The sequence below is a fragment of the Coptis chinensis genome, chromosome 1, assembly GCF_015680905.1.
Source record: "Coptis chinensis isolate HL-2020 chromosome 1, ASM1568090v1, whole genome shotgun sequence".
Lineage (NCBI taxonomy): Eukaryota > Viridiplantae > Streptophyta > Magnoliopsida > Ranunculales > Ranunculaceae > Coptis > Coptis chinensis.
In genome coordinates this window covers 49,174,492-49,242,659 of record NC_141456.1, presented here as the reverse complement: position 1 = coordinate 49,242,659, position 68,168 = coordinate 49,174,492, and the positions used below count along the sequence as shown (strand labels likewise).

Below are 68,168 nucleotides of genomic sequence, written 5' to 3'. Positions count from 1 at the left end.
GGCTTCTACCTTTTTTGTGAGGGATTTGATTAGAGTTCTAAGCTCGGAATCAGTTTTAACCTCAAACATACTGGTAGCCTTGGCTGTGGAAGAATAATTAATGGAGCGGGGGATGTCATTACCCCCCTAGTTTTTATTATGCTTAGATTGATCTTCTAAAAACCTATAAGCCTCTGAGGCTCCTTTACTAAGGAAACTACCCCCATTCATTATATCAAGAACCTCTTTATGATGATGTGAAAGCCCTTTGGAAAAGGCACGAACAAGCATGTCTTTCGCAAGGTTATGATGTGGACACTCTATAAGAAGATCAGTATACCGGTTATAGGCCTCTGAAAAGGATTCATGAGGGCTCTGGCGGAAGAAATGAAACTATTGAATCATTTCATCTGCTTCAATGGTGGGTAAAATTGTTCCATGAACAATTGAACTAGTTTGGTCCATGAGTCCACAGAATTAGGCATTTGGGCAGTTAACCAAGATGCCGCCTTATCGGCTAGGGTGAAAGGAAACACCCTCAGTTTAATTTGTTCAGAACCTATGTTAGGATGATGGAATGTAGTGAGAACTTGTTCTATCCTACGCATATGCGGATAAAGCTTTTCATGGTCTAAACCATAAAAAATGGGTAACAAATTAAAAATATTTGGGGGAATTCAAAAAACCCCCACTGGGTCTACAAGAACGATGCAAGACTTAAGGCCATCATTTAGGGCTTTGTAAAAATCAGAGAGAGGAGTCTCTACTTCTTCAGCCATTGATGCAGGTGTAGTGTGTGACATTCTAGATAGGCCTGTGCGTTGACGTTTACGATAGATAACGTTAGATGGTTTTCTCTTACCAGACCTTAATCTCATACAAGGCTAAGTCCAATATGAAAGAAAAACTAATAGCAGTCAAACAACAACCTGATATACTAGAAATAGAACTCCTCTGATAGAAGAGATGAGGAGTGAAAGAAAGAGAACTTGAATGCCTCCTTGCTACGCTTATGAATAGCGTCTTTAATATGAACACTGAATAAACAATAAATTCCAACGAAAAAATGACCTGTAACTAACCTGTGTATATTGAGTTTTCTTCAGAGGGGTGCGGGCGCGCTGCATAAATATAAAGTAACAAAGGCGCGTGCACGCTCTATGAATTTTAATATAAACAGACTTTCACGCGATTTCTTAATGGGCTAGGCCTGAGAATTAGAAATAAAACTCAAAATTAGCTTACTGGAAGGAAGGGCACGGGCGCGCTCAGAAATAGTGTAAATAGGGTGCAGGAGCGCTCTGAGTTACAGCTTCAAAAATTTCCATTAGACTTCTAGGAGCAAAATTCTATTTTCCTAAAACAGAAAACACAGTTAGAACCACAAACAATAGGGTGGGTGGGTGAATAGGGCTAATTGTAGAATTGAAAAAACTAATAAAACTAGATTCTAACGACAACTAAGATGGCAGCGGTGCCATTTGATACTATGAAAATAAGCTTTTACTCCTACTTACGCTAATTAAACTAGGCAGAAGTAAAAACTACTTATTCTTTTTAATCAAATTTCTACTCTCAATTATCATATTATAAAACTGGAGTCAGAATTCGTTTCACTCCTAATTGCTTATAACATAACTAATTTTACTATTGATTAACAATTTAACAACTTGAGAGTAATTATTCTAAATATAACTAATATGGCAATAACTATGATTGAATATATTATAAATTGAACTATGACAATTAAATAATAAGATGTGAATATGATAAGGAATTAGAGAGATTTGAAATCCACCTTGATTAATCCATAATATGCTAATATGGAGTTTGTTGCAACCCTACTCTCATGTTCTCTCTTTTCTACTGTTCTTCTTTCTGTGTTCTGGAGGCTCTTTTCAATCTTGGTTTTGGTTGGTATATATAGGGTTTGGTTTAGGGCATGCAAGTGTTGGGATTGATTTGGGAAAGTTGCTTTCAATATTTGGTTAGAATTAGGAGTTTCTAATTCAAATCGAAGCGGTGAAAGAATCGAGATTCGATACTTTTTTTGTACGTACTAAGAAGGAGAGGTGGGCGCCCTCTAACTTTAACTGCGGAACTTTAAACTTTAACAGTAGCTTCAAGATGTTCTCTAGATGCTATTTTCTGACTTGTATCGAGTTTATTCTCTGTAACCAAGCCATGATCATTTTGTAATCCTTTTAAAATGTCCCATTCCCAGTACTCCATACTTAGGTTAGGAAATTCGATCCAAACAAGAGCAATCGATACCTTATGCTCCTTGTTGGGTACTTTGACAATACACCGTCCAACATACCCAACCAATATGTGACCTTGGTTGTCTCAAACCTTGCCGTCACATATAGAAGAAAACAATGGTAACTAAAACTAACCATAATTAATAAGAACATGAAATAGAGGTTGTAATGCAACAATCGAGTGGGGAAGAAAACATTACAAGAGGTCTGCCTTGTTTCGACCAAATATGATCAAAACACTAAGTGCTGACGAGATATATGAATAACGTAAAAAAATAGTGAGAAAAGTGATGGTGATCGAGTGAATGATGAAACTGTACCTTTCGGTTGCCTACGTACCCAAATTATCGATGGGATGAAGTCTCAAGAGCGTAGTTCTTTATGAAAAATAGTTTGGTATTTATATGTGTATAGTAGAGATTTCTTGTAGCTCAAGTAATCGTAATTGAACATAACTTTTAATTGATAATTATCTCTTTGATAACAAACGAATCTAGACGTAAACTAATGTACGTAAGTGGCAAGCCATGTGGCTAGGGTTCAGCCCTAGACACTGATAGGGTTATATACTAAAAGCATTACTTATGTATTAACTCTAATTTTTTATATTTTGCATGAGAATCATATGGGCAAATGTTATGCATATTATATATATTATTAGTTATATGCATGTGTCTAATACTTTATGTTGTAGATGATATGGTGTGAACACACAGAAGATCATATCATCAGTACCTTATAAAGTATAAGTAATCGTTCACAACCTAGATGGATTTGGACAAACCATTAGTACGGTTGTAGTATAATCTGGTATTAGTCTATCTTGACTATAGGATTACACTAGTACACTTTGTGTGTATTGAACAGGACCAAGGGAGGTTGTTTCTCTTTATACTGATTGTATAAGAGAACAAATGCCTCTGTTATTATGGATGATTGTCCTCTTAATCCGGATATAATAACAGGCACTTACGTGCATTGTACATTTCTTTAAATCATTAATGAGTGAGATTCATTTGTGAATCAACAAACTCGATGGATTGGGTAATAACATTGTATGTAAGGTGTGCTGTTGATTATAGAAGGAATCCATGACCCGCAAGAAGTCAGGTTGATGATGTCCCCTTGAGGAGCTCAAAAAGATTGTCGTGTAAACCTTATAGGTGGATTTATTCCGACATAACAATGAGGTTGAGTGGTACTACTCAAGGACATAAGAAGTTGATTAATGTAGTTGTTAGTAACTTGACTTAATCAACGGACATTCGATATCTTAAACACGGGGAGATCAACGAGCATATAATATGGAGCCCATAAATGCTGACACGTAATTTGGGATTAGGGAGGTAGTGCAACAATGGCCTTTAGTGGAATAAGCCATTTGTTGACGGACTTGGGTCGTGTGTTCTGGGCGAACATGGGAGGCCCAAGCCCGTCGGGAGGCCCAACCTTAATTTTCCTCATGGTCCCTATTGTAGCCTATAAATAGAGTACTCTCTCTGGCCGAAATTCATTATTCACCTGGTTTAGAAAAAGAGGCAAGGAAAGATAGATCCAAAATTGGATCTAGCTTTGTGAGAAATAAGGGGATTGGTAGATCATTGTCCACACAATGTCCAATCTATTCTAAAGGAATACAACAGAAGATCAATGGGTTGATTTCGGATTTAATAAAGCTTGGATTCTCAGAGTTATCAAAACTGGATCTAAAAGGTATGTTCTCTAATCCAAAATCGTGAGACCCCATTAATTCCGCTGCGCGTGGGTTCTCGCAGTTTGTAGAAATATTTGCATTCTGAATAACGGTTCCTACAGACACATGAGTTAATGGGCATGTACATCAATCCATGGTATTGCAAATTGGGCCTTAGCCTTGTCAATTAAACGAATAAAGTGGAGACCCCTACTAATGGAAGTTTGGTGGGGGTCGAAACACCGCCCCCTCTTTGGCATGTGAATGAAGTTCATATGGCAAAGAAGATAAAAGAAAATCAACGAGGAAAAGTAATGAGAAAAAGAATAATTGGAATAAATAAGGTGTGAATTTAAACGAATAGTTATATGTGAAAATCGATGGGCCAATTAGACGGGACTTAGGCGGGGCTGGACAGATTAGTTAGGCCATGGGACTTAGGCGGGGCTGGATAGATTAGTTGGGCTTGTGTATTAGGCTTTGTTATAATAGTCGATCAAAATAAAAAGGAACTTAAACGTTCATAGAACCAGCCCAACGCAAAAACATAAAACGCCCAAATAGGACAAGCTACTATAAAGATCCAATTGCTGGCCCAATAGGACAAGCTAACATCTTCTTCTTCGCTCTTACTATAAAAGACTATAATGGAGGAACGAACTTGACGAAGCCTCAAAATTATATGTGTGCACGAAACTAATTTCATTTATCCAGAGACTTAAAGTAAGCAAAACCTCAGGGGGGGAGGCCTCTTAAAGTGTGCATGTGAGGCAAGACACCAAAGGGAGAAGGTATTCTGGAAATTGGAATTATATTAGAACTTGGATTTGTGTGGGTGACAAAACAATGATGTGCAAATGGATTAGAAGATGGAAACACTAAAGGGAAAGTAAACACCAATGGGAACTCGGAGAGAAACATTAAGACTTGGACTTGAGTTCTAATTGCCTAAGGAATGGACTGAAAGCGTATGAATTTGAATACAAATTGGAAAAAGTCAAAGACCTGTGTATACACCTTATAGGGTGGACGGAATTCGATATCTAACAACGTGAATTTGCTACAAGGAAGTAGTAGTACATGCAAGCTCGCGAGAGAAAGACAAGCCGCCAAGCAACCCGACGATGAAATAAACTCAAGCGATGAACTCTGGCAATATACTAGATATGCCTAATAGAAACTAGGATGCAAAGCAACGAAAACGATGATGAACGAAAAACACTCAAGGTGTGAATTTTTTTAAGATTGGTTTAACTGAAGCGATTTGTAAAAAGTGAACCAAAGTTGTTGGTTTAATTTATTAGCACAATGTTTGAGGATGGAATTAATCCAGTTATCACTGTAGGTGAAGTTAAGATGTGCAAGACAGCAGAAGAATCAAGGATATGGAAAGAAGTTCGGAAGGAGAAGTCAATCTAGCAACGAAAAGCAATGGATAACAAAAATGTGTGATTTTCAATAGCATGAAACAAGTATGTCAATATCATCCACCTCATCAGGGTAAGAGTGACCCAGGCGTATGCATGAAGAGCTTGTGATGGTGACAAGGAAAAAAGTGGTGGAAACAGAGATAAGGAAAGAGAACGGAGAGAGGGAAGGCATCGGAGTCGAGACCGTAGTGAGAAGGACAGAGAGAGTGAGTGAGGGAATCTTGACTTGGAAGCTTGTGTCTGGTTGGACGAGATAGCAGATCGTGGTTTTACAACTAAGTCTACTGGAATTTCTCTCTATTATGAGATGTCGGTAATTTCGAATTTGATATGCAACTAAAGATTGACCGGCATAATCTAGGTCATAATTTATCGGTTTAAAATTGGATCTGCTATGATATTAAATTCAAATTGTTGGGTTTCGATCAAAATTAAATTTGGGCTGCCGAAGAAGACGGAGAAAAGTTCAGAGAATATGAAAAAAGCGGTGTCAAAGAGTTTCGACAGCATGAAACATGTATGTTAGTATTTTTTATCAGTTATCTTAAAATTTTGGTTAAATCTGAAAGACTGACGAAAAGTATATTCTTGTCGTTGCAGGTAGAAACAACTGTATGAAGGGCAAAAGAAATTCACGAAAAGGCCTCGAAGAAAAGTTTTGCTCTGCATGATCTCAATGCCTTAGAAGAAATAAAAAAGGTGAAGATAACTTTCGCTCAGAAATTTGATGTAATGCGAATTTTTGCCGCACGGAGAAACGACAGTTTTACGAGCAAACTATATTCACAAAAAGTCGACGGAGAAAAGTTTCGTGCAAAAATGTGTCAATTAATGCTGTAGAATAATTAAAGAAGCTGACAGAAGTTTTTTTGAGAAAGATCAGCTCAATGCCTTAGAAAAAATAATGAAGATGTCAAAAAAAAATCGCTAGGAAAATTTCTCATAGTAAGATCGGCATAATGCCTTGGAAAAAATAATGAAGCTGTCAAAAAAAATTTCGCTCGGAAAATTTCTTATAGAAAGATCGGCACAATACCTTAGAAAAAATAATGAAACTATTGGAAAATATTTAACCGAAAGCGCTAAGCGAAGCGAATGCATATTTCGAAGAATAAAACAAAGATTTAATCGAGCGACCGTAAGACAATTGACAGAGACAATTAATTAGGTAATTGTGTGAATGTAATACCATAGAGTTAAAAATTATTTTGATGAAAAATAAAAATAAAGTAGAGGTTTGCTATTGAATATTTTTGTTGTGTCAGATAACATACTTGCGGAAAACTGATAATGTTGTTGATTTATGTAGTTGAAATGAAAGAGAACGAGACACCCCCATGTAGAGAAAAACGACCCCAATGCTAATTTAACTTGGCAAAATTAGACTAAGTAAGCGTAAAAACGTTCAAACTTAGACTGACGAAGCTAAACGTGGTAACTTGGACAGAATTTGTCGTAGCGATAGAAATGTACTGAGCGAGCGTAAAAACGTTCAAACTTAGAGTGACAAAGCTAAACGTGGTAACTTCGTCAGAGTTCTCATAACGATAGTAAGGTACTAAGTGAGCATAAAAGCATTCAAACTTAGGCCGACGGCTAAACTGGTAACGGTAACCGATAGTAAGATTTTGTCATAGCGATAGTAACGAACTAAGCAAGCATAAAAGCGTTCAAACTTAAACTGACGAAGCTAAACATAAGTCGTGATTTTGTCATAGCGATATAACGAACTAACGAACGGCGTAAAAGCGTTCAAAAGCATAAAGTGGTTCAAATTTAATAGCGATAGAAGCGGCGTAAAAGTGTTCAAAAACATGTAACTTGGTGTTCGATTTTGTCATAGCGATAGTAACATAATAGCATATAATCAAATAACGAACTAAGTCGATTTTCTCATAGCAATAGTAAAAGCGTTCAAACTTAGACCGACGGCTAAGCGTGGTAATTTCGTCAAATTTTGTCATAGCGATAGTAACATACTAAGCGAGCGTAAAAGTGTTCAAACTTAGACTGACGAAGCTAAATATGGTAAGTTCGTCAGATTTTATCGTAGTGATAGTAACGTATTCAGTGAGCATAAAAACGTTCAAACTTAGAGTGATGAAGCTAAATGTGGTAACTTCATATGGATTTTGTCGTAAGTGATAGTAGCGTCAAACTAAGCTTGAAGTAAAGTGTTCAAATTTTTAGATAGTAAGCTAAACGTGGTAACTTCATCAGACTTTGTCGTAGCAATAATAAGATTGAGATGGAAACATAATTATACCATTGGAACTGAAGTGAAAGAAATACTTCTTTATTGATCACAAAATCTTGAAAAGTGCAAAGATAATAACAGAAAATAAACTACTGAACTAGAAACAAACGAACAAAGTTTTGTCAGTTTTTTCTTTCAGCTTGTCTATTGAATGAAAGATAGTATGGTGACGAGAAATTGTGATGAATCGTAAAGTCAAAACAAAATCTTCAAATTTCTTCGACGATGTATTATTTGTCATTGTTAGAAGTCAACGATGCTGGAATACCAAAATGGCAAATAATATCATGCCAGAAGAAATTTTTAACGTCTAAAGCATAGATCTAGGGTTCCACTTACTTAGTAAAATAATTTGTTGCGATGAGCAAGAAACGAACACTGCCAGGGGCTGTCGGAAATAAACCAACAATGTCAAGGCCCCATTTTGCAAATGACCAATTGTTATGGATTGGATGACGCTTCATCGCTGGAAGTTTGACCTATATCATCATGTTTTTGACAAGGCACACACTTCTCGGACAGACGCTTAACATCCTGTTGCATGTATCGCCCCTTTGTGATAGAGTTTTTGGTCATCAGGAATTCCGGAGCATTGCCGCTGCATGATCGTCATTGGTAGCCATTGTAGATACCGAAACATTATCAGTGCCAAACTCGTTGGGATCATCTGACAACATAAGTTGTTGATCTAGTGTTGTCTTGATGGCAATGGTTTGATATCCATGGATAAGTATGCGATAGAATCAAGACGTCTTATATTATAATGCGGATACTACACAATACTTATAGATGCAAATTTTCATGCAATTCATTGAATTAAGTTCAGATAAACGACCATTCTATCATCATGAGCCACATATTATCATTCAAAGTGGCTAGCGACTAACTTAGAATAATTAATCGTAACTTACTCGCCCCCAACTGAAGAGTTGTGTGCATATCGCAAATGACAGTTTCGTACTCGACTAATATTATTTAAAACGTCAAAACCTAAACATAGAGACCTCTCAATTATGTATTCATTCAGTTTCAAGATGACAAAACCGAGACCGGAGCCAGACTTATTATGCAAACTATCTGTGTAAATCTAGAAATCAGCTGATATATCCGATAAGTATTTCAAGTCATCGCCCCCGGGAGGTAATGACAATTAGGGATTGACGTGTTCCTCATCGAGTAATGCGTTCGACATAGGAATATCATCAATAAGAAAATCAGCCATTAGCGAAACCAAAGTTTGTCTCTTTTTAACTGTATGAGTGTCAGAGACAATGTTGTAAGCATTAAGGTAACTTTTCCATTCCGCGACTCAATTTGTAGACATTGTGCAAAAACTTATGCAGCGGAAATTCGATTAATATAAATTTCGACTAAATAAGCTTAAGACGTCTGATAGCATGAAACAAGGCCAATGTAATTATCACCACGTAAACAATCCCACACACAACTATGTTGATGGTGTGTGTTACGTTGTGGTGTGACAAATACAACACCATTTTTGAGAACTCGTGAATGACGTACATTGTGAACAATGGGAATCTCATCCTCACCACGTAAACGATCCCACACGCGACGATGTCGTTGGCGTGTGTTATGCTGTGGGGTGATAGATTTCACATCATCTTCGAGAGGAATGGTTCGTTTCAAACCACGCTTGTAGTAATTGTTATCATTCCGTACACACTTGAACTATCGAAAAAGTGTTTCATTTTCGAGACATTTGACTTATATTATTAGTATCAGATTGCGGAGAATTTTTAGTGGCAATATATTTGTGCTGAACAATTTTGCGCATTGGTGGAACAGTAGTAGTGTCGTGGGGATCCTGACATTGAAGAGGAGTAAGAGGGGTTTTTTTTTTTTTTTTTTTCGCCAGGTTGACCTTGAACGTCATGTTTGGGATGTTCTTCAGTAAGTGCATATTAAACTATTATAAAACGTGATCGAGGGTTTTGAATAAGAATCACAGACGATGCTAATTATGTTTAGACCAAATATAATCAAAACACTAAGTGGTGACGAGATACATGAATAACGTAGAAAAGTAGTGAGAAAAGTGATGGTGATTGAGTGAATGATGAGACTGTACCTTTCGCTTGCCTACGTATCCAAATTATCGATGGGATGAAGTCTCAAGAACGTAGTTCTTTATGAAAAATAGTTTGGTATTTATATGTGTAGAGTAGAGATTTCTTGTAGCTCAAGTAATCGTAATTGAACATGACTCTTAATTGATAATTATGGATAACAAACGAATCTAGACATAAACTAATGTACGTAAGTGGCAAGCCATGTGGCTAGGGTTCAGCCCTAGACACATGAGTTAATGGACATGTACATCAATCTATGGTATTGCAAATTGGGCTTTAGCCTTGTCAATTAAACGAATAAAGTGGAGACCCCTACTAATAGAAGTTTGCCATGTAGGTGGGGGTCGAAACAGGCCTCCAGAGAGTCGCACCTCCATTGATTGACCATTAAGGATCTGTCCATTATTCTCATACTACTACCTTCTATATATAATGACTTGGGGAAATAAACAGTCTTCTAGCTAAGGTTTGCTCTTTCCTTGTCAAGATAGGATCAACATCTGAATAGAAGTTATCATCACATAGAAGGAGATATAGTTAGACTAGGTTTCATAAAGCCTTTAGACCTAGAAGTCTGCTCTAAATGGAACACCTATTCTAAACACGTCCAAGAGTCCTTCTAATACTGAAAGAGAGCTGTACAAGGTCGTCATCCAGTTCCAGACTAGTTCCAAAACTGACATGTCCAGTTCCCGAACTATTTCGCTAAACTAACTAGTGAAACTAAGGGAATTGTCCTAAACTCATATATAGGAATTAATCAGAACTGACCAAATCAGTTCTAGAGCCACTATCTTATGCTTTATTCCCTTTCTAATAACGATCCTTCGGTGTAATCTCACTCTACCACAAGTCTTTAGGACACTGGCGGAATATTACCCCTACACCTGTCACGTGATTAACCCGCCTCTAGGCTAAACATGCTCTCCGACTAGTTATGAACTAATATACACAATTCGTGAACTAATGGAATCACTAGAGCGCGGCTATTGATGATAACGAAGTAATCTTATAGCATATCGTGAGAGTATGACAGGATGCTGGCTAGATACAGACTTCCATGTGGAGTGGACTCCTATTAGGAAAGGAAAATCCTAGAAGGATAGGGAACTCACACGAAATGATGGAAACCCTAACCCTAGGTCTCCTAAACCTCTCCTATGAAGGAGAGCACTGTCACCATCATGAACTACGTGTATTAGATTTGATTCCTCTATAAGAAAAGTGATACGTAGGCAGCTATTATTGATTCAAGCCTCTCTTCATTATCATCTCCTTCCACATCACAGTTCTCTAAGTCCTGCATCACACGGTCCAGTGGGGGATCATGGGAAGCTAGAAAAAAAAACCCACAGTTTGCCAAAACACAAGGAAAGAGGTTCTTATTCCTCACGCTTGATCTTATCTAAGACTAATATATTCATCACATACGTAACCCAAAATGTGTAAGATATTAGTCCTTGTAGCTTTAGGTATAAGAGACCTTCGTAAACGGTTGTGAAGAGCAAATTTATCTAGCTTTTTTCTCACAAAACTTTTTCAGAGTTGGAATATCTGTTGGTTGTTGGGAGTATTGAATGTTTTTTTTTTTTTTTTATAGTTGAGTTGAAACATCAGTGAGCATTGTTTGGTGATCAGGATCGGAGTATTGGGTGCTAACTCTATTGTTTATAGCCTGCCATATGCCGAGATCTCGAGCACTCGCATTCCCATTAAATAATATATGAAAAAAAAAATCCAACACCGAAAGAGAAACAAATCAATATCAAAGCGAAACGGGTTTACTTTTGGTAAGCTCCCACTTGCCACTGGGCCAGCTAACTATTGAAAATACAAAATGACAGAAGTATTGAAATGACACAAATGATACCCAACTCATCCGGTCAAACGTTAACCCTAGCCCTACGAAAATGACAAACAAGGTGGGGGAAGCAACCTCATGCTAAAATACTTTAAGAACCTCCTAACTACTTGGTGAAGTCAATACCCGAACCAATAACATGATGATGGAAGTCACACGTTGGGCTTCATTCTGCCTTGACTGACGAGTGACAAGCAACTTACTCATGTAAGGTGCGTTCTTGACTTCTTCCTGTCGTCACTTTTACCAAACAAAATCCCCTTTCTTGTTGTTGTTTTTTTTTTTTTTTTTTTTATTCTCCCTTTCATTTCCTGCCATATTATATACCACACATTACATTTAGAACTACAATCACTGAAATTTTCTAAGGAATTCAAAACATCGGAACTTTCAGTAATAACGTTTACCTGGAGTAAAGGTTACATCTCGGGCCTTCATGTTGATCATACATTGTTGTTAGTAACGGCCACCTTGATGCGATCAACAGTGCAAGCAATTAGGTTGTTAACGGTTGCGACTGATCCAAGAGAAAGTTTTGCAGTTGGGACTGAATCAACCAGGATTTGAAATGCAACAGTGAGTAGAGATCCACCACCTCCACCCTCCAGGACTATTCCATGACGGTGTTGCTTATCAGGGAATATAGCAAATCCAGAGGGCAGGAGCGCAACATAGTCTGGGTCTCCTCCATCTAGAACCACGTTCATCGCAACAGCATCAACCGGAGCATAAACCACCAAAGATCCAGTTGAGTCAGTACAGCTTTCTTGTATTATCAGCATGTTACTCTGATTCGTGTTCGCACTCTACAATACGAATATAATATCAGTGACTTGGCTTCAACGACGTTTAAATTTTTAGGTAAAGGAGGCCAAGTTGACTTAAGAAAAAAAAAAAAAACGACGCAACTTACATTTACACGTAATAGAGAGACACAGTTGCCAGGATCACGACCATTAGCTATGTGTGCCATTTCTTGGACGACACCACCATTTGATAGGATATCCCACTGTCAACATAGATTCACAGAGAGGGGTAAGATATATGTAAGACTTTAAACAGTTATGAATGCAGGTTAGGGCCAAACTCTACTTTATTCAAAAAAAAAAAAAAAAAAAAACATAGATTCATCACAGAGCAACGAACACATTAATGAGGAACAGATCATTTTTGGAAAATGATATTCAATAACTTTAATGTAGTTATAGAAATACTGCTACATATATAATTGCGTGGTTGATCTCCACTGACCATCAAATATATGTACTTTGGAGTTCTAATGTGCATTGGCATCTTATATCTTTGGAAACCTATACAATTCGTCTCAAATATCTATATTCGCTCAGCTCCTTTTCTAATCTATTTACTGACCAAAGGATACAATTGCCGAAATGCATACACAGGATGCTAATACCTCGATGTTACAATTATACAACACACGCTTTGTTTTTTAAATTCCAATTCTTTCTCTTAGATTGTAGCAACGAAGCTCAGGGTGCGCAATGTGTCACTTCTAAGGATTTGTGGAACCAGTAGCCAAACACCCTATGACCCTAAGGTTTCGCTATCCTCATGTACATTTATCTACATAGAAATGATATCAGTTATACTCAAACAGCACAAACTTTAATCTAATTAGGATGCTACTTCTTTGACAACATTTGAGTTGGTAGTCTTCTTACTCACTTCTTAACGTCTTCTACCGTACTTTATAACTGGAAGTTGGATGTCAGGCGTTTAGAGTCTTAAGAGAAATTAAAGAGAACATAGGTGCCATTGTGCTAATACAGATTGCTAACTCTAGCTCGACTGTGCTAGCACAGAATTGCATCCAAACATAGGTTCTGTTCGTTGAAATGTACCTGATTTCGTGAGTTCTCATTTCGAAGAAAATCAAAAAGCGTCTTTGGTGAAACTGGAAGCCAGAAGGAGGTAGCTGCACTTAACACAATACCGGGAGGCCTTCCTGGATCGTCTACACTCTTCCTGGTCATTACCCTTACGTCATCATCTCCAGTTCCCGATAATGTGGTCCATGTATGAGCTGTGGAAGCACTCACACCAGAACAAAAGCTTATTACCATCCTCTCAGCTAGCTTCAACATACTTCTTCTGCCTTCTTGACTTGTTATCACTGTTCAACAAAATGGTAAACTGTAATTATTCGACATATTGATCGATCAGGAGATGACAGAAAAATCAAGTTGATTTCCAGCAGAACCAAGAAACAATATATGGTAGACATACCACCAATATCTCCGCGAGGAATGCTAGTAGCCATTAAACTTGCAAGGCGTTCACACTGCCGATCTAAGGTTGCAACCCAACGCCTAGCACCAAATGTGAGTCCGGATTCAACCAGGGGTTTATACATATTATGGACAGATTTATCATCTACCTCAACGTGCTCTATCCATGTTACCTAGGAAAATTTGTAAGCATCACAGGGTCAAGAAAGTGGCTCTTAAGCAGTATAGTCATCATGCATTTCAAAATTGATCATTCACCTTTGAATAGCCATTTGGCATTTCTTGTATCAGACAGCCCGATGGCCTTCTTCTACATCTTGTTATTGAAGAAGGTCGTAAATGATCCAATGAAACATCCACAACTGCCCAAGTTCCTTCTGAATGTAGTTTACAATACCTTAAGAAGAAAACCTCCCGAGTTGGTACAAGAGGTGAAAGGACATGTAACTCAGCCGTCATCTGAAAAGTATAAAGGATTTTAGTTGTCTAAATTAACTAACCTATACACTATTGCAGGTCATTAAGGTTAGATATCGTTTATATCTGACTAAATTATAGAATTAGAGTCTAGTTCTTCGATCTATTGTGTAAGAGTAGAGTAAATTAAGTTTAGATTAATTACCACTTGCAAGGCACCGTTATAATTTCCTGCTACTCCTGTTGACAAGACTTCGAGAGTGATGGCTCTTGAGACAACACCAGAGAACATATTCGACCACTGATTCTGATTATCACAAGAACTAGAGAAGTTTATTATACTAGCTTGATTAACGTGTGCTTATGATTCAGTGTAATTCATTGCAAAGTTACATACCGCGTCCATCAGAATCTCAACAAGGGTAGTATGATTCATGATAACAAGACCCGTCTCTCTAGAAGCTTCAGATTTCCAGTCAATAGGTTTTTCCCCAATTCCCCTTGGGAATGATTGGAAATATTCTTCAGTATTAAGAATGTCAGTAGAATCATCCGGTCCTGGCAGCCACAATGGTTCTCGGACTTGGGCCATTCTAACTAATTCCTCCATTGCCGCAACTGCTAACTCAATGATCATTGGTTTCTCTATCTCATTTGTTCCATACATTGTCCTAAGGATATCACCGCCACCAAACACATCTCCTATGCCTGCGGACTGCATTCCTACACTTCCAACCACAAGGTCCAGGGAACGCGGAGGCTCAGGAGGGTACGAGGCTATAGGCCTCCCAACATACTTTGCAGCTATTCCAGAAATTCGATCAATCTGTCAATTATAATATAAAAAATATTACATTAGACCTCATTGAAATCTTATTAGGAAAAAAGAAATTGTAAGTCATGGTGGGACTCCGGTATCCTATATAGTTACTTACCTCTTCTCTTAATCTAGCATTTTCAACCCTTAAATTGTGCTCATCAAAGGACATCTCGCCAAGAGTTGTTGGGCCTCCACAGTTGGGACAAGAAGAACTATTAAGTGCTTCTTTATATCTCATATTTTCTGCGCGAAGCCTTTCGTTTTCATTTCTAAGCTGTGTATTCTCAACTCGTTCGTGTTGATTCTGTAGCAGACAGGTTAGGAAGTTAATTAAGTAAAAGCAAAGCAATACTTAAAAGATAACGTATCCATCGTGAATATTATTGAGATATATATATATATACCTTAACTTGGGTACGCTTGTTTTGAAACCAAAATTTCACTTGCAAAGGCTCCAAACTAAGTTCACGAGCCAGTTCCTTTCTCTGCTTGTCATCCGGATGCGGACACTCCTTGAAAAACCTGAAAATGAATAGAGGAATTTGGTCAGAAAATTCTTTTTTATAGAAAAGTTAAGATGAGGTTGATCAGAAAATGTGATTCTGTGTTCTATTTAATTCAAGTTTTTGAAAGCTCACGATTCCATCTCTTGGATTTGATGCTGAGTATGGCGATTGTAACGCTTTTTACGTTTGCGTTCGTTAGGATTATCCTGTTCATCACCAGAAGCTCCTTCATAATTTTCACTACCAGATTTGTTGCTATCAAATTCTTCATCTCTGATGAGTTTGGCTGGGGCTGCTACTTCTGTTCGAGAAGTGTTTTCATTGATGATATCTAACAAGTGACTTTGATCTTCAAACATGTTTGGCTGCAACAGACATAACGTCAGATCTATATTGAATCCCGCAAAGTTGTAATTTGTTTGAAGTTAATTTTATGTAGTGTTAATGCAAACTCCCCAAGAAAAACCACATTAAAACGTTGACGGACACTCGGTAAAGTACACCCTAGTGTTGACTTGTACGCGTTTCTCGAATATCGAGATGGATATATTTGTTGAAACTTGTTGATTACCTGACAGCTAGCACTGCAGATAATTAAGAGAGAAAAAGAGACTGCTTAAATGAATCATTTAAACCCGCCCACTAATATAATTAATAATCAAGGGATTAAACCAAGTGAGACTGGGAGAGTTGAGCTAAAAATTAAGGAAGAGGGGAGGGGTAGAGAGAGTTGGAAAATACAGACCTGGCTAAGTGAAAGAGAAGAGGATCCATATTCAGAAACTCTTCCGTTGCTTCCCATCATGGGAGGAGGCATGTTTCTTGCTGGAATCATCATTCCAGACGGCATATTATACTTCACTGACACCCAAACCCTAACAGGAACACACTCTCACTTTCTATCCTTTCTATAGCCCAACTTCCTTCTCTTTAAGCCTTTGGTTGGTTTGTGATATGATATTCACTAGATTCCGTGATTTCCAAGCTAAAATAAAGCTATATAGGTTTTTGGAATATTGACAAGAGAACACGAATCTTGCCCAATCAAGTGTGTGAAACAGTTGAGAGAGAGAGGGTAGTAGAAAGATTTCACAAATAAGCACACCAAGATCTTAGAGAATCCAACCGGTACCTCACCACCCACTCCGTTACTATGTGTTCAGTCAATCCGCACCCAACTACTAGATGTAAACAGTGCTTTGTTTGTCCTACAAATCTTATGCTCAATAGTAAGTGCTAACAATGTTTAATAAGACTACGTTCTTTTGAAAACCACTTTGGTTGGACGCTGGGATCAGATAAGAAAATAGCGCTTTTGAAGAGATGGGTCGAGATCTGATCTATAATACGTAGCCCAAAGTCCACCACTGTTTTATGCTACTGTGAATTTATTTTCCCTCATTTTTTTTCCCTGGAGTTTCGGAAAAGTTGATGATGGAGAAGCAGAAGAGAGCGGAGGAGAAGAAAATAAAGAAGAAAGGGAGCATTGGAGAAGGTGATGAGAGAAGGTAAGGAGAAAAGGCAATAAGTGGAAGAAATTAAATTTGACAGTGAGAAGTAAATGAAGAGCAAATGGAGAAGGTGTGTAGCATTTATGAGGGAAGGTCTTTTTGCAAGGAAAGAGATAAAGAGGGCATCTCATTTTTATTTATTTTTCGACCACCAGTATGGTGAAACGAATGACGGCTACCAAACTCGAAATTTTCATCTTTTCCAATAGTTTTTTTCTCTCATTTTCACTTTTAGGCGCGCGGGTGATTTTGTGGACTTTAATTAGACAATAACAATGAATTTAAATCTGAATTCATGGCGTCCCTATCAAAAAGACTTGCTGTAGCACTACTCCCTCGTGAACTGTTTAAAGTCAAAACTTTTTTGATGTACACCTTATAAATTCCTAAACTACAGTGATATACAATTTGAAGATGAGCACACTTTCAAGATAGGTAGAACATTTATTTTAGGGTTTTGTATACTCCTCCCCCTCTATTTTCAAATGAAATTAGACTTGCCCCCTAACTAACACGCCGTCTCAGTCAACGCAATATGACTTTTGTCATCTCCAGGTGAAATGTCCCAACTACCCTTTTAGATGTAAAATTACCTAAATGGCCCCTTGACTTCCCAAGACCCAATTTCATAATTCTCAAGTACAAGACACGTGTTAACATCATGTTGATTTAATGCAATAATTTTCCATAAAACAACATACGTGACCACAGAATCAAAACTTCTCCACTATTTTGACAAACTCTTCTTCACTCCACTCTCTACTCCTTACCATGCTTTTCTCTCTTTCTCTCTCCTCAAACTTCACTTTGACGTATCTCAAGGAACATCAACCAGTTTTAATCAATCTGAACACTACAATTTTTTTTTGCTGACCGAGTGTCTGGGCCAACTTATGTGCACCTCGACGAATCACAGCACCTTGGCTGGAAATTTGGCCGAGTACTGCCTCACCAGTGGCCCTGAGGAGAATGAATCGAATTAGTGACCTTTGGGAAGCAAACCCAAGGCCGGACCACCAAATTCAAATTACCCATCATTAAGTTTTGAGCTAATTAAAGCTTCATTAGAGGAGAAGAAGAAGAAGAAGGAATCAAAACAAGGTGGAAATGTTCTACTCACATCAACTTCTAGCTAGAAAAGTTTCACTAGGCCAAAGTGTTTATAACTATTTAGTACCACGAACTTTCATTTTTTTTTCTAAATGGTACCTGATTTTTTTTTCTCACCTATTAGTACCACATACTCTCAATTTGCTTCAATTTAGCACCTAAGTTCACTTGTCGTCTCAATCTGTTTTATTTCCATGACGGCAAACTCATCACATGACTAAGAATTTTTAATTATTTAGTACTACAAACTTTTCCATTTTTTCCTAAAAGGTACACTAACTTTTTTTTCTCGCCTATTATAATAATTAGTACCACGTACTCTCATTTTCCTTACGATTTGGTACCTTAGTACATTTATATGACCAAAATATCCTTATCTTTAATTTCTTTCCAAATTGACATTCCTTCACATAAGTTACTAAGTCATCTGACATGTCCCAATAGAGTGAATCCGACGATGATTACAGGGCTTTTTAGACTTTGGTCCTACGTATAGTTGGTTTATTAGACTTTGGTCCAAAAAAGCTTGAATATTAGACTCACTACCAAAAAAGTGACTTTTAGCCGCGAATGTTTTTGCCCAGGCCAGGGTTTGGTGGCTAGATATCACTTTTTGCCACGAAATGTAGAAGTTGTGGCAAGAAATCACTTTTTGCCACAAAATGTAGAAGTTGTGGCAAGAAATAACATTTTGCCTCAGTATTTTCCTTTTGTGGCAAAAGGTACATGTTTTGCATCAATTTCATTCTAGCCGCGGCTTTAAGTTACGACTCTTGCAACAAGCAAGTTCTGGGCGCGGCTTTAAGTATGTCTTTTGCAACAAATAGTGGCAAGAAGTTCTTATTTTGCCTAATTATAAATTTTCATATTTATTTTCAAAGAGGACAGAGAATTACACATCACTTCCCGCGTGTATTTTCATTCTTTCCCACAATTTTATTTGGTGAAAATTGAATGTCAAATTTTCTCAAACAACAGGAAAAAAAATTGAAAGAAAAAACTGAAACCCATTTCATTGCTTCTACAGTTTCGCCTCCTTCTCTCACTGCATCCGCCTCCTGCTCGACTACTTCCCAAGTGTTTCTTCACTGCTATTGCCGGTAATCACCTTCTTGTGAAAGGTCTTTAATTAACATCTCTATTTTTTACACTTTATAATTAAAAAGTGTAATTTTTTGAGTGTTTAATTATGGTTTGTACGTTGATTCAGTATTTATGAGTTTCTAATATAATCTATATAAAGATTTGAACTTTAAATTTAAATCCTTAACTTTCTTCTTGTTTAGAGGTACAGTTTACTATTTCTGTTTAAGCGAGTGATCCATTATATAACATTATCATGATGCAGATCCATCACTTGGCTGTAAATGTTCTTTTGAAGAGCAAGCAAGTGAATGAAATGGAAGGAGGAGCTCTTTTTGGATTTAACCAGGACATCAATGCAGGGCCACATGAACAGACCGACTTTGATGAGACTCGTTCATGTGCATTTGCTTTCCGTGTTCTGAAACAATTGATTCAAAGATGTCTTCAAGATGCAATTAAATTTGGAAATGTATTTGATGATGCATTACTGCAACATCTTTACCGATGGCTTTCTTGGTCGGTCATCAACTTCTTTTGCATGCCTATCTACTTAGCTCATATATTTACTCTATAGTTATATGTTGCAGCTCACAGTCCAAACTTCATGATCCATCTCTTCATCGGGTACTGCACAAGGTAACTACTACTTTCGAGTGAAATTTTAGAATTGTCTAGTATTGTTACAGAAATGAATAATTACTGCATTAGTTTTTTTGTTACCGGCTCAGAGAGTCACTGGTGTGGCTATCTTATATTCTAGATCTAGCTACTTGTATTAATGTATTGTTTCTAGAAATGTAGCTTCCAAAATACCACTTAAGTCTTCTCTCAAGATGACCATGGTTGGGGAAGGAAAGAAGTTGCTCGTTTTGGACATTGATTATACTTTGTTTGATCATCGATCCACAGCTAAGAACCCACTTGAGCTTATGCGACCCTGTAAGTACTATGTTGTCTACTGAGGTTAAAGTAGTCTAATTATTTTCAAGTATTTCTTTTCCTGTTCGGTTCACGACATCAATCTGCATCTGTGCAGATTTTCACGAGTTCCTCTCCGCAACTTATTCGGAGTATGATATCATTTTATGGTCTGCAACTAGGTCAGTATTGTATACACTCTTGCGGGTTTTTTCTGATGTAGTTGGCTATTCTTAGGATGGTCAGTTTCAAAATGTTTTTGGCTGTTGTCCAATACTGGTTTAGGGGGATTGTCAGGGCATCACCAAAGCTACATTTCTAGAATTTGAAATATTGTTTAACCCTATTAATGTTTTGCTTTCTAGATTTTTTTTTGTATTGTATATTGATATATTATGAAATGTGTATGCGATCAAGGTTGCTTGGGGAGCTTACGTGTTCTCATTATTTTTTTATGCAGACCTTCCCATATGAACATAATGAAGCAAACATTGATCTTTCAGAGTTGAATTTAAAGCACTCATTGATCATTGACCCAACACAATTGAGGTTTATTCATACTTTTGAGCTTAAAGTGAGGAGAAAATAATAATTTTGGATGTGGTTCTAAGACTTGCTATAAATGGGGAAACTAGTGCATATGTAACAGAATACAAGTTGTGGGTGCTTCTAAAATTTTTTGTTCACCTTTTGATTTGTTTAATATGATCCTTATTACATGGAGTTGTTTTTCATTATACGTTGAGTGGATAATTTGCTTGTGAAACTTCAGTCTTGCATCAGTGAGCTTGGGAGAAAACAAAAACTAAAATTGAAAAAGGAAGCTAGAGAGATAAGTTCTTCATATTGTGTCATTTTATTAAATTTTAAGTATTTTGTTGCATTGGCAGTCTACCTAGAAATAATGTCACTTGTCCAATGCACAATTATTTTTCCTTGTTTATTATCACTTGCGAGACCTTGATTACTCTTTTTTTTTTTTGTCTATTCGAGTTTTTGGCTTATGTATCTTACATTTTCTTTATTGTCAAATGTGCTTTGACGTAATGGTTTGGCTTATATAATTAGACCAATTGATGATTGATGAGTAGTATCCGCTACACACATGCCATTCTTTGTTTGCTTGGTGTATATGGGTATTTGTGTACAAGTTTGATATGGGTCTGTAGTATCCTGAAATGCAGCAGCCCTGCTGAACTTATCATCTGTTACTAGCTACACCTCACTTGTCTTTGTTCAAGCCACGGTATGCAAAGTTACCACCCCTTTTTCGTTTTATTTTGTACTTTCTAAACCTAGGGTTAGGGTTTTGGTATATGTGAAATGAGGTTTCTTTGTTTTACTCTATGTAGGCCATTCCATAACCTGTTTTTACTCTAAAACTTAATGTGTTATTTTTACTTGTTGCAGTATAAAGAAGACGAGAGTATTACTTATTTTGGATATGATTATTGGTTGACTGGAAAGACCAAGCCATATGATGAAGTGGTCGGGTGTATGACAAATTGACAACATGAAAAGAATTGAAGCTTGTTTTATAGTATATATAATTTTTTTTCCCTTCTGCTCTTCCTTGTACCAAGTTATTTATTGATTCAATGACGACATTTTGTAGCAAAGAAATATTTGATTTAATAGAAAATGTGAGATTTTTTATGTTAGAATTCTTCTCTGAAGTATTTTATAATTTTATATATGAATACTCTAGGGAAAAAAATAAAAAATATAAATACAAACAAACAAACAATTTGCCACGACCAAGGCAATAAATACTTTTAGCAACCACCGTGCCCGTGACAAAAAGAAATTCATTTATTTTGACAATTAAACTAATTCAAATAAAAAAACAATGTTTTGCTACGACATGACCATGGCTAAATGTTCATTCTCTTGCAGCGGTGACAAAAGTTGTGGCAACAAACTTCTTTCCACACCCTTTTTTGCCTCGAGCGAGGCAAAAAGTGTTTTGCCACGAATTTTAAACTTTTCACCACCACGTACAACTGGCCGCGGCAAAAAATCATATTTTTAGTAGTGACTTTAGTCCTAGTTCTGTTTGTTCACTGTTAGTCAACCCAAGAATTGAGATCAATTTTGTCATGCTTTCTTAGATAGATTTATATTATTACAATTTATTTTCTTGATTGTCTTGTATTTTCTTTTCTTTCAATCTTATTGCTTTCCTTTATTTTCAAGTTCTTCATTGCATTCAATACTTGTTTCCAATATTGTCATTTCAATCAAACTTGTTTCTAAACTTTCTTTATCATTTAAATTTAAAGAAAACAAATTACACTCATTTGAAGACATCAAATGAGTGTGACTTGTTAACAAAGTCATCTTTTTCTCTCTCTTTTCATTTCATGTTTTAATCCACAACCAACTCAATGTTTTCAATATTTTTCCTTTTCTAAACAACTTGTTTTTCCATACCTTTTAGATCTAGAACAATGAATAAGAAAAGTTGATCGAGAAGTTCTTGTCTTTAGTCATCAACCATTTTCCCTATCTTAAGATTTAGGATCGAAACTTCAAACTCATAAACCACGACTCCCACAATCTACATCTTCATCAAATGGCGCCGCCGTCATAGATCTTAGCTTGGGAAGAAGATAGATACAAACAAATAGTTCTAAACTCTTCTTTTTCGTTCTTCTCAAGTTTTTTTTTTATTTTAAAGCACTTACTAATTCGTGTTTTCTTGTTTTACTGTAGATTCAATCAAACAAAGACCACCATCGGAACACGGCGGAGTCCCTGAAGAGGTCGTCAGAAGCTCGAAGAAAAAGGAGCAACATTAGCCCAGACCGCGCCTCCTCTTGCCGCGCCCGCGCCTCCACTTAAACGGAACGAGATTCCGTATGTACAAGTTTGTTTTTCATTTCCAGTAGTTTAATAATATAGGGGTTGATTAATCAAATTGTTAGCCATTTGAAACTAGTTATATTTTGAATGTTTAATGTTTTAAAAAAAATACAAAAAAATATTTAAATATTTAAAAATACAAAAAAATTAGTTTATTATCAGTATTAGATAAATAATAGTTTTAGGATAATATCATGTTTTTACTTTATCATTATTATTTTTGAAAAATAAAAAAATTAGGATAATATCAATTTAGATAAGGTTTAGGATAAAGTAGGATAAGGTTTAGGATAATACCAACCTTGTTCCTAAAGTGAAAAGTGACTTGTCTTTTGGTTAAAGTTTAATAACTTATTAAGTGTTAGAAATTTGATCAACTTGGACCATTTGGATGCGTGAGGCGAGTAGTGTAACGTGTGCTTACGCATCTCAAATCAACTTGAAGATTAAATTTCTAATCATTGACATATTTCTTTTCATTAATCTTATTAATTAGTTATATAGTTTAGTAGTTAGTCTTTTATTTACCTTGTGTTAAGTTAAGCCCATGAAGGCAAAGTTGTAAATTATTGGCTATGACACCATTTCAACCCGACTTGTGGGTTTAGTTAGTCAAAATTTGTAATTGAAAAGCAGCGTGTAAGCACGACTTGAGAGGTAATCGCTTAACCTCTTCGAATCCCCTTGAGTGTTATAAGGATGCTTACGTGATTGTTTGAATTAAATTTCCGCAATGTCTTTTAAATTTCGCGTAAACTCGAGCTAGATAACAACCATTGGCGGTGATGACCATTAGTAACCAGACGTTACTTATTACTTGAGGCCTAGACAAACCAAAATTAAAATCAATCAACTAAAGCCTAAAGTAGTCACGCTCCATAAAAAATGGACAAAAAGATAGCCACGAGGATTTAGAGTAAATAATTACCATATTCCGGTGGACCAACTACCTTCCTCACTCCCCTCCCCCAAATTCACCCTGAGTGAGTTTCTTGGTAGCACACCGCTTGGTGAAGTGATTATTTTATTCTTCTGAGCCGTGTAGTAGATCCCACGCACCTAGTTTCACGCCCAATTGTTTGTTTCAAACAAGGCATAGTAAGCTACAGACTTTCAAAGTTTTTATATACAAATTAAAAAAAAATGAATTTTGCTATTTATGCATCATCCTTGTTTGAGCATCCATGGCTCATCAATATGCATCGCAACCGTCATGGAATTACAATGCAAACCCAGAACCTTGTTCTTGTTGTGGTAGTTCTTATCATTGGGCGTCTTAATGCCCATCATATACCGAGTTCGAGCCTACTATGAGAAACTTTTACAATTACGAACCTCAATTTTCAAACTTCGCTAGTACCCCATGCACTCAAGAGTTTTCTAATAATGCAAACAATTCATGGAGTTCCACCACAAATAGTCAACTACCATTCATGTATCCACATGGTCAGTCAAAGTGTGGTTTCACCCAAAGTCCATTACCATTCACATCACCACCCATGTCATATTCATATCCCAGTCCGCCATCTATCATAGACCAACTTTACCAAGAAATGACCGAGTAAACAATACTAATTCAGCAAATAGCAACAACCTTATATTTTTTCCAATCCGGTTTAAAAGGTACCACATTTGAGACTAATATTCTTCCTATTAGTCCAGAACCCAACCAACAAGAGAAACAAGGTGTTACTATAGCAAAGCTGATTGCTAAAGCCCATACTGATATTAATGACCAATTAAAACCCAATCATCATCCACCTGACTATCGTGTGAATTCTAAATCTTATGATGATGATTACATGTCTGAAGTTACAGTTTCTCTCACTTGTCCTAGTACACCATCACCTATGTATGAAAAAATTATAGCAGAAGAAACTCTAGAACATGTGTTGGACTCGACACACTTGGACAATGACATTGAGAAAATTTATAAAGATTTAGGACGAGAGGACAAAGAACATCATGTGCTAGGAAAAGAGGATATAAAATCTATGGTGGAAAGTGGATCTCAATTTAGTTTGGCCGTTAAAGACTTAACGATAGAACAAATTTGTGCCATCCTTAATATTGCCGATAAGAACCACAATTTTGTGGATGTGCCAAAACTAGATGAAGAATTCTTTGAGTCCTCGAGATCATGTGAAGAACCACCACCCGACCATCATTCTCCTAAGTTAATACATCTTGAAAGCCAACCTCCATTCATAAAAAATCCTCTAATTTATGAGGATTGCACCACTACACCATTTCAAAGAAACCTCCAATTCACACTTGAGCCAATTGCCTCAGAGGTCCTTCAAAATTTTCTCAATCTGCCTATTAAAGAGACTTTGCCCAACATGCAAACTCAAGACTTTAACATCCCAGTAGTGGAGAGCCCTAGTATGTCATATTTCACATCATCTGAGCTTTATAATGGACAACATCTATGACACTCACACTCTAATGGACAATTCAAACATGACGGATTATTGCATACATTCCATGATGGGTTGTATAAGTTTTCTCTTATCATTCTGCATCTTACACTCCAAATGACACAAATGATGTCCGGATAGAAAGACCACACGTCCATTGCTTGATCACCACACCATATCCTAGGAGAGAATTTAGGCCCCTTTTGGATCGATGTAGCCAAATAAATGTTAAAAATCCAAAAATATATTTTTCCTCTAGTTACCCCTTTTTGAGCCTTCAAAAACTTTTAAAAGCTTTTTTATACTTCACCATCAATCCCTCACCCGTTACAACACACAATGAAAAGCTGACCCAGCTGACGAGTTCAAAATTGGATGAATAGTAAAAAGATAAGAGAAGGCCTTGTACAAAAATAGATCAGTTAGTTGCTTCAAAAAGAAAGAAAAGAAAAGAAAGACATATCAAAAACCAAAACTCCAAAAAATCAGAAGAGTCAAAAATTGAATCTCCTAAAAGTTGAAAATAAAAAGGAGTTGATATCAAAAGAAACAAAAAAAAAAAAAAAAAAAAAAAAGTTAGAACTCCCAAAAATCAAAATCATATGGAGTGACATAGACAAAGGGCTAAAGAATGAATCACAATTTAGAAGCAAAGAACAAAACAAGATTCTTCTCTAGTTACAAGTATCTTGAAGACCCGATTTCTCAACTTATCAGATTTTGTTTTCTCTTCCTTTTTCTTTTTAAACTATCACCCTACCCCGTAATTCCTAATAAAAGACTTTTAGCTCAATTAAGAATAGGTTGGTGTGATAGTAAGTGACAATTGTGATCAATCGACCTCGGTTTCCTTTGGACATCATTTGGGTATGTGAGGAATATAAATGTCCGCTGCATTTGAGAGAATGAAACTTGAGTGAATTTATTAGAGAGTTTGTGTTTTAAGACATCCCTGTGAGAATCTACCTTAAGGACACTCTCCAAAAGTTTCGGAAACAACTCTGCTTTTGCATTTCATTGCTCATGTTTGCTCATTATCTTAAGATGATTTAATTATTATACATATCTTATCCAAAGTTCAAAGTAGCTTGTTCTTATTCCCCGCTAATGAGATGTATAGACTTCTGAGAATAAATAAAGAGACAAAACACTTTGTACTAGATAGAAAAAGTTTGTGAGTACCTTCTATGGAAAACTCTCATAAGGCTTAAGCTCGTCCACTAGGGAATTCCTAGTGGTTGAAAGCCTTGTTGCTTACTGTCAATCTAATCGTACTCTACAAAACGAGATTTGGATAATAAATCACACATTTGTGATCTTAGTTCCATCTTTGTTTAAGGACAAGCAAAATGTTGTTTGGCCATGAACAGTCTCCAAATGTACGTTTAATTACATTTACAATGTTTCAAATATGCCTTTCTTATGTTTAATGAACAGACAACTCATAGCTTTTGCTACCTTTTGTAGGGTACAGGTTATTTAGGATATATACTCCTAATACATGCATTTTAGCACAAAAAGGAGTACTATCGTCGCTACTTGAGAAGATTCTAGCTTAGGAGAAAAAGTACCGAAAAGTCAAAGTCAAAGTCAACGGTCAACAATTAAGGACTCAAAACCAAAAAACGGAAGATCATGTCCTTAACCCACAAGACCAAAGATTATGTCCTCAATTCAAAAGTTGGCATCCTTAGCAGGCTTGTTCAAAAAGATACCTAAAGCATAAAACAACCTTAATGAGGTGTCTTATTTCTAAAGGATGAAAGAAAAGTTGTAACCTGTAAAAGGTGTAGTATATAAGCCAAAGTCAGAGGAGAGAGAGCTTACCATAGAAATAATCTTTGGTCATTAGGAGTAGTTTAATATGTTTTAAATTAATAGTTTAATTGTTATTTACATTGTTTAAATTTTTATGTTCTTTAAGCTTTAGTTAATGAATCAAGTTCTTATTATCTTCAATACAAAGTTGTCAATCTTTTTTTCTCATTACTCTTATCCCATTACTTCTTTCTAATTTGCTTTCTCAACCCAACACAAGTTCACTCGTTTGACAAGTTAAAATGAGTGTTACTTGGTGACTAAGCAATCTAAACAACTTCTTCCATATATGTTTTCACCATTAAATTAAACAATCTTAAAATCTAGTTTTCAAGCTTCCTTTCAAACAACAATAGTTTTACTTTGATAAACACCGTAGCAACCCATAGTTGAGTAGAAAAGCTTAGAGAGTGAGACTTTCCATCATCACAACCATCATTCTTTTCTTAGATTTAAGATGATAAACAAAACCCTTTACAAATACTACTTTTCTCAACAATCAGGCCGTTGTTGATCAGACCCCAAATGTGCATATTTATCCCTTTACATTACTGCATTATAGCCTTTCTTAGGCATAATAAATAGACAACTCATACCTTTTACTGGTTTTTGAAGATTATAGGCCATTCCAGACTACTTATCATAAAAGATGCATTTTAGCGCCAAAAGGAGCTCTATTAACGCTTGTTATATGATAACTCTAGCTTATAGGAGAAAATGCTGAAAAGTCAAAGTCAAAGTCAACGGTCAAGAACTCAAACCCAAATGACTGAAGATTATGTCTTTAACTCAAAAGACTGGAGATGATAGCCTTGTCTCAAAAGTAGTCTTGCTTAAACCCTAGTTTGCTCAAGAAGAAAGAAGAAAAGAAAAAGAATAAAGGAAAAAAGAAAAGTAAAAAACAAGTGTGTGAGGTGTTTTAATTGTGGAGGGAGATGAAAAATTAGTCAGTGTAAAAATAAGAGTATAAAATCAAAAAGTAGAGAGAGAAAACATTATCCAATTCTTGGTTTGACAACCCAAAAATTGATATCAATTTTATCATGTTTTCTTAGATAGATTTATATTATTGCAATTTATTTTCTTGTCTTGTATTTTCTTTTATTTCAATCTTATTGCTTTCCTTTATTTTCAAGTTTTTCATTACATTCAGTACTTGTTTTCAATATTGTCATTTCAATCAAACTTATTTCTAAACTGTCCTTGTCATTTAAATCTAAAGAAAACAAGTAAGTAATTATCTCTGTCGAAGATTCTGTTGGCTTAGAATCTTCGTATATAAGTAATTTTTAATTTCCCCTAGTTAGTTTTAATTCAACTGTTAGTAGATAAAATGTAGATAGATTTGCAAAGTTTTGAGTTTTCGAAACCAAAAAAAAAAAAAAAAGGAAAAAATTAGTTTATTTTCACTATTTGATAAATGTTAGAATTTTAGGATAATATCATATTTTGACATTATCTTTATTATGTTTTTTATTTTTATTTTTTCTAGTATAATGACAATAATAAAATAAAAATTAGGATAATATCAACTTATGCTTAAAATAGGAAGTATTTGGTATTTGGTTTAAGTTTTTAAACTTACCAAGTATTGGATATTTGATTAACTTGGGACATTCGAATGCGCGAGGCGAGTAGTGTAACAATACGCTCGCGCATTACGAATTAACTTGGAAATTAAAAATTCAATCTTTGAAATTTCTTGTTATATTTTTATAATCATGTAGTTAATAGTTAAATCACATTTAGTTAATTTTTGTTAAACGTAGTTACTTTTCGTGTTTACTGCTTTCATAGTTTTAAGCCCAAGAAGACAACTTTGTTTTAGGCCCACGAAGGCAACCAATTATATCTTATTGGCTTTGCCACATTTTGACACGACTTGAGGGTCTTAGATAGATTAAAGTTGTAACCATAAGGAAACACTCGAATGGTGGGTTGACATGCAAGACACCAAACACTTCGTCAACCCCACCATGTCGCCTTCACCCTAAGGGTCGTGTACGCACACCATGGGCGGTTCTTTCTAAACCTCCTCACTACAAAGTGTAAGAGGATACTTGTATGTTACTAAGCATGCGTGCATGATTGTGTCATTTACATTTCAGTCTCGTCTTTACATTAATGCTAAGGCTAAACCCAAGCCCTAAAAAAACAAAAAGTGGGATTAAACCCCACATTAGAACGAACATTGCGTGAATTGTTTGTTCCATAGACCAAACTAAAAAGATAGAATCAATCAAGCAAGAGCCAATCTAGTCATGTCCATCAAGACAAACATTTAGCATGAACATGGAGAGTAGAGAGCTACAAAATTCTAGTGGACCAACCACCTTACTCACTCTCTTCCCCCAGAAATACCGAGAGTGCGATTCTTGGTGGCACACCATCTGGTGAAGTGGCAATCTTCCCTTTTGACGCGTGTAGAGCCAAAATCCTAGATTTGCACCCACTGTTCGATTTGAACAGGGCATAGTATCTAATCTACAGACATTGCATGCAAACTTTTCAAAAACTTCAAGGTCACAAATGAATTTATGCAGATTGTGCATCATTCTTGTTTTAGCATCCATGGCTTATCAATATGCATCACAACCGTCATGGAATTACAATGCAAATCCAGAACCTTGTTCTTGTTGTGGCAGTCCGTATCATTGGGTGTCTCAATGCATATCTTATACCTAGTTCAAGCCTCCTATGAAATATTCTTACGATTACGAATCTCAATTTTCAAATTTCCTTACTACCCAATACACGCAAGAGTTTTCTAATCATGCAAACAATTCATAGAGTTCAAACACAAATAGTTAACCATCATTCATACCTACACCTGGTCAGTCAGAATATGGGTTCACTAACAGTCCATTACCATTCATAGCACCATCCATTCCAAATTCATATTCCACTCCACCATCTGAGACTAATATTCTTCCCACTAGTCTAGAACCCAACCAAAAAGAGGAACAACCATCATGATATTTATGACCAATTAAAACACCATTACCATCCACCTGACTATCGTGTGAATTCCAGATCTGATGATGATGATTACGTGCATGAAGTTGCAGTTTCTCTCACTTGTCCTAGTACATCATCACCTATGCAAGAGACCACTCCGACAAAAGAAACTCTAGAACCTATGTTGGAAAGAAACTCGACACACTTGGACAATGACATTGATAAAATTTATGAAGTTCTAGGTAGAGAGGACAAAGAAAATGAAGTGCCTAGAGAAGAGGATATAAATTATATGGTGGAAAGTGGATCCCAATTTAGTTTGGCCGTTACAGACTTATCGATGGAACAAATTTGTGACATCCTTACTATTGTAGATATGAACAACAATCTTGTAGAAACACCAAAACTAGATGAAGAATTCTCTGAGTCCTCGAGATTATGTGAAGAACCACCACCCAACTATCACCATCCCAATTTAACACCTCTTGAAAGCCATCATCCATTTATCAAAAATCTTCTAATTTCTGAGGACTGCACCACTAAACCATTTCAAAGAAACCTCAAATTCGCACCTAAGCCAATTGTCTTTAAGATTCTTCATAATTTTCTCAACTTTCCTAATTAAGAGACGTTGCCCAATATACAAACTCATGTGTCTATCATTCTAGTTGGTGAGAGCCCCACTTTCATTAAAGTGCCTGAAAAAAAAGAAATAAAATCTATGGTGGAATGTAAGTTCTTGAGAGCATACGATGATCCTTTTATCCAAGTGGTTGAAAAGCCAAGTTTGTCACATTTCGCATCATCAGAGCTTCATGAGGAACAACTACTACCACACTCACACTATCTTGGATAATTTGATCAAACATGACGGGTTATTACATAATTTCCATGATGGTTTACATAAGCATCATTATGCATATTACACTCCAAATGCATCATTTCATTCTGTTTGGGGGTGTATGATTTCATATGATTTTCAATAAAGATCCGCAACTGTTTAGACTATTATTATATAGTTAACAACATATCATTCATCTTATATGCATAGTCTTGGGGAATCTGACTTAAAATGACCCCACATATAGTCTGACTATAAAAGATTCATATTATGTTTTCCGATGCATTCAATGGGAGTGCATCCATAAGGTAACCGGGTCCTCTTCTTGGAGTTTGTGGTTGTAAGTGCCGGAACCTTAGTCTACATATATCTCGCACATTCTAGTATATCAAGCACTTTTTACTCGTAGTTTTAGTAGTGTTACTCTATGAAGCTAGTATATTATTTTTCATTTCTTTTTTTTACATTTCTTTTTCAAAATATTTCTTTTTCTCTGTTCTCATAATGAAAGATTCTTGATACACCAAGAGTTATGTGATTTTCAAAAACCAAAAAACACGGGCAATGGATTCCACATAGACTAACCTTTAGAAGTACACAATCTCCATTCTTCTAAGGGCGGTTTGAGGATCAGTTATGTGTTACTAAGGGTCGCCCATATCACCATGCACTTTCTATCTCAGCTTAAACCACAAAGATACCAATTGTCCCTTACTCAACAACGTATCATCACTTCTACCATAATAACTAATCCACCCAAATTATACATAGAGTACTAATTCACAAACCCAACCACCTCAAGGGTTCGTTCACCAATCATATCAAACCACCAAATACATTTAGACAAGGACAAGGTACCTACAACTATCAGAACAGAGCATTAGTTCCATCTCATTTTAATCAGAACTACCAAAATCCACCAAAGAGACCTAGTTCCACCACCCACTAGTGTCCAATAAGCTACACCCTTCCATTACATCGTGAGCAGTAAATCCCCCAACACACACATAACTGAAGCCATAGTCTGACTGGATTGGGTTCAATAAAGAGCCGACACAAAAATTGACTAAGATCACTGGTTATGGTTGTTTTCAAAAATTTATAGTTAAAGAATCACTACTTTTAAGTACGAGTATCTTTATATCATCTCTAAATAGCTTTCAAAACCTGAGGATATAAAAATGAAAATTATACGCCACGGAGTAGCCAAAATGAGACCGGATCAACGTATAATTTTATCTTCTTGTCAAAACCTCTAGATGGTTAGAGATACATTTAGATTGAGAATAACAATTATTCTAAAACACACACACACACACACACACACACACACACATTTCATATAGATAGTTGTTTACATACTTGCATTTCCCATCTTTTTGTTTTTTGTTTTTTTTAACTTCTAAGTATAATTATGTATGCATGTTAAGTATTTCATAGTAGAATAATTATGTAGATCCCTTGTGTCCGCATAGATAGATGTAGTTTGTTTTTTGTTTTAGTACATGTCTTTAATTTATGTACTTCTAGTTGTATATATGCTGATATTAGTATTATATGCTATGTATGCATGTGTTTTGTGGAGAAATGTATAAGGTTTGTGGTATATGAGTAGAAGGAAATATAAATACATCATGCCCAAATTTTCTTATTCCGCACCATGCATGCTTTTACAAATAAATTCAAACCACGTACATCTTTTAGTTAACCCACGTACATCTTGTTCTATATCTATCAAACCATGCTCCAAACTTGTTTTGGGGTGGTATATTCTCATCACGAAAAATAGAGTACATGTTACTACCGTTTCTACTCATGTTCCTATGGTAATCTCTTTCCTTTTTCATACTTTGAGGACAAAACATATTTCTGTTTGGGGGGTGGTATAGTAACATTCTGGAAAAACTAGGCATTTATTATATAGCAAGTTTTATATTAGATATATTAAGTATATTTCTATATTTCTTTCTTTCTTAAAATATTTTCAAAAAGACCAAAAATATTTTTCTGTTTAGTACTAAAAAGTATCGTTTTCCTTTTTCTATGATGAACAAATGGTTTAGAAGTCTTATTATAGCAATAGAGTAAGGTTCGTTATTTGAACTCAGACTAATATACATACAATAGTTTCTGCATCTTTTCATGAATGGCATGCATCAGCATCATTGATTGTATATAGCAGTAAGTTTTCAAAGCCGAGGTTAGAACAATTAAGTTCCATATCCTGTGATAATCTAGCCAAAAGCATCATCGAATGATTATTGAGTGATGACACAAAGGATGTCCGGATAAACAGATAACACGTCCACTTGCTTGATTACCACGCCATATCCTAGGAGAGAATTTAAGCCCTTTTTGGATTGATATAGTCAAATAAACGTTAAAAACCCAAAAAGATAGTTTTTCCTCTAGTTACCCCCCTTGAGCTTTCACCAATTTCTAAAAGCCTTTTTATTTCTTTGCCATCAATCCCTAAACCGTTACTACACACAATAAAAAGCGTACCTAGCTGACGAGTTGAGAATTGGAGGAACATTAAAAAAAGAAGAAGAGAAGGCCTTGTACAAAAATAGAATAGTTAGAAGCTTCGAAAAGAAAAAAAAATGAAAGAAAAGAAAGAAAAGATTCAAAAATCGAAATCTCCAAAAAGTTCAAAATCAAAAGGAGTCAATTTCAAAAGAAACAAAAGAAAAGTTAGAACTCCTAAAAATCAACATCATATAGAGTCACAAAGCCAAAGGGCTAAAAAATGAATCACAAATTCGGAAGCAAAGAACAAAACGAGATTCTTCTTTAGTTACAAATATCCAGAATACCCGATAAACGTAAAATGAATAGTTTTACCTACGAAATAAAGCGATTAAACTTACAAACGCAAGTAAAACTAAAACTAGCTTATGAAGCCTATATGCTTATCAAAGATTTCTACTCTCAATCCTATGAGATATAGTGGAGTAGAGTGATTCTTTCCACTCCTAGTCCTTTCAAGATCTTTGTGTTATCACGTGTAATTACTCTACTTAAGGTCTAATGAGAGATTTACGAAAAGGCAACTAGACTACGATGCAACTACTCACAAGATGCAACTAGTCGGTTATCAAAATAACTAAGGAAATACTACGTTGATTCGATGATAAGGAGTTAGAGGGGGATTGATTCCACCTTAACTTCGACTTAATCCTATTAACCAATTTAATCGTCAGAATCCGAATTGAATCGCCTTCGAAACAATTGGTTCTTCCTAATGCCTAATTACACATGGCATTCCTACCAATTCATAACTAGCATGTGAGCGATTAAACCCATTCTCATGGTGAACTAATCGTTTCTAGAGTGGAAAGGAAATTACGGCGATTCTATGATAGTCGGAATCAAGCTTTCATCAAGGCTTCTCAACCCCTCTAATGGAGGTTTAGCGAGAATCATTACTTAATCATTTTCGATTAAAGTTAAACTAAACATGATATAAAGAATTGAAATTTACTAATCTAAATTAAACAATAATTAAAATCTAATTAATAACTAAGAATTGAATAACAAGTAGTAAATGAATCAGATCTAACACAAATGTAAATGACAAGAATCGAAATTTAACAACTAGCTATTTTATTAATCAAACTAATTAAGAGTAATGATTCTAATAGTTTAATCTAAAACAAGAATTGGATTTGAAATTAAACTTAATTAAAATAATTAAATCTAGATATAGAAGCTATTATAATGGCTACTTTTTATTCTAAGCTCCTTTATTTTCTAACCTAAAAATCTACTATTCTCTACTAAAAAATCTACCATTAACAAAGAGCTAAGCTTTGGTTTTTATACTTTTAGATCCAAAAATCGTGCATGGGCTTGGAACCATGTTTTGGGCCAGAGAATCAGGCCAAAAACCCAATTCTTTCAGTCCAAAAAGGCCTCTTCAGCTGCAGTTGGCTTCAACAGACTTTTCGTCCACTTTTGCTCCTCTGATTGGGTCAACGCTTGGACCATTGGAAAGCTCTTTCCGAGACGGTCGTTTTGACATAAGGTAGGCCCCATTCCGAGGTCTGAGTCCAAAGATACGGCCTTCGGAAGTTCTCGACTTTTTGTCAAGTTTTACGTGTCGACTTTTCAGCTTTTGACCGGGCTTTAGGAAGGCTTTGTCTTCTTGAATCTTGGCCTTTAATCACGGATCTATTTAGTAACCGACCTTTGCTCCTTTATCTCGCTAAAGTGGCACATTTCTGCACATAATGGACTTTGAAACTTGAAATGCATACAAACACGTAATCAGTGTTAACTCTTAATTATTACTCACATAATTGGTCTAAAAGTATGACTGTTACAGGGTTAAAACTACAGTTTTGGGCTCTTATCAAACCACCCCCAAACAGCATTTTGCTTGTCCTCAAGCAAAGATGAGAAATTAGAATAAGTGACCAAAATGGAGTTTTATCTACTCTCATTTTGCCGAGTGCGATTGCATTGACCATATGCAACAAGGCCTTAAACCACTAGGAATTCCCTAGTAGACGAGTTATAGCCTCGTGAGAGTTTTCCAGTGAAGGTACTCACAAACTTCATCTATACTACAACGACTAAGAAATAAAGCTATTGTTTCCTTATTCATGCTCTAAATTAACTATACCTCTCACTAGCAATGCATATAGAGTAATCAAGTCGAAACCTAAGCTAATATATGCATAATAATCAATCATCTACAATAAACATATATACAATGAGTAATACTATGAAATGCCTAGCAGGTTCGTTTCTGAAACTCGGAATAGCGTCCTTAAATAGGTTCTCACAATAATAGTCAAGATACAACACTCTGATTTTTCCACTCAAGTTCATTTACTCCGATTGTCAAAGTGGGCACACACTTTACCTTACAATTTCAATGACAACAAGGAAGCCGGAGTCGATCAAACACATCTGCCACTTACTATCACACTAACCTATTCCTAATTGAGCTAGAGGTCTTTATTAGGTGTTGTGGGGATTAGGAGATGGTTTAAGAAGGAAAGAAATGGATATTCAAAAAGGACAAGTCTGAGATAATAGAGTTTTCATATTATGTAACTTAGAGGAAACCTTGTTATTTTCTTTTGCTTCTATACTTTGTTTCCATCCTTAGCCATATTTTTTTTCTTTTTCTTTGGCTTTTGACTCCTTTTATTCTATTTTTTTTGGGAGTTTTTATTTTATTTCTATTTTTATTTTTCTTTTCTTTGGATGGAAACTTCTTTTCTTTATTTTCTAAAGCAATTAACTAACTTTTGTTTACACAGGTTTTTCTCTTCTTCTTTCTTCCTCATTCTATTCTCAGACTTATTCTAGATTTGGTAGGTTGAATTTTTTATTTTGTTTTGTTTTTGTAACAGAGTAAAAGATTTGTAGTTTATGAAAGGCTAAAGAAAGGCTCAGAGGGGCGACTAGCGGAAAATAATTCATAGGTTTGAATTTCTGGCTATATCGATCCAAAGAGGGCCTAAATTCTTGCTTAGGATATGGTTTAGTGATCAAGCAAGTGGACGTGTGATTTCTCTATCCAGATTTTACTTCTCCTTTGTGTCATTTCTCAAATGTTTCGTTCATATAAGGCTTTAGGCTATATTCTCACAGGGTTTGTAGAATAAGTACTTTAGCCTAGATTTCAGAAACTTACTGCTAACAATCATAGATACTCATGTAATATATTTATAGATAGATGCAAAGATTATTACCTACATATTAACCTAAGTTTCTAATAATTATTCTGATGCAAAAGCTACGTGAGACTTCTAGATTGTTAAGAGCATAGAGAAGGAAAACAATACCACTATTCCTAAGTGTATAACATAACTTATTTATTTATATTTTTGAATTTTTTGAAATTTTAACTAGAAAACAAATGCATATTATACATATCTATATCCTAACAGATGCCTTAATTACACGTGTTTCTATGCCCCCCAAACAAGAAGCATGCTTTGTCCTCAAAGTATTGTAAATAAAAAGGGTAGGAAAAATACCATTGAAACGTGTGAAATTCAGGAACATCTGCAAAACAAAGTTAGAACGTACTAATATAGGAAATAAAAACTGATGCAACTCTATACGAGTTCTACCCATTATGGGGTTAACAAGAATGAAATTGCTTGGGACATAAGCAGACACTAACTAGAATGAAAACTTACCTTATCTCCCGCGATTACTCATCATCTTCCTCATCCTCTTCTTCCAAAAGAAGTGAGGTTCCTTTAGATCTGCCATGCCATGATAATTTGCGGGCTTCCCGCCATTTATCATCTATTATTGCTAACCTATTAAGAGCCACTTGGTCTGACGGGGTGTAGGGTGCAACCTGATGAGGTTGTATCCTCCACCCTTGCCAAGTCATTGCACGGAAGGATCGAATAATACTATTGGTGGGTCGTATAGTGTCGACCATAATCCAATCCGTGAAACGTGTACAAAAAACAGGAAAGAAACATAGCATGATACGGGAAACTAGAACAGGCATAAGAAGGAACTTATGCCTCATGCTATGGGATCGAGCTAAACTAGACATCAAGGTTCGGGGAAGGTCATGACACATACGTCCCGTGGCTAAAGCAAGGAAAACGCTGCAAGTGGCATCATTCACAGAAGAAAAACGTCATTCCCCTAAAATGTTTAGCATGATCCAAAACATAACAGTTCCTATGTTCATGGACAGGCTACCAAAAGCGACGTTATAGTCCCCTTGGTCCTCGATATGGAAAATGCCCGCCCCATACGACTCATGCAAAAACTCATAAGTGTAGACATACATATTATCTACCCAATAACACCATGGGTCTTGTATTTCAGCGGGCATAGCAAGTCCAAGAACAAATGCTAGCAAGAACCTGTTAATTTCCATTGGTTCATTATCAATGTTGATGGAGAACATTTGTTCTCCATCTGGTCTTTCAAAGAAAATGCAGTTATCGTAAAAATAAGATGCTAGTGTTGGAGAATAAAGTGCATCAGGTCTTACCATAAGCGGCTCCCAGCCAACGTATGTGATCGCCACAAAACCAAGCACCATAAGTAGTGCTTTGGAACAAATCTTCGAAAAGACTGTTCGTATCAATGTTGGAGATGTCATCTCAAAATTACGCCTGGAATAGCCGCAAATGATCCGGAAACTACCCGCGATAAAACTGGAATTTTCTGGTCCACGGAAGTCGTATGAGCGCTCGAAGATTTGGAAATCCAGTGTTTGAGCTGGTCGCTTCAACTTGGGCCCGAAAAGCGCTATGACAAAAAACTGAAAAAAAATTGCGGCGTTCCTCTCTGTGAAAGCGCTTCTCTTTCGGAGTTCTTTGAAACTTCGGAAAAATGAGACTAAAAGCGTGGGATTCGTGGGAGTGAACGGTGAGTGATGGAGGTTAGGTGTATTGTGAGTTGTGAGTGTAGAATGTATGAAGTTTATATAGGTTTTAAGTTGCTAAAACGGATCGGGAAGTTGCCAAAAGGTTTTACGGCGGTTTAGGAAATACCAAAATTTCCAAACCCGAAAATGGAAACAACTCATTTTCTTGATTCTAAAACAAAAACCTAGTATCTTTTAGGTTGAATTTATGATAGAATCTACCTATTTAATCGTAAAACAAAATATTTCATCCTACCATGATATCTTATTCATAGATATGCCAAAACGGCCATATTTTCACCTTGACTCAGAATAAATTCTAAGGCGAGGGTCATATAAAAATAATCTTTGGAATAGATAAAACCACCCCCAAACAATTTGGGAAGGTGGGATCAATATTAAACAACCACGCATAATGAAAATAACCACATTATATTAAAATTTTCATTCGAAGTACATTTCACTACAAAATTCAAATTACGGAAATAAAACTTACATGAAAATAATTGACAATAATGAAACTACAAATAAAAATAGAACATCAAACGATACTATCCCTAACCACTCCTGTACTGGTAGCGGAGGGCACACGGTCCGGAGATGGCTCCTGAGCTCCCGATGGGCCAGCACCATCCGTCCTTCGGCGATAACGCTCGTGCCTCGATGGTGTGTCCTCAGAAGGAGAATCCCCGTGAGGTGGGAATCGTGCAAGCATGTCGGTCCAGAACTGGCGCTGAGCTTCTAGCTCGGCCCTCATCTGTTCCCACCTCTCATCCTCTCTCTGGGTACGGATCTCAAAGTTATGATGGATAGTTGCCTGTCGAGTCCGGAGGTCTTCGCAAATAGTGTTGAGCGAACGCATGCCACGATGAATCACAGCCATGCGTTCTGCGTCTGACCAACACCTCTCCAAGGCATCCGCATCAAAACAAGTCAAATCCTCCTCATCCTCCGAGGCATTCTGATTTCCCCCAGCCTCCTCGGCATTTTGATCTCCACCATCCTCTTCTTCTTCTTCTCTATCCTCAACCAACCTCGAAACTCATTGGACACACTCCTTATAGATGTGAGGGTTACGGTGTAGGGTGATGTAAGTCCTATCAGTCGCCTGAGCTGCTCTCAACTTCAACATGATCTTGGTTATCAACACAGGGAGAGGGGCAACAGACTTCCCTACTCCCCTAATCATGCTAAGTAAAACTCCAAGATCAGAACTCATACTTCGCTCCCGGAGTATCCATAAGATGTGGAGGCAGTTCGGCCGATGTCGCCGACCTTTCTTTCCCCAGATCGCCGTCCACCAATCCATCGAGCTGCGGCAATACCGGTTGGTCCTGCGGAAGCCTGACGAACACAATGCATTGTAGTTCCCTTCAGTAACTGTCTCGTTCATCAATGGCTCTACCCCATTATGTTGGGACTCCTGCAATGTGACATCCAAATGGATTCTAGGCGGGATGCCTAGAATCTCAGCCAACAACCTAGTCGTCACTTCCTTCCTCCTCTTCGCCACCACAACAAAATCCTCGTCCTTTCCAACTCCCTCAGATTGTAGAACCGTCGGACTAAGTCCTTGTGGTAATAGGCTTCACCGAAAGTACCACAAGCTATTCGATCTCTCGATCGATCATTTCACACCGTAAAACGGTATGAAAGTAATTAGCCTATAAAAGCTTTGCTATGGTAAAATTTGGCGTTGTTGAGCCATTGGTGTTTGGAATGTAGTGGGGGTTTAAATGGGATGTGGTGGTGGGTTGTTAATCGACCAACTGAAGCAAACAAAGTGGTGGTGGTGGAGTGGTGGCGGCAGCAACAAAATTTGAAATTTCCGGTGGTTTTGCTTATTTAATTTGGTGGAGGTGGTGGTAGGGCGTTTGGAGTGGATTTGGGTTGGGTATTGATTGTGGGTGGGTTAATTTAGGTTTTCTTTTTTTATTTATTATTTTTTAAGTTTTGTTTTAGCTTTTGGGCGTTAATGGCGGATTTGGAAGATGATCGCATTTGTTGGTGAAGGTAAAAGGGTTGGGGCCCAAGCCCAAATCGAAATTTGTTTTTTTTTTCGATTTTTAGCGAAACTTCAAATCAAAATTGCCGCCGTTACCGGGTCCGATTTTTGCGAATGAGTTATGGAAATGATCAGGAGAGAATTTCCAATCCAATGATCCATAAAACACTCTATTTCGATCGTGGATGACATATAAGATAGTGGAAAACGCCTCGAAGTGCGTGCATAGCGAACAATTGGACTCTAAAATCATGGATTATGTCAACCCGAATCGTAATACAATTAAACGGCCTAAGCAACTGTAATGGGACATAAACATTCTAGGATCGGAAACATTTAACACTTTGACTCCCCAAACAAATTTTTTACAACGGAGCTTAGAAAATTTGTTTTTAGCAGTGGGTCTTTTAAAGTCAGATTCCCGAGACTTCCTATATTACTATGTTTATTCTTTAATATATATATATTTTAAAAAGAAAACAATAAACAAGAAGGACATAATTCACCCCATAGAGAAACATGACTCAAAAATCCGAGAAAACATGTAAGAGTGGAAAACGTGAATTATGTTTAAACGTGGACTTAGGATCCGGTACTTACAGCCACACACTCCGTAGGGAGGGCCCGGTTACCTTAATGGTGCACTCACCAATATATGGAAATGAAAGGAAATGCACCAAACACAAAAGTTGAGTCGTTTATAGTCAGATACTCGAAACTTATCTAAACATATGTATGAACATGCAGTTTATCATATATCAACAACCGAAATAGTTGTGGATCATTCCATAAATAAATATCACAGAAAACATATCCAAACACAATCAAGCACCAAGATTTCCTATGACGCAACCTAGTAAAATGAAAGTTTAACTTCGGATAACCCTATTACTTAACCTAGCATGCACTTTTTTTTTTTCATTTTTGAACGAGAGGGTGTCCTAGTGAATAAGTGTGGAAGAGTGAATGGTTGTGGAGAATATGGTGGATATGGGTAAGTTGTAGAAGAAAAGCATGGAAAAAATGAGGATGTGGGTTTAGCACAAAACTCATTCATAGTGTAGGTAGGGACTGTCTCAAGTCTGAAAATGAAGGTGTCACACGCTTTTGTCTTCTGAAGTATTTGTTTACTAGGTGAATTTAAAAAATTATGAAGCTAATGTAAGAAAACAACGGATCGAAAGTGCAAACTCGAGATTCCTTTGAAAGGGTGAAAGGAGGGAGATGAGGTGGATGTTGTGGAAAGTAGTTCTTGATAGGGTGAATTATCACCTGCTCTAAGAAACTCATCGAATTGCTCATCTAGATTGGTCATATCCTCGTTACTATGATAGTCCTATACATCTTTGAGAAAGTTATCTATCTCATCCTCATCCGTAATATGTGTATCGACTAGTGTAGGGATGGAAATGTTGGAGTCTGAACTTCCAAAGGAAAGAAATTTTGGCATATGATTATCCGAGAACGTGTTGTTGAAATAATCTCGAGCAAAGCTCTCGATCATGCTAACCTCTCCATCCATAGACGAATCGGGTAACTGTGTCTTTGTTTTAAAAACATTGACTTCAACAGCAAGATGGCCAAAAGACATGGACATTGAACCATCGCGGCAATTAATGAGCGCATTGGCAGTTGCCAGGAAAGGACGCCCTAAGATGATCGGGACAGAGTCATTAACGACTTCTGTGTCGATGATGACAAAATCAGCCCGGATAGTAAAAATCCCTGATTTTTACCGTAACATTTTCGACGACACCCTTAGGATACTTAATAGACCGATCAGCTAATTGCAACGTCATTTTAGTGGGTTGCATATCGTCTAGACCTATTTGTCTATACAAATAAAACGTGAGTAAGTTAACGCTAGCCCCCAAGTCTAATAACGCGGTCGTCGTATAAGAATCTCCTAAGGTGCATTATGCAAGATGGATCGACTGTGGTCCTTGTACTTAACAATTCCATTATGTTCAGATAAAGTTGGGAATTGTTTTGTTAAAAAGGCGTCTTTTGGTATATTGGTCTTACGCCTAGTAGTACACAATTCCTTAAGAAACTTAGCATGGTGTGGTAGCTTTTTTTATAGCTTCGAGGAAGGGAAGGTTTATAGTTAGATTCTTGAAAACATCTCTAATCTCCTCATAATTTGTATCCCTAGTTAACACGGCTAATTTTTGTGGAAACGGCGGTTTCTGTTTATATTTAGCAATGGTATCACCTGGATGTTTAACCATGGATTTCTGTTTCTTAGGTTATGTTGTTGTAAGCGGGTACCTCTACAAGGTAGGCTCTTCAGTTTCTATTTCGGTATCTAGTAAAATAGCAGGTGTAGGGCGATCGGGTAGGGTAACTATAGGCATAGTTACTTTGTTATCAACCACTCGCCGAAACGGAGAGTGGTGATGGCCTTTAGCTCACCTACATCTTCATATTCATTACTAGTATTATCGGTTACCTTAAAGGCTGTATTTTTGTTGTTTTAGTATTAGGTATATGCGTGACTGAAACACACCTTTGGGTTAGGCTTTATCTTGAGCCAATTGTTGGGTTAAATTATTAACGGATTGTAGAAATTGTTGGTTAGATCGAGCCATGGTTTGGAAAAGTTTTGGCTCACTTGTATGAAGGTGTCAAGACGATCCGGTTGTGTGGGTGTAGTAGTCACGGGTGGTGTGGCTGAAACTATTTCACGGAATTATTTATGGGTGGATTTTGATAGTTATTATTTACCGAACGATACCTCTATTAGCATTATAATTATTATAACTACCTTGACTTTGTGCTTGACCTTGTCGAGGTTGCACTGGTTGGTTGTTATAATTATTGAAATTCCCCGACCTCGCCCTTGTCGTGAGTGGGGCTTGGTTAAAGTGCGCGTGAGGCCTAACATATTGATTATTGTACCCTTGAGGGTGTGACGTGTTGGTTATTTCTCCAACCGAAGTTGGGATTTTGTCTCCAAGGGTGTTAGGTTCACTATTAATAGAACAAGCCCGTTCATAGGCTATAGGACGGTGGGAGTCGGGATGCTCGGGGCTCCAAACGAAACTACATGGATTTGAATTTACATTCATGACGGGATAGGCTTTTGTTGAACGTAAATGGCCTCTACCTTTTTAGTGAGTGATTCGATTAGAGTTTTAAGCTCGAATCGTGGTTTAATTTCAAACAAACCGGTGGCCTTAACTGTATTTGATGAACTAGCGAGCGGTGGATATCATCACTACCCCCAGTTGTTATTTTCGCTTTAGTTTGATCCTCTAAAAATTTATAAGCCTCCGAGGCTCCTTTGCTTAAGAAACTACCCCATTCATTATGTCTAGGACCCTTCTTCTTTATGGTGGTGTAGAAGTCCTTTGAAAAGGCACTAACTAACGTGTCTTTTGCTAAGTTATGATGTGGACACTCTATAAGGAGATCGGTGAAACGATTCCAAGCCTCAAAATGATTCATGAGGATTTTGTCGAAAAGAAATGAATCTTGGAAAGCATCTCATCCATCTTTAGGGGTGGGTAAAAATGTTCCATAAACAACTGAACAAGTTTAGCCCATGAGTCCACATAATTAGGCGTTTGGGCAAAGTTAACCAAGACGCCTTTATCGGCTAAGGTGAAAGGGAATACCCCGAGTTTAATTTGTTCCGCACCAACCGTAGGATGGTGGAATATTGTTAGGACTTGTTCAATCCTACGCGATGTCCGATAAGGTTTTTCATGGTCTAATCCATGAAAAACGGGTAACAAATTAAAATATTTGGGGGATTCGAAATCCCCACCGGTCCGCTAGAACGATGCAAGATTTGGGGCTATCGCTCAAGGCTTTGTAGAAGTCGAGAGAGTCTCTTCTTTTGTCGCATTGTGTGATGTGTGTGAAGTAGTAGCTAGAGGTGTAGTGGGTGGTATACTAGATAGACTTGTTTGTTGACGTTGTTGTGTAATTACGCTCGCGGTTTTGTTCGCCCGGACCTTAATCTCATACAAGGCTAAAACCAAACTTAGCTAAACACATCAACACTCCAAACAATTCGATATACTAGTATAAAACTCTAACAGAGATGCGAGGTGTGGAAGAAAGGAATACCTCGACAAGGCGCCCTTGCTTCGCTTATGAATAGCGTCTTTGTTTACGGGTGTTCAGTCTATATAATAGGTTAGAACAAAAAATTTGAAAAATCAAAGTTCGAATCAAACCGTAGAATTCCGAAAAATTAACAAGGGCTGGGCAAGCCGCATGCAGCGCGTGGCCCGGTAATTTTCAAATTCCAGAGTTTTAGGGCTGGTTCAAGGCTCCACATGGGGCGGTCTTGCTTTCCAGTTATAGGTATAGGTGCGCTTTAGGCTGCCGTGTTTCGTGTAATTTTTGTTATCGGAAATTTTCCAACGATAAATCGGAAACCCACAAAGATGAATCAAACACGGGTGGGTGGGTGAAATGGGACTTTAGAAAAAGTAATTATTCTATGAAAACAATGCTAAAGTGAAACTAAGATGGCAGCCATTTGATAAAGATAAAATTGAATAGTTTACTACTTAAATAAAGAAACTCTATTAAAACTATTCACTAATGGATGATGCCTATATTTAGTAAATTTCAATCTTGATAATATGTTTAGTTTAGATTCATATGGGAATGATTATGAATGATTCAAGGCTAAAACCTCCATTAGAGGGGTTGATGAAGCCTTGATGAAAACTTAGTGGTATAGTGTAGAAGCATTGTAGAGTCTATTCCAATCTAGAATGTGTCGGATTCGCCATGAGAATGGGTGGAATCAAACCTCACATACTAGTTAGTACTTTGGTAGAAATGCCATGAACATTAGGGATTAGAACTCAATTTCTTGCCATAAGAACGTAAGAATCGAGATACAAGAATCTATGCTAGGTTATTAAGTTGATCGAGGTGGATTCAATTCCCTCTAATCCTTTATCTAGATTCAAAACAATCATATTGCCATAGCATTCAGAAGTTAGATTCAACATAATCAATTTCATATAGGTATCGAGTATAACACACCTTCAGAAAGCTCTCATTGACTTTAAAGACCGATTAATTAGATTAGAAAACAATTCCATGCTAGAGCACTAGGGAGTGGAACTAACTTTCTACTCCACTATATCTCATAGGATTGAGAGTAGAGAAATCTTTGATAAGCATATAGGATCATAAGATAGTTTAGTTTACTTACGCTTTGAAGTTGTTTCATCGCTCATTTCGTAGGTAGACTATTCAATTTTATCGCTTTTATCAAATGGCGCCGCTGCCATCTTAGTTGCATTTTTTTAGCATTGTTTTCATAGTAGAATTAGTCATTTTAAGTCCCATTAAACCCACCCACCCTTGTTTGATTCATACCGGGTTATCCGCTTCAGCCATTTTGAAAAATACCGCCATAAAAATTACACCGAAGCGCATCGCTGCCGTAAGGAGCTTACACGGCGCTCTATAGTTCGGGAACACGACTTACAATTCGCCAGACCGGAAATCGATGTTTTAATTAACCGCCTCTATTTTATTGGACCACGAGCATGACCCGCCACACCGAAACCCGCTTAAGTCATCGAACAAGGAGCTGACCAACGCTTCTATCCGAAAGCATCCGCTCTCAAAGAAAATTTTCCGGATTTCTACAGTTTGTTTCAACTTCGATTTTTAAGTTTTTCGAAAGTTGTTCTAACTTATTATTTACACCGAACACGCGTAAACAAGACGTTATTCATAAGCCGGCAAGGACGCTTATCGTATTCCTTTCTTCCATACCTCAGATCTCCGCTAGAGGTTCATACTAATATATCAAGATTGTTTGGATTGTTTTCGTTTAGACTTAGACTTGCATGAAATTAAGGTCCGGGTCGGAGAAAAACACCGAACGAATTAACCGCCAACAAACAAACATATCGAAAGTATACCAATCACTACACCTCTAACTACTATCCCACCAACCATACCCGACATAATGGCTGAAGAAAGAGAGACTCCTCTCTCCGACTTCTACAAAGCTTTGAGCCATGGCCCAAAAATCTTGCATCGCTCTAGCACTCCCTGGGGATTTTCGAATTCCCAAACATATTTAATTTGTTACCCGCTTTCCATGGTTTAGGCCATGAAAAACCTTACCAACACATACGTAGGGATTGAACAAGTCCTTACAACATTCCATCATCCTACTACAAAAAGGAACAAATTAAACCGAGGGTATTTCCCTTCACCTTAGCCGATAAGGCGTTGTCTTGGTTAATCAGCCAAGCCGCTTCTAATTCGTGGACTCGTGGGCTAAACTTGTTCAAATTATTTATGGAACATTTTTACCCCCCCCAAAGACGGATGAGATGCTTTCCAAGATTCATTTTTCCCACGTAATCCTCGATCATTAATCATTTTCTCGAGGCTTGGAATCGCTTTCACCGACCGCTTATAGAGTGTCCACACCATAACCTAGCAAAAGACACGTTAGTTCGCGGTGCCATTTTCAAAGGACTTCAACATCACCATAAAGAAGTCCTGACATAATGAATGGGGTAGTTTCCTAAGTAAAAGAGCCTCGAGGCTTACAAATTTTAGAAGAACAAACTAAACGCAATAACAATTGGGGTAGTGATGATATCCCCCGCCTCGCTAGTTCTTCTTCAACAGCTTAAGGCCGTCGGGTATGTTTGAGATGAAACCCGATCCGTAACTTAAAAATTTAATCAATCTCTAACTAAAAAGGTAGAGACTATTTCTATTCAACAAAAGCCTATCCCCGCCATGAATGTTAACTCCAACCCATGTAATGTCCGTTTGAGTCCCCGAAAGCACCCCGAACTCTATTGTCCCTCGCCTATGAACAACAACAATTAGAGCAAGATAATGTTTACTCCATTAATAACTATCCTATTCCTAATGCCCCATGGAGACAACATCCCAACTTTAGTTGGCGTAAACAATCAACAAGTTTCACCTCCGTGGTCTAATAACCAAAATGTTAGACAAGCAAACAACTATAATCAAGCTCCACCTAGGCAAGGAAGTGGACTAAGTCAGGGAAATTATAATAATTATAACAACCAAGCATAATGCATTCAACAAAAAACTAATGCATAAGGTTTAGCACAAGGTCGTAATAATTATAATAGTTATAATACAAATAGAGGTATCGTTCCAGTTAACAATAGTAACTATCACAACCCACCCATAAATAATCAACGTGAGATAGTTCCAGTCACACCACCTGTGACTACTACACCTACACAACCGGACCGTATCGACGCCTTTATACAGGTTACCCAACAACTTTTCCAATCAATGACTCAATCAAATCAACAGATCTTACAATCCATAAATCAGGGCATACAACAATTAGCCCAAGAGAAAGCCCAACCAAAAGGCGTGTTTCCAGGACAAGCGATACCAAACCCTAAAACAACCAACACAGCCTTTGAGGTAAACGGTAATACTAGTATGGAAACGACAATAGTAGGCGACCTAAATGCCATCACCACTCCTCCGCCTCGGAAGAGTGGTTGATAACAAAGTAACTATGCCTATAGTTATCCCATCAAGATTCCCTACACCGGATATCTAACTAGATACCGAAATAGAAACCAAGAGCCTACCACCGTAGAGGTACCCGCTTAAACCACAACCTAAGAAATGTAAAGCCAAGGTAACACATCAAGTCGAGCCATACGCTTAAATATAGAGCAAAACCACCATTCCCTCGGTTAGCCATGTTAACTGTGGATACAAACTTTGAGGAGATTAGAACGTTTTCAAGAATCTAACGATAAACCTTCCTTTCTCGGCTATTAAAAGCTCCCTAACCACGCTTAAGTTTCTTAAAGAGTTGGCACTACTAGGCGAAGACCAACATACCTAAAGACGCCTTTTAATGAACAATTCCCAACTTTATCCAAAAAATAATGGAATCGTTATACAAGGACCCCGGTCCTCCTATCAGAAATGCACCTTAGAGATTCCTACACGACGATCGCTTTATTAGACTGGGGGCGAAAGTGTTAACTTACTCCCATATTATTTGTATAAAGCAAATAGGTCTACAGGAAATGCAACCTACAAAAATAACGCTGCAATTAGCGACAATGTCAATTAAGTATCCTAAGGGTGTAGTGGAAAACGTGCTTGTTAAGGTTCAGGATTTTTACTATCCTGCTGATTTTGTTATCCTCGATACAGAAGTCGCCAACGACTCTATACCGATCATCTTAGGGTGCCCCTTCTTAGCAACTGCCAACGCACTTATAAATTGTCGCGATGGTAAGATGTCCTTATCTTTTGGCCATCTTACAGTTGAGGTAAATGTTTTTAAAATGATGAAACAATTACCAGATTCGTCTATAGATGGGGAGGTTAGCATGATCGAGAGCTTAGCTCAAGATTATTTTAATAACACGTTTCCTGAAAACAATATGTACAAATTCCTTTCTTTTGGAACTTTAGATTTTGTAAATGACTCCTACTTAGAGGAAGTCAACACCATCCTTGAGTCCACCCCAATTGTAGACACTTCGGTTGCTCCACATATTGAGTATGAAGACTTGCTACCTAAGCAAGTATTCATTATGCAAAATGAGGACCCCGATTTAAACATCTATTGATTTTCCTTCCACCCCTGCTTAAACCCCTTCCCCGTGAGTTAAAATATATTCAACTCGATCCGATGGTAGTCATCCCGTAATTATATCTTCTCTGTTATCTAAGAATGAAGAGACAAGTTTAATCCGGGTGATTAAGGAACATCGGGTCTGCGATTGGTTGGTCCCTAGTCTGACATTAAGGGAATTGACCCTAATATTTGCACTCATCGATCCATTTGAGGATAACGCCAAGACTTCTCGCGAACCTCAGCCGCTTTGAACCCATCCATGAAAGAGGTGGTTAGGGAAGAAGTCTTACGATTATTCGATGCGGTATCATATACCCTATCTTCGATAGCGAATGGGTAAGCCCCATTCATGTAGTTCTTAAGAAATCGAGAGTTACCATGGTAATTAAATGGGAAGGGTGACTATGTTATCACACAAGGCCCTATGAAATGGAGGATCTGTATTGATTACAGACGCTTAAATGCTATGACACCTAAAGGATCACTTTCCTTACCTTTATAGATCAAATGCTCGAACGCTTTAGCTGGTCATGCTTTTATTGTTTTCTCGATGGCTACTCAGGCTATTTTCAGATTATTATTGATATTGATGACCAAGAAAAGACTACCTTCACATGTCCCTTTGGAACGATGCCTATAAACGAATGCCTTTTGGCCTTTGTAATGCTCCCCGAACCTTCCAAATGTGTATGCTTCATATATTTAGTGACATGGTAGAGCGCTTTATGGAAGTTTTCATGGATGATTTTTCTATCTATGGAGACTCCTTCACAGATCGCTTGTCTAACCTGCCTAAGGTTTTGACACGGTGTGAAGAAATGAGCCTCGCTTTTAAACCGGGAAAAGTGTCATTTCATGGTGCAAAAGGGCATAAGATTAGGTCACATTGTATCTAGTGATGGCATCAAGCAGATAAGGCCAAACTAGATAAGATAGCGAATTTACCTAAAACCACGGACCGTCCGTGATATTAGAGCCTTTCTAGGCCATGCAGGTTTTATAGGCGATTTATTAAAGAATTCTCAAAAATAGCTAGGCCTTTAACTAATTTGCTTTTGAAAGATGCAATCTTTGATTTTAATTTTAACCAGAAGCGTGCTTTTGAAACTTTAAAAGCCGCCTAACCTCAAAGACCAATTATACAGCCTCCCGATTAGTCTAAACCTTTCAACTCATGTGTGATGCTAGTGACTATGCAGTTGGTGCATTTTGGGACAAAAACTAGATAATAAGTCCATGTAATTTATTATGCTAGTAAAACATTAAACGATGCTCAACGGAATTATTCAACTACCAAAAAGAATTTTAGCCGCCATTTATGCTTTAGATAAGTTTCATTCCTTATTTAGTTGGTTCTAAAACCTTAGTTTACACTGCACTATGCAGCTTTTTAAGTACCTTCTTGCGAAAAAAGGATGCCGAGCAGAGATTAATCCGATGGATCCTTCTCCCCGCAAGAGTTCACATTAGAAATAAAGGACAAAAGACGGGTCGAAAACGAAGTTGCCGCACCACCTATCTAGACTCACAAACGACGCATCGATCGATTCCGAGTCCATACCGACTCTTTTCCCCCCCGATGAGCATCCTCAGATGCCATTTTTTCAAAGACCATGGTATGCCGACATTGTAAATTATTTAGCGGCTGATGTTATGCCTATAATAATTGGTCAAGAAATGAACGTAAGAAGTTCTTGGCCAGAGTTAAGTTATGCTACCGGGATGAGCCCTATCTTTTAAGTATCAGGCGGATCGATTATTCGCCTTTGTATTCCATGTACTGGGAATACAATGAAGTTCTATCGCTCTTCCATGACAGAGTGTGGTGGCCATTTTAGTGGGATGAAAACAGCCGCCTAAAGTTCTTCAATGTGGATTTTATTGGCCTACCCCTTTTAAGGTTGCCCAAGTGCATTGTGAAGACGGTATTCGCTTGCCAACAACTTGGGCTTAATCACGGTTTAATATGATGCCATTAAATCCAATCTTGATAGTAGAAATTTTGACGCTTGGGGCATTGATTTCATGGGTCCTTTCCCAGCCTTCCCACGGTTTCATTTATATTCTAGTTGCCGTGGACTACGGTCTAAATGGATAGAGGCCCTAGCTTGCCGTGAGAGTAAATGACCATAAGACCGCTTGTATTTTTATTAAAGAATATATTTTCTGTTGGTTTGGCATTCCTAAAGCCATCATTAGTGATGGTGGAAACATTTCGCAAAGAGTTGTTGCATCCCTAGTGAAAAGTATGGAGTTACACACAAAGTAGCAACTCCTTATCATCCACAAACTAGCGGACAAGTAGAAGTTTCTAATAGGGAAATCAAAAAGATTTTCAAAACAACCGTAAACCCCGATAGGAAAGATCGGGTCAAAACGCTCTATCGGATGCCTTATGAAATGATATAGAACTGCTTTCAAAACTCCTATAGGTATGTCTCCCTTTAGACTTGTATTTGGGAAACCATGTCATTTGCCCGCTGAATTAGAGGACCGTGGCTCGTGGGCTATAAAAAGCCTTAACTTCAATATTGATGAGGCAAGTGTCAAACGCTGAAGTTGCAATTGAATGAGCTTGAAGAAACCGTGAGCGATTCGCACGATCTCGCGAAGGATTATAAAGCTAACATGAAACGGTTCATGATAAGCATATCTTGCGTAAAAGAGTTTGTGGTCACCAAAAGGTCTTGCTTTACAACTCCCGCCTACATATTTTCCCAGAAAACTAAAACCCGTTGGTCCGCCCCTTTTCGTTATCAAGTCACTCCCTTACGGGCAATCACCTTGGTAAATCCAAATGAAAACAGCATCTTTCAAGTTAGTGGTCAACGGTTAAAACATTTTCACTTAACTTCTGCCCCCTCGATGTAGAGGAAGTCCTTTTACAGACTCGCCTATGAGGATCGACCTTGTCATTTGGTGTACTTCCTTTCACTCCCATATAGTGGTAAGTGCACCATTCAGGTAACCGGCCCTCCCTATGGAGTGTGTGTCGTAAGTACCGGATCCTAAGTCTACGGATAACATAATTCACGTCTTCCACTTTTGCATGTTTTCCCAATTTTTGAGTCATGTTCCTCTCTGGGGTGAATTATGTATTTATTGTTTTTCGTGTTTCTTATAATAAACTAATAAAATAATAATAATAATAATAATAATAATAATAATAATAATAATAATAATAATAATAATAAAATAAAAATTATAAAATCATATAAATAGCAATCCAACAAGTCTTGGGAATCTGACTTTAAACGACCCACGCTTTAAAGAAATTTTGTTTTTAAAATTTTTTTTGGGGGTGGGCAGTCGATCTTTCCATCGGGATAGCTCGAACTGTTCATTGGTGTTGCTTAGGCCCATTACTTGTAGTTCAATTGGGTTGACGTAATCTAAACCTAGAATTCCTTCGTTCTTACGTCACACACGCACTTCGAGGCGTTCTTCCACCCTCTTATACGTCACCCATGGTTGGAATTGAGTGTTCTATGGATCATTGATTGGAAATTCTCTTCGATCATTTCCATAACTCATTCGGCCAAAATCGGCCAAGAATCTAAACGGCAAATTGAATTTGAAATTGCGCCAAAATTTCGTAAATTTTGAATTCAAATCGGGCTTTGGGCCCAAACCGCGACGCGACGACATCGCGGCGCCTCCTTCCTTCCCAAAAACGCACAGTGTTTCCCTTTTGAATCCCGCCGGTTACCAATTTTAAAGCAAACCTTGAACACCAAAATAAAAATAGAGAGAGAGAAGAAAACCTAACTACACCTACACCAAAAAAATCAAATCCACCTAAAATCTTCTCTAAACCACCACCGCCACCAACCTAACTCCGAAAAACAGCCACCAATTAAAGTCTCCACCACCGCCACCAACGTTGTTTTTAGCTATTTTCTTCAAACTCGCCTCCCCCACAGTCTACAAAACCATTAGTTGTCTAACAAAACTTCAATGGCGCTACGACGTAGAATTTTGCTTTAACACGCCGCTTGTTTACGATTAAGCCAAGGCCATTTGACGACGCTGGAGATGATTAAGAGGCATTGACTGGACTATGGTAATTGAATCGAGGAGTTCTATCACTATGATTTGGTAGAACAGTTTTATAAAAAGCTTAGAATTGGAAGGATAGGATTTTCATAAAGTTAGGAGGAACGAGGAGAGGAAGTAACGGAGAGCTTGTTGGTCAACTATTAGGAATTACGCTTGAAAGCAACCTCCGGTAACGATAATTCAGGAATCCCAAAGATACCGGAGTTCCCGCTTTGATGAAGGATACCGTCCTAGAAGGTGAATACAATCCGACATCTCATCAAGGCCCGCCACCATTCCTCGAGAACCAATCAACCGGGTCAGAGCTGGATTGGTAGGAACGCCCTCTGAAAGACAAAGTCGGGACATCGGCCCGCAATGTCCAGACGTTCTCGGATTTTGCAAACAAATAAGTATAATTTCTGCATCCTTGAATTAATGTTTAATATGATTCGAGGAGTGGGGAAGAGCTTTGGCCTCTTCCCATATTGATCACTAAGATCATGCTCTCCTTAGAGCTGTCGCAAGATCTGCTCCTATTAAGATCAAATTGCATTCTAATGCAAGTATCTATATGGATTGCATCCAAGAGACTTGGCCGCTTGTCCAGAAAAAATGGTTGAGTCGAGGAGGATGAAAGGGAAGATATGACATGTCCGGATGAAGATGCATTAGATAATTGTAATTTAATTTGGAACGATGTTGTTGCAAAACCGCCTTGCATGTGCTTTATGGTATTTGTGGAAATATCCGAGATAGACAGATTGTAGTTCAAAAGAAGCAAGGGAACCTTCAGAGGAGATTTGAAATGCTCAAGGGGTTCCGGACGATATCTTGCCTAACATGGAGACTATCCACCAAGATCAACAAACCCAAAGATGCGATTTCGGATCGAGATGGAAGCCCAAAGGTTTGTTCCGAATAGAGATGCTACGACGATGCCAACCCGTGGAGGACTCGTTCAACCGAGTCCGATTGTGCATGATGAGCCGCCGCCAAAGCGACAGATGGTTCAAGCCAATCTCCATCCAGTGGCCCATCATCATCACGTTAACTAGGTGTTCACCATCACCAGGTTCGGTTTGTTATTTCATGATTGTTTTATTAGTTGAATTTTAATTCAAGAGTTACATTTAAATAGTAATGTGCTTATTTAAGGTTGTTTGGATTTAAATTTTATTTTTAATACAATTGGTTATTTTCGAAAGTAACGCTTTGTTTTATCATAAATCCCACTTTCCGAATTTGTTTAGGGGTAGAAATATTTATACCAAGCATAAGTCGCTATATGATCATTTGTCAGTAAAGTTGTATGGAGGAAAGGTTGATAACCGGCCGATATCGCATATCTATGATTTTTGTGGTGGTCATAAAATCTAGGAGAGTTTAGAAGTTACTATTCTAAATCAAGTATGAAAGATACCAGAATTTATAGAAAATCATGGAAATGGTTTGTTTCGCTTTGGTTTGGAATTTTTCTATTTCCGGAAATTGCCTTCAAACAATTTGGGAACTTCCCGATTTGTTTTGGTAGCTCAGAACCTATTTAAACTCCTTTCTTTCTACACTAACAAACCACACTACATCCCGCCATCATCCCGCACCTTCCACTCCAAGTTTTTCTTTCTTTTTGCTCTAAACTCCGGTTTCAAAGATTTCAGAGCGCTGCCGCCTTTACATTTTCGGAAAAATTTAGTCGAGCGCCGATCCCTACCAAAACACAGAAAAGCATTAACATTGTGAGCACTTAATTATCGCCTATTTGAGCGCCTACTGCCCTCTTTTAACGCGGAAAATTCCAATTTTCAGACGGTCATTCTAGGATTTTTGTGGAGCCATTCAGGTGATACCATTGCTAAATACAAACAGAAACCACCATTTCCACAAAAATTAGCCGTGTTAACTAGGGATACAAATTATGAGGAGATTAGGGATGTTTTCAAGAATCTAACTATAAACCTTCCCTTCCTCAAGCTAAAAAAAAAGCTACCACACCATGCTAAGTTTCTTAAGGAATTGTGTACTACTAGGCGAAGACCAATATACCAAAAGACGCTTTTTAAAATGTAACAATTCCCAACTCTATCTGAACATAATGGAATTGTTAAGTACAAGGACCCCGGGTCGCCCCACCGTGATAATGCACCTTAGAGATTCTTATAATTACACCGCAAGTATTAGACTTGGAGGGCTAGCTGCTAACTTACTCCCGTTTTATTTGTATAGACAAATAGGTCTAGACGAGATGCAACCCACTAAAATGACGTTGCAATTAGCTGATCGGTCTATTAAGTATCCTAAGGGTGTCGTCGAAAATGTTCTTGTAAAAATTCAGGATTTTAACTATCTGGCTGATTTTGTCATCCTCGATACAGAAGTCGTTAACGACTCTGTCCCGATCATCTTAGGGCATCCTTTAATGGCAACTACCAATGCGCTCATTAATTGCCGCGATGGTTCAATGTCCATGTCTTTTGGCCATCTTGCTGTTGAAGTCAATGTTTTTAAAACAAAGACACAGTTATCCGATTGCCTATGGATGGAGAGGTTAGCATGATCGAGAGCTTTGCTCGAGATTATTTCAACAACACGTTCCCGGATAATCATATGCCCAAATTTCTTTCCTTTGGAAGTTCAGACTCCAACATTTCCATCCCTACACTAGTCGATACACATATTACGGAAGAGGATGAGATAGATGACTTTCTCAAAGATGTAGAGGACTATCATAGTAACGAGGATATGACCAATCTAGATGAGCAATTCGATGAGTTTCTTAGAGCAGGTGATAATTCACCCTATCAAGAACTACTTTCCACAACATCCACCTCATCTCCCCTCCTTCCACCATTTCAAAGGAATCTCGAGTTTGCACTCGATCCTGTTGTTTCTTTCAGGCTTCATAATTTTTAAATTCACCTAGTAAACAAATACTCGTAAGACAAAAGCTGCAGACACCTTCATTTTTAGACTTGAGACAAATTCCTACCTACACTATGAATGAGTTTTGTGCTAAACCCACATCATCATTTTTTCCATGCTTTCCTTCTACAACTTACCCATATCCACCATATTCTCCACAACCATTCACTCTTCCACACTTACTCACTAGGACACCCTCTCGTTCAAAAATGAAAAAAAAGGTGCAGGCTAGGTTAAGTAATAGGGTTATCCGACTTCGCTTTCATTTCACTAGGTTGAGTCATAGGAAATCTTGGTGCTTAATTGTGTTTGGATATGTTTTATGTGATATTTATTTATGGAATGATCCACAACTATTTCGGTTGTTGATATATGGTAAACTGCATGTGCATACATACGTTTAGATAAAGTCTAGAGTATCTGACTATAAATGACTCAACTTTTGTGTTTGGTGCGTTTCCTTTCATTTCCATATATTGGTGAGTGCACCATTAAGGTAACCGGGCCCTCCCTACGGAGTGTGTGGCTGTAAGTACCGGATCCTAAGTCCACGCTTTAAACATAATTCACGTTTTTCCACTCTTGCATGTTTTCTCGGATTTTTTGAGTCATGTTTCTATGGGGTGAATTATGTCCTTCTTGTTTATTTTTTTTAAATTAAAATAAATATATATATATATATATATATATATATATATTAAAGAATAAACATAGTAATATAGGAAGTCTCGAATCTGACTTTAAAAGACCCATCTGCTAAAAACAAATTTTCTAAGCCCGTTGTAAAAAAATTTGTTTGGGGGGGGGTGTTCGTTTCCGCCCTAGAATGTTTATGTCCCATTACATTTGCTTAGGCCGTTTAATTGTATTACGATTCGGGTTGACATAATCCATGATTTTAGAGTCCAATTGTTCGTGATAACGTGACGCCATGCACGCACTTCGGGCGTTTTCCACTATCTTATATGTCATCCACGGCCGGAATAGAGTGTTTTATGGATCATTGGATTGGAAATTCTCTCCTGATCATTTCCATAACTCATTTGAAAAAATCGGACGGGTAACTAAGCCGGCAATTTTGATTTGAAGTTTCGCAAAAAATCGAAAAAATCACAAATTTCGATTTGGGCTTGGGCCCAACCCGCTTCAAATCGACAAGACTCCGCTCTTTACCTTCACCAACAATCGCGATCATCTTCAAAATCCGCCATTAACGCCCAAAAGCTTCAAACAAACAAAAAAAAATAAAAAATAAAAAGAAAACCTAAATTAACCCACGCCCCCAATCAATACCCAACCCAAATCGACTCCAAACGCTTCTACCACCACCTCCACCAAATTAAATAAGCAAAAACCACCGGAAATTCCAAATTTTGGTGCTGCCGCGCCACCACTCCACCACCACCACTGTTACTTCAGTCGGGAATTGAATCTAGATAAAGGATTAGAGGGGAATTGAATCCACCTCGAATCCAACTTAATAGCCTAGCATAGATTCTTGTATCTCGATTCTTACGTTCTTACGGCAAGAAATTCGAAGTTCTAATCCCTAGTGTTCATGGCATTTCTACCGAGTACTAACTAGCATGTGAGGTCGCTCTACCCATTCTCATGGCTTAATCACAACCTTCTAGATTGGAATAGACTCTACAATGCTTCTACACTATACCACTAAGTTTTAATCAAGGCTTCATCAACCCCTCTAATGGAGGTTTTAGCCTTGAATCATTCCAAGAATCATTCCCATATGAATCTAAACTAAACATATTATCAAGATTCAAATTTACTAATCTAATTAAACAATGATTAAATTCTAATTAACAACTAAGAAATGGTAACCAACAATAATTAAAACTAGATCTAATAGATTGAAATAACACATTCAAATTGATAAAATAACTATTTTATTTATCTAATCAATCAAGAACAATGATTCAAAGACTTAATCTAAAACAAGAATTGAAAATGGGACTAAACTTAATTTTATTAATTAAACTAGATCTAGAATTATCTATATTGTTTTAGGTCTAACTAGCTACCATTAACAAAGAGCTAAGCTTTTGTTTTTATATGTCCAGATCCATGAGTTTCGAATAAGTTCTTAGTCGTAGTAGACTATTCAATTTTATCGCTTATCAAATGGCGCCGCTGCCATCTTAGTTTCACTTTCGTATTGTTTTCATAGTGTTAGTACTTTTCTTAAAGTCCCATTTCACCCACCCACCTGTGTTTGATTCATACTGTGGTTATCCGATTCAACGTTGGAAAGTTCCGACAAAATAACACCGAAGCGCATCACCGCTTCTAGCAGAGCACTGGCGCTCTATACTGGAGCAAGAAGAGCACGACCCCCCTGATGTGGGAGCGACCACTCTTTAAACTCTGGAATACCAAGTTACACGGGATACCTTCCTCTATGCGAAAGTAACCCGCGCCCTTAGCAAATTTTTCCAGATTTACGCTTTGATTCAACTTTGATTTTTCATATTTTTAGTGTTCTAACTTGTTATACACAATCTAACACGCAGTAAACAAGATGCTATTCATAAGTGAAGCAAAGACGCTAATCAGGTATTCCTTTCTTCCACACCTCGTGATCTCCCCGTTAGAGGTTTATACTAGTATATCGTAATTGTTTGGAGTGTTGATGTGTTTAGCTAAGTTTGGTTTTAGCCTTGTATGAGATTAAGGTCCGCGTAACAAAAACACGTAACGTAATTACACAACAACATCAACAAACAAGTCTATCTAGTATACCACCCACTACACCTCTAGCTACTATTTCACACATATCACCTGACACAATGCCCGACGAAGAAGAGACTCCTCTCTCTGACTTCTACAAAGCCTTAAGCGATAGCCCCAAATCTTGCATCGTTCTAGCAGACCCAGTGGAGGATTTCCGAATCCCCCCAAATATTTTTAATTTGTTACCCGTTTTTCATGGATTAGACCACGAAAAACCTTATCAGCACATGCGTAGGATTGAACAAGTCCTAACAACATTCCACCATCCTACGGTTGGTGCGGAACAAATTAAACTCAGGGTATTCCCTTTCACCTTAGCCGATATAAGGCGGCATCGTGGTTAATCGCCCAAACGCTTCTAATTTCAGTGGACTCGTGGGCTAAACTTGTTCGGGCTTGTTTATGGAACATTTTACCCACCCCTAAAGACGGATGAGATGCTTTCCAAGATTCATTTCTTTTCGACAAAATCCTCATGAATCATTTTCAGAGGCTTGGAATCGCTTTCACCGATCTCCTTATAGAGTGTCCACATCATAACTTAGCTTAAAGACACGTTAGTTCGCGGCCTTTTTCAAAGGACTTCTACACCACCATAAAGAAGTCCTAGACATAATGAATGGGGTAGTTTCTTAGCAAAGGAGCCTCTGAGGCTTATAAATTTTAGAGGATCAAACTATGCTAAATAACAACTGGGGGGTAGTGATGATATCCACCGCCCGCTTAGTTCATCAAATACAGTTAAGGCCGCGGTATGTTTGAAATTAAACACGATTCCGAGCTTAAAACTCTAATCGAATCACTCACTAAAAAGGTAGAGGCCATTTATGTACAACAAAATCCTATCCCCGTCATGAATGTAAATTCAAATCTATGTAGTTTCTATTGAGCCCCGAAAGCATCCCGACTTAATCGTCTCTATAGCCTATGAACAGTCTTGTTCTGTTAATAGTGAACCTAACGCCCCTTGGAGACAAAATCCCAACTTCGGTTGGAGAAATAACCAACACGTCACACCTCAAGGGTACAATAATCAATATGTTAGGCCTACGCATAGCTTTAACCAAGCCCCACTACGACAAGGACAGGGTCAGTGGAATTTCAATAATTATAACAACCAAGTGCAACCTCGACAAGGTCAAGCACAAAGTCAAGGTAATTATAATAATTATAATGCTAATAGAGGTATCGTTCAGGTAAATAATAACTATCAAAATCCACCCATAAATAATTCACGGAAATAGTTCCAAATACACCACCCGCGGACTACTACACCCACACAACCGATCATCTTGACACTTTCATACAAGGAGCCAAAACTTCTCCAAACCATGACTCAATCTAACCAACAGCTTCTACAATCCATTAATAATTTAACACAACAGTTGGCTCAAGATAAAGCCCAACCCAAAGGTGTGTTTCCAGGTCACGCAATACCTAATACTAAAACAACAAATACAGCCTTTGAGGTAACCGATAATACTAGTAATGAATATGAAAATGTAGGTGAGCTTAAAGGCCATCACCACTCCGCTCGCAAAGTGGTTGATAACAAAGTAACTATGCCTATAGTTACCCTACCATCGCCCTACACCGCTATTTTACTAGATAATCGAAATAGAAACTCAAGAGCCTACCACCGAGAGAGGTACCGCCATAAACACAACCTAAGAAACAGAAAGCCACGGTTAAACATCCAGGTGATACCATTGCTAAATACAAACAGAAACCACCGTTTTCTACAAAAATTAGCCGTGGTTAACTAGGGATACAAATTATGAGGAGATTAGGGATGTTTTCAAGAATCTAACTATAAACCTTTCCTTCCTCAAGCTATAAAAAGCTACCACACCATGCTAAGTTTCTTAAGGAATTTGTACTACTAGGCGAAGACCAATATACCAAAAAGACTTTTTAATGTAACAATTCCCAACTCTATCCAACATAATGGAATTGTTTAAGTACAAGGACCCCGGTCGCCCCACCGCATAATGCCCTTTTTAGGAGATTCTTATACGAGGACCGCTATTAGTTATTGGGGCTAGTGTTAACTTACTCCCGCTTTTATTTGTATAGACAAATAGGTCTAGACGAGATGCAACCCATTAAAATGACATTGCAATTAGCTGATCGGTCTATTAAGTATCCTAAGGGTGTCGCCGAAAATGTTCCGTAAAAATTCAGGATTTTTACTATCCCGCTGATTTTGTCATCCTCGATACAAAAGTCGCTTAACCACTCGTCCCGATCATCTTAGGGGGCCCTTTTCTCGCAACCGCCAACGCGCCATTAATTGCCGCTGATGGTTCAATGTCCATGTCTTTTGGCCATCTTGCTGTTGAAGTCAATGTTTTTAAAACAAAGACACGCTTTACCCGATTCGCCTATGGATGGAGAGGTTAGCATGATCGAGCTTTGCTCGAGATTATTTCAACAACACGCTCCCGGATAATCATATGCCCAAATTTCTTTCCTTTGGAAGTTCAGACTCCAACATTTCCATCCCTACACTAGTCGATACACATATTACGGATGAGGATGAGATATATGACTTTCTCAAAGATGTAGAGGACTATCATAGTAACGAGGATATGACCAATCTAGATGAGCAATTCAATGAGTTTCTTAGAGCAGGTGATAATTCACCCTATCAAGAACTACTTTCCACAACATCCACCGTGATCTCCCCTCCTTCCACCCTTTCAAAGGAATCTCGAAGTTTGCACTCGATCCCTGTTGTTTCTTCCGTGGTTTTCATAATTTTTAAATTCACCTAGTAAACAAATACTCGTAAGACAAAAGCGTGTGACACCTTCATTTTCAGACTTGAGACAGTCCCTACCTACACTATGAATGAGTTTTGTGCTAAACCCACATCATCATTTTTCCATGCTTTCCTTCTACAACTTACCCATATCCACCATATTCTCCACAACCATTCACTCTTCCACACTTATTCACTAGGACACCCTCTCGCTCAAAAAAAAAAAAAAAAGGTGCAGGCTAGGTTAAGTATTAGGGTTATCCTAACTTCACTTTCATTTCACTAGGTTGAGTCATAGGAAATCTTGGTGCTTAATTGTGTTTGGATATGTTTTCTGTGATATTTATTTATGGAATGATCCACAACTATTTCGGTTGTTGATATATGGTAAACTGCATGTTCATACATACGTTTAGATAAAGTCTCGAAAGTATCCGACTATAAATGACTCAACTTTTGTGTTTGGTGCATTTCCTTTTATTTCCATATATTGGTGAGTGCACCATTAAGATAACCGGGCCCTCCCTACGGAGTGTGAGGCTGTAAGTACTGGATCCTAAGTCCACATTTAAACATAATTCACGTTTTCCACTCTTGCATGTTTTCTCGGATTTTTGAGTCATGTTTCTCTATGGGGTGAATTATGTCCTTCTTGTTTATTATTATTTTTTTAAATTAAAAATAAATAAATATATATATATATATTAAAGAATAAACATAGTAATATAGAAAGTCTCGGGAATCTGACTTTAAAAGACCCACTGCGAAAAACAAATTTTCTAAGCTCCGTTGTAAAAAATTTGTTTGGGGGTGGGGTGTTCGTGTTTCCGTCCTAGAATGTTTATGTCCCATTATAGTTGCTTAGGCCGTTTAATTGTATTACGATTCGGGTTGACATAATCCATGATTTTAGAGTCCAATTGTTCGCATAACGTACGTCATGCACGCACTTCAAGGCATTTTCCACTATCTTATATGTCATTCACGGTCGGAATAGAGTGTTTTATGGATCATTGGATTGGAAATTCTCTCCTGATCATTTCCATAACTCATTCAAAAAATCGGACCAATGAACGGCGCAATTTTGATTTGAAGTTTCGCGAAAAATCGAAAAGAAATCACAAATTTCGATTTGGGCTTGGGCCCAAACCCGCCCACCGACAAGCAAGCATCTCAAGCCCTTACCTTCACCAATCGCGATCATCTTCAAAATCCGCCATTAACGCTTCAAAAGCTTCAAACAATCAAAAAATAAATAAATAAATAAAAAGAAAACCTAAATTAACCCACGCCCCCAATCAATACCCAACCCAAATCGACTCCAAACGCGCCCTACCACCACCTCCACCTAATTAAATAAGCAAAAACCACCGGAAATTCCAAATTTTGTGCCGCTACCACCACCACTCCACCACCACCCATCGCATTTCAGTCGGTCGATTTAAATCCCACCACCACATCCCATTTAAACCCCCACTACATTCCAAACTTCCAATGGCTCAACAACGCCGAATTTTACCAGAGCAAGCTTTTACGGCGACCACTTCGCTACCGCTTAACGGTGATTTAAAATGATCACCGAGATCGAATAGCTTGTGGTAATTTCGACCGAAGCCTATTACCACGAGGACTTAGTCGACGGTTCTACAATAATGATGGAGTTGGAAGGGACTAGGATTTTGTTGTGGTGGCTAAGAGGAGGAAGGAAGTGACGATCGGTTGTTATCGAGATTCTAGGCATCCCGCCTAGAATCCATCTCGATGTCACCCCGCAGGAGTCCCAACATAATGGGGTAGAGCCATTGATGAACGAGACAGTTATTATTGGGGGACTACAATGCGAGATCGCGATTGCAGGTTCGACAGCTTCCTTTAGGACCAACCAAAGCTGGCCGCAGCTCGATTGGATCGGGTCCGGAACGCCCGGGAAGGAGAAGGTCACGACATCGGCCCGAATCGCCTCCACATCTTATGGATACTCCAGGAGCGGAAGTATGAGTTCTGCATCTTGGAGTTTTTACTTAGCATGATTAGGGGAGTAGGGAAGTCTATTGCACCTCTCCCTGTGTTGATAACAAAGATCATGCTGAAGTTGAGAGCAGCTCAGCGATCGATAGGACGACATCACCCCTACACCGTGAACCCTCGTGATCTATAAGGAGTGTGTCCAACGGGTTTGGAGGTTGGCTGAGGATAGAGAAGAAGAAGAAGAGGCTGGTGGAGAGGAGAATGCCGAGGAGGCTGGGGGAAATCAGAATGCCTCGGAGGATGAGGAGGATTTGACGTGTTTTGATGCGGATGCCTTGGAGAGGTGCTGGTCAGATGCAGAACGCATGGCTGTGATTCATCGTGGTATGCTCGCTCAACACTATCTCGCGAAGTCCTCCGAACTCGACAGCAACGATGCATCATAACTTCGAGGTCCGTACCCAGAGAGAGGACGAGAGGTGGGAACAGATGAGGGCCGAGCTAGAAGCTCAGCGCCAGTTCCGGAAAGAGATGCTTACACGATTCCCACCTCACGGGGACTCTCCTTCTGAGGACACACCATCGAGGCACGAGCGTCGTCGTCGAAGGACGAATGGTGCTGGCCCATCAAGAGCTCAGGAGCAGTCTCCGGACCATGTGCCCTCCGCTACCAGTTCCGGAGTAGTTAGGGATAGCATCGGTTGATGTTTTTATATTTAATTGTAGTTTCATTATTGTTATTTATTTTAATGTAAGTTTTATGTCTGTAATTTGAATTTTTTGTAGTGAAATGTACTTCGAATGAAATTTTTAATATAATGGGTTATTTTCATTATGCGTGGTTGTTTAATATTGATCCCACCTTCCCAACTTGTTTGGGGGTGGTTTTACCTATTCCAGCATGATTTTTATATAACCCTCGTGTTAGAATTTATTGCGAAGTCAAGGTGAAAATATGGCCGTTTAGGCATATATATGAATAAGTATCATGGTAGGATGAAATCTCGATTAAATAGGTACACTCTATCATAAAATCAACCTTAAAGATACTAGGTTTGAATTAGAATCAAGAAAATGAGTTGTTTCCGTTTTGGGTTTGGAAATTTTAGAATTTTCAAAACTACCGTGAAATACTTTTTGGCAACTTCCCGATCCGTTTAAGCAACTTAAAACCTATATAAACTTCATACATTCTACACTCACAACTCACACTACACCTAAACTCCATCACTCACCTTTCACTCCCACGATTCCCACGCGGTCGCTCATTTTCCGAAGTTTTATCAACTCCTCGAGCTTACAGGCCTCAGATATATTTTTTTCACATTTTTTGTCGAGCGCGACTCGCTTCAAGTTGAGCGCCAACCGCCAAACACCGGAAATTCAAATACTCAAAGAGCGACTCGCTACCGACTTCGCGTGGACCAGAAAATTTCCTGTTTTCTACGGGTAGTATCCGGATCATTCGCAGCTATTCCAGAGCGTAAGTTTGAGATGACATCTCCAACATTGATACCGGAACAGTCTTCCGAAGATTTGTTCCAAAGCACTACTTATGTTGCTTGGTTTCGCGAGGCGATCACATACGCTATGGGAGCCGCTTTATGGTAAGACTGATGCACTTTATTCTCCAACACTAGCATCTTATTTTTACGATAACCGCATTTTCTTTGAAGACCAGATGGAGAACAAGTGTTCTCCATCAACATTGATAATGAACCATGGAAATTACCGTGTTCTTGCCAAGATTTGTTCTTGGACTTGCTATGCCCGCTGAAATACAAGACCCATGGTGCTATTGGGTAGATAATATGTATGTCTACACTTTACGAAGTTCTTGCATGAGTCGCACGGCGCAGGCATTTTCCGTGATCGAGGACCAAGGGACTATAACGCCGCTTTTAGTAGCCTGTCCATGAACATAGGAACTGTTATGTTTTGGATCATGCTAAACATTTAGGGGAATGGCGTTTTTCTTCCGCGGAATGAAGCCACTTGCGCCGCTTTTCCTTGCTTTAGCCAATGGACGATGTGTCATAACCTTCCCGAACCTTGATGTCTAGTTTAGCTCGATCCCATAGCATGAGGCATAAGTTCCTTCTTATGCCCGCTCTAGTTTCCCCGTATCATGCTATGTTTCTTTCCTATTTTTTGTACACGCTTTCACGGATTTGATTACGGTCGATTACCTGCATTTTAACCCACCAATAGTATTATTCGATCCTTCCGGTAATGACTTGGCAAGGGTGGTGGATACAACCTCATCAGGTTGCACCCTACACCCCATCGCACCAAGTGGCTCTTAATAGGTTAGCAATAATAGATGACAAATGGCGGAAGCCCGCAAATTATCATGGCATGGCAGATCTAAAGGAACCTCACTTCTTTATGGAAGAAGAGGATGACTAAGATGATGAGTAATGCGGAGATAAGGTAAGTTTTCATTCTAGTTAGTGTCCTTATGTCCCAAGCAATTTCATTCTTGTTAACCCCATAATGGGTAGAACTCTCAGATAGAGTCATAGGCCAGCTTTTATTTCCTATATTAGTACGCTCTAACTTTGTTTTGCAGATATTCCTGAATTTCACGCTGCTTCAATGGTATTTTTCCTACCCTCTTTATTTAAATGCTTTGAGGATAACGATGCTTCTTGTTTGGGGGGCATAGAAACACGGTAATTAAGGCATCCGTTAGGATATAGATAGAGTTAATATGCATTTGTTTTCTAGTTAAAATTTTAAAAATTCAAAAATATAAATAAATAAGTTCATGCTATACACTTAGGAATAGTGGTATTGTTTTCCTTCTCTATGCTCTTAATAATCTAGAAATCTCAATGTATTTTTTGCATCGTAATAATTTTTAGAAACATAGGTTAATATGTAGGTAATAATCTTTGCATCTATTTATAAATATATTACATGAGTATCGATGATTGTTAGCAGTAAGTTTTTGAAATCTAGGCTAGAGTACTTATTATACAAATCCTGGAGAATATAGCCTAAAGCCTTATATGAGCGAAACATTTGAGAAATGACACAACGGAGAAGTAAAATCCGGATAGAGATATCACACGCCTACTTGCTTGATCACTGAACCATATCCTAAGCAAGAATTTAGGCCCTCTTGGGATCGATATAGCCAGAAATTCAAACCTATGAATTATTTTCCGCTAGTCTCCCCCTCGAGCCTTTTTTTTTAGCCTTTCATAAACCACAATTTTCCTTTATTACAAATATATATATATATATATATATATATATATATATATATATATATATATATATATATATATATATATATAAATATAAAGGATTATGGTTTATATATATATATATATATATATAATAATAATAATAATAATAATAATATTCAACCTACCCAATTAAGATAAGTCTGAGAATAGAAAGATGAAGAAAGAAGAAGAGAAAAACCTGTGTAAACAAAAGTTAGTTAATTACTTCAGAAAATAAAGAAAAGAAGTTTCCATCCAAAGAAAAGAAAAATAAAAATAGAAATAAAATAAAAACTCCAAAAAAATAGAATAAAAGGGAGTCAAAAGCCAAAGTAAAGAAAAAGAAAAAAAATATGGCTAAGGATGAAAACAAAGTATAGAAGCAAAAGAAAATAACAAGGTTTTCTAAGTTACATAATATGAAGACTCTATTATCTCGTGACTTGTCCTTTTGAATATCCATTTCCTTCCTTCTTAAACCATCTCCTAATCCCGCAACACCTAATAAAGACCTCTAGCTCAATTAGGAATAGGTTAGTGTGATAGTAAGTGGCAGATGTGTTTGATCGACCGCTTCCTTTGTTGTCATTGAGATTGTAAGGTAAAGTGTGCCCATGTGCGCACTCAGTAGAAATAAACTTGAGTGGAAAAATCAGAGTGTCAGATCTTGACTATTATTGTGAGAACCTACTTAAGGACGCTTATTCCGAAGTTTCAGAAACTAACCCGCTAGGCATTTCATAGTATTACTCATTTTATATATGTTTATTGTAGATGATTGATTATTATGCATATATTAGCTTAGGTTTAACTTGATTACTCTATATGCATTGCTAATGAGAGGTATAGATAATTTAGAGTACCTAATAAGGAAACAATAGTTTTATTTCTTAGTCGTTGTAGTATAGATGAAGTTTGTGAGTACCTTCACCGGAAAAACTCTCACGGGTTATAACTCGGCCCACTAGGAATTCCTAGTGGTTTAAGCGCCTTGTTGATATGGTCAATGCAATCGCGACTCAAATAAACGAGAGTAGTTAGAACTCCATTTTTGGTCACTTATTCTAATTTCTCATCTTTGCTTGAGGACAAGCAAAATGCTGTTGGGGGTGGTTTGATAAGAGCCCAAAACTGTAGTTTTAACCTCAGAATGCATATAGTTTTAGACCAATTATGTGAGTAATAATTAAGAGTTAACACCGACACGTGTTTTATGCATTTCAAGCTTCAAAGTCCATTATGTGCAGAAATGTGCCACTTTAGTGAGATAAAGGAGCAAAGGTCGGTTACTAAGGAGTTCCGTGATTAAAGGCCAAGATTCAAGAAGACAAAGCCTTTCTAAAGCCCGTCAAAAGTTGAAAAGTCGACGCAGGGCGTAAAACAAAGACACAAAGTCAGCAGAACTTCCGAAGGTCATATCTTTGGACTCAGA

General features: G+C 37.6%; 1 protein-coding gene, 1 long non-coding RNA gene and 1 pseudogene across 2 annotated transcripts; 2 read left to right on the top strand and 1 right to left on the bottom strand.

The window, feature by feature from the left end:
* Positions 1-11,374: 11,374 nt before the first annotated feature.
* On the bottom strand, positions 11,375-16,542 carry LOC147524381 (homeobox-leucine zipper protein PROTODERMAL FACTOR 2-like). Its single transcript, XM_086603060.1, has 12 exons — positions 16,309-16,542; positions 15,696-15,928; positions 15,462-15,579; positions 15,173-15,361; positions 14,635-15,063; positions 14,443-14,544; positions 14,079-14,279; positions 13,819-13,993; positions 13,434-13,705; positions 12,485-12,580; positions 11,979-12,377; positions 11,375-11,882 (listed from the first exon to the last, which is right to left on the bottom strand). The coding sequence occupies exons 1-11, from the start codon at positions 16,411-16,413 to the stop codon at positions 12,015-12,017; spliced, it is 2,283 nt and encodes a 760-aa protein (XP_086459186.1). The 5' UTR covers positions 16,414-16,542; the 3' UTR covers positions 11,375-11,882; positions 11,979-12,014.
* Positions 16,543-20,080: 3,538 nt separating this feature from the next.
* On the top strand, positions 20,081-20,805 carry LOC147524380 (uncharacterized). Its single transcript, XR_015196945.1, has 3 exons — positions 20,081-20,209; positions 20,307-20,370; positions 20,649-20,805. It is a non-coding gene; the product is annotated as an uncharacterized LOC147524380 (long non-coding RNA).
* A 23,038-nt stretch (positions 20,806-43,843) lies between these two features.
* On the top strand, positions 43,844-43,936 carry LOC147524379 (small nucleolar RNA R71; annotated as a pseudogene).
* Positions 43,937-68,168: the final 24,232 nt, after the last annotated feature.

What these genes read in the sequence shown, in the direction of transcription:
- LOC147524381 (XM_086603060.1), bottom strand. Translation starts at nt 16,413, where the DNA reads ATGCCGTCTGGAATGATGATTCCAGCAAGAAACATGCCTCCTCCCATG. An exon ending in CTTCTCTTTCACTTAGCCAG is followed by an intron (nt 15,929 to 16,308) that starts GTCTGTATTTTC and finishes TGTCTGTTGCAG; the next exon opens with CCAAACATGTTTGAAGATCA. An exon ending in CAAATCCAAGAGATGGAATC is followed by an intron (nt 15,580 to 15,695) that starts GTGAGCTTTCAA and finishes ATTCATTTTCAG; the next exon opens with GTTTTTCAAGGAGTGTCCGC.